Source organism: Arvicanthis niloticus, chromosome 20 (genome assembly GCF_011762505.2).
Source record: "Arvicanthis niloticus isolate mArvNil1 chromosome 20, mArvNil1.pat.X, whole genome shotgun sequence".
Lineage (NCBI taxonomy): Eukaryota > Metazoa > Chordata > Mammalia > Rodentia > Muridae > Arvicanthis > Arvicanthis niloticus.
This window is the reverse complement of record NC_047677.1, coordinates 7514495-7586583: the sequence shown is the minus strand read 5'-3', so window position 1 is coordinate 7586583 and position 72089 is coordinate 7514495. Positions and strand designations below refer to the sequence as shown.

The 72089-nt window shown below is 37.1% G+C and overlaps 1 non-coding gene across 1 annotated transcript; it reads left to right on the top strand.

Annotated features, from left to right (window-relative positions):
• Positions 1-37634: 37634 nt before the first annotated feature.
• Positions 37635-37736, top strand: LOC117724994 (U6 spliceosomal RNA). The gene has a single exon (XR_004608863.1). It is a non-coding gene; the product is annotated as a U6 spliceosomal RNA (small nuclear RNA).
• The last annotated feature ends 34353 nt before the right edge of the window (positions 37737-72089 follow it).

Here is a 72089-nt window from a genome sequence, read left to right as displayed (position 1 = left end):
GGTATTCCAAAGCAGGCAACAGAGTCAGAGACAGCCCCTACTCCAATTGGTACACATCTGCTACAAATGTGTAGGATGCCTGGATCCAGTCCATGCATGCTCTTTGGTTGATGGTTCAGTCTCTTGAACCTCTATGTACCCAGGTTAATTGACTCTGTAGGTCTTCTTGTGGTGTCCTCTCCAGTTCCCTCAATCTTATCCTCCACTGTTCCACAAGACTCTCTGAAAACTCTGACTAATATTTGGCTGTGGGTCTCTGTACCTGTTTCCATCAGCTGCTGCATGAAACCTCTCAGAAGACAATTATACTAGGCTGTTATCTGCAAGCATAATAGAGTATCATAAATAGTTAGGGGTTGACTCCCTCCAGTGGAAGAACCCCTTGGTCTCCAGTTGGGCCAGTCATTGGTTGTCCATTCTTTCAATCTCTGCTCCATTTTTATCTTTGCATATCTTGTAGTCAGGATAAATTTGTAGGCAGAAGGTTTTGTGTATGGATTGCTGTTCCCATTGAAGTTATTGGCAGGTCAAGTCCACTGGAAGTCCAGCCTGGCTACAAGAGGTGGCCTCTTTAGTCTCAATACCCCTAGCTGGTACAAGTCTCAGCTAAGGGCATCCTCATATATTTCAGGGACCATTCCCTATGTGACTCATCCCAGAGATGCTTCCCCCACTAGTTTCTATTCTCTTTTAGAGTCCTCTCTTGCTCTAACACCTAAATCTCTCATTTTAAATGCTAAATTCCTAGAAATTTTAGGAATGACTAACCAGATAATAAAGGATCATATTTGCTGTGTATCCAGTAAAATACCTAAGAGAAATTAATTTTAATTAATGAAGAAAGTATTTTAGTTAAAGAAGAGACGTTATGATTGCTATTAGTTTTAAATTTGGGATATAGATATAAAATCTAACCTGTTTTAACAATTTACAAAATTATGACATGTAATGAGAACAGTTGTTTATTTGAAATAGGAGAAGGAAATCCCTCAAGTGGTTTCCATTCTTTCATGCCAATCAGAATGTTCACATGAAACTGCATATGTCTTGGGAAAGGAGGTGGAAGAAGGAGAAAGGACAAGAAAAGAAAATATTTTAAATTTGAGTGGTACATCAGGGATCAAAAGTACGAGACTATATATACTTCTCACCAGACTGTCACAAATCTGAAAAGTAAGGTTGAGGCCTCATTAAGAACTTGTCTAACCTAGAACTTCCTGCACATATATGGCAGATGAGCTACTTGTTTTTCATGTGGGTCCCTAACAACTGGAATGGGTCTATCCCAAAAGCTGTTGTCTGTATGTGGGATATTTTCTAGCTGGGCTGCTTTGTCTGGTCTCAGTGGGAGAGGAGGAGCCTAGCCTCACAGAATCTTGATATGCTAGGGTGAGGGGATACCTAAAGGGGTGGGAGTGGGGGACCTGCTCAAAGGAGAAGGAGAGAGAGAATGGGGGAAGTATTGTGGGAGGGGGGATCAGGAGGACAGCAGTGAACAGAATATAACATGAATAAATAAATAAATAAAAATAACAATGAAAGAATTAAAAAAGAAAAGAGTAGGTTCAAGATTTAATATTATATAATACTTGCAAGCAACATGTAACTTACATAATTTTAACCATACAGCTATGAAAGACACTTGCCAATGCAAAACTCCCCAAATTTCTTGCTTCTCTATCATTGAGAGATCTGATCTGATGAAGGTATTTTTTTTCCTATAGACTTAGGCTATCCTGTCCGCAGGTTCAGGTCTCATGTGTCTTCCCTGTTAATATTGATTCTTTAATTATAAAAATAAGTCACTAAACACTCATTCAGAAATTCAAGTCATGAAGCCATTTATATATTTCTAATTGTCTATGTGGTTCTAGCCTCTTCATTTGTGGTTATTTGGTGATAAAATATAATCTTCTCTAAACTGGAATGACCTATGATATATTCTTTATAGTCAGAGCTTTCTTTTGTAGTAATATGAGATTACCTCATTTTAAAACAGAAGACGTCTCAATTGTCTTAAGTTCCAAAGTATAGCTCAAGCGAGCGTCTCTTCTTAGGCACACATCATGTCAAGTTTTAAAAGATCTCTAAAGACAAAACACCACCATCACCACCACCACCAAGCTGCCCTCCACAGTCTCAACTGCTGTTGTCAAAGAAACCATTTGTTCATTTTTCCCTGTGCAAAGCAACCAACTGTTTGAGTATCAGAGAATGAAAGAGGCGGAAGTTTATTCTCTCAAGAAGCTGATGTCCTAGTAGAAGATATGCCACAAGCAAAATACAATTTCATAGCATTAAGTAATGTGAAGCAATGAAGAGAAAAAAGTCAGTCAGGAAATACATGAAGTATCAGGGAAGAGATAATGCTAAAATTCAGTCAGAGTGGGAGAAAACAATTGACAGTGGACACCATGGTAACCACCACAGCTTCTCTTTCAAGCCCAAAGCTTGTTCCTCTAGCCTTGAGAATGCTGATAGCTCAAAGATCTCTTTAATACAATACAGCTCTCCTGGCATTGGAAAGTTTTTGAGCAGATATGTGGCTCCTGGGAAATGACTCTATATCTTCTTCCAAAGTTAAGAGCTGGTCCTCTTAACTACTGAGCCATCTCTTCAACCCCGTTGTTTTGTTTTAAACTGATGTAATTTGTAAAATTATATCTGTACTGAAGAATAGATCATTTATGTTTCTTTATCCAAGGCATATCCTCCAGCAACATAACTGGTTTTTTGTTTTTCATTAATAATATTTATAAGTGCCCTTAAAAGGGTGTGGGTTGGTAACAGAAGTGTGAAGAATAGCTTAAAAATTAATATGGGTTGTGTATACTGCAATGAATTTATGCCCTGCTTGATAAAACTAACCCAGTATCCGACAACTCATTTGCAAGCTGTAGCAGAGACTCAGTACTGGTAGATCTTCTGTTTTTGTCTGAACAGACTAAAATTTTAATGTATTTGAGTTTAAAATCTTTGCATTTTGGAATAATGGAAACTGTATCAAAAAGTCTAAAAAAATTTTGCATAGCCACAAACCATACTTGTGGTTCACAGACCTTGGGGAAGATTCCCATTTCAGTCTTCTGATCAGAGATTTAAAGTCCAGTTGCAAACTGGAACCTACATAAGCTAGTTTTTATAAAACGTTGTCTATAAAATGTCCTCTCTTCCATTAGAAATAAAATATATATGTTTTTTTTAGACATCCAATGCTTTTTAGGAGGATTATAGTATTTTAGTGATTTCTGGAGGAGCACTCATTGCAAAGATTTATTCATGAAACAGAATTCTGCATTTGTTTTCAATACAGATGACAAGAGATGCTAGGGATTTTTAGTCTCTGATCCTGTTTTAAGCATTTCAGATTGCAATATTCTGGGAACAGGTAGTAAATTGAGTAGAAAAGTTAATTTTAGTGGGAAGGTTTTTCATTAAGTTGGTCCAAGGTACTTCTTAATAAAACTCCTTGATTTTAATCTAATATGGTTTTATTACCAACATTATTTAAAGCGTGATCATATAAATTGCAAGATAAGGTTTAGCATATTGTATGTACCCTGAGGTGAGATGATCAGAACATGTAAGATTAAAGTCACATTTACCTACAATAGTATTAAATATTATTTATGTACTGCAAGTGGTTCTGTGTGGTGGCATAGATCACACTATAAAGATGGCCAAAATACTTGTAGAATTCCTCTTCATGTGAGAAACTCCAAATATTAACACTCATATGCATTTTACTAGAATTGCTAGTTTACAGGAGCAATCTCTTTTTCCAGATAGCACTTTCATCAGCAGTATCTTTTTTAAAGCAACTGTCACATGACATGGAGCTAATGAAATTATTTCCAAAAATAATTTCATACAGTGCCTAGTTGACAAGGTTATATATTTAAGAATTTAGTGAAATTCAATTACTAATCAAAAGGCTAACAATACACCTGAGACTATTAGAAAAAGTAGAGCAGAATATTTATACAATATTGATGTATGGAGGGCTGGAAAGATGGCTCAGCCGTTAAAGGCTAGGCTCACAACCAAAAATATTGATGTATGGATGATTTTTTTCTTCAGGAAGAAGTGAAACTTAGAAATAATATAAGAAGAGACTGGTGCTTTTGATTACTTAACAATTTAAAATTTTATTTAAATTTTCAACATGAATAAACACACATTAAATAAAAACAAGCATAAATGCTGCATGTATGTATGTATGTATATATCCATTTATAGCTAGGAGTGTTGAAAAATTAAAAAATAAGACTTGGTTGCCATCAATTTTAAAAAATTAAAATTCTCAGAAGAAGGGAAAGGAGTGATGATTTACTGAGTAAAAATAAAAATTACAAGCTGTAGAAAGGCTTACTATCAATAGTGATCATGCAAATTTAAGTGATAATGATGCAATTTTTACTTATCAAATAAATAAATAAGTACTTTGAAAGCTTAGTGATACTGAATACTAACTAATATTTAGATTACATGCATAGTATGATGCTTCAGGAAATAAACATTGTATACATATTTTACATAGCAACCTAACAGTGCTTTCAAAAATAAAAAAAAAATACACATGCCATTTGGTTTATAGTTGTGATTTTAGAAGTCTGTTATATAGAATATAATATTGTCATACATACATGGATGCTGTGCAGTTTGTAATACTGAAACATTGTTTTAATGTTTCAATATTACAAACTGCACATATTAGTAAATATGCTAGTAGTGAGTTGTCTGTGTACAACATGACTCAGTCATACAAACAGGGTAGAAGCATCTAAGACACCAACATGATAAATCCAGCAAATGAGATCTGCGAGAACAAACATTCAAGTTTTTGGAAAATAATGAACTGCACATTTGTATTCTACATAGTTAATAACCCTTAAAAGCACTGGAAGGAGTATTAGGGAAATGAATTAGTCAGCAAAGTGCTTGTCAAGCAAACCCAAAGAACTGAGGCAACATGCTACTGTTAGGGAGATGAAGACAAAAGCTAGTGTTGCCAGGTCAAATCCGAGATTATGCTTCAAAAGGTAAGATGGAGAATAAAGGAAGTCACTTTGAATTGTCCTGTGACCCATGTGAGTACATGCACACACCTGTGTACACATATCAACACATATATATGCATAAAACTCTCTCTCTCTCTCTCTCTCTCTCTCTCTCTCTCTCTCTCTCTCTCTGTCTCTCTGTCTCTCTCTTTCTCTCTCTCTCTCACACACTCACACACACACAAAATATGTTTCAGAAAGAAACACAGTTGTGGAAATTTTTGAACAATAAAATTTGTTTTACTTTTACCTTATGTTTTACTATTCATTATATTATTTTCACCAATAAATACTATGTTTTTGTTTCATTTCAAGTGAAAAATGCTCTCTTATTAAAGTAAGACTTAGCATGCGAAATGACAAAACAGGCTTGTTTAAAGTAAAAAAAAAAATCAAATGTTTAACAATTTAAGAGCCCAATGTTTGCCAAATTTATTGAGTAGACACGTAATTTGACATATTTCTGTAGTGAAGTAGTTGTAGACAATTAAATGACATCTGAATGTCAGCATCATTTTACCCTTTGGCCCAGGACATAAGCAATGCCTAATGACTAGTGTGGTTGTACCAGGAATGGTGAAAAGCTCCCTCTTCTGAATTACAAAAGCATCTCACAACACTTCATTGTTCCATGGATTTCTCTGCTATGGGTGAATCATCCAATGCACAATAGAGAACAGGTGAGCTCTGAGTCACTCACATTAACATTGGTATGGTTGGTGGAACACACTCATCACTGTCTGTCATGTTTTCTCCCTTGGTTTCTCAGCAAAGCTTTGAGGGACTGGTGTTATTTTATGTTCACTTTACAAGAAAAAATTTTATTCTGCCTAAGGCTACATAAAGTTAGCAATTAACAGAAAATAACAGAATATGTTATAACTGTAACAGAATATATTCAGCAGAAAAAGCCAAAGTTCTCAAGTAACAATTAATTAAATATATATTCAATGATTATATACTTAACTAAACTCTACAACTAAGGAAGTACCTTGCCTCTTGTTAGCATATTTTATAAGCAAATCTAAGATTTTCTTTTTCTGGATAACCTCCAGAGCAGGCTGTGGGAGAAAGTCACAACAAATCCTGGCTATAAAGCCAGTTATTTTTCTGTTCAACAAACTTATTACAGTGTGGAATTTACTGTTGTATTCTGCCACAAAGGCAGTCCTAACCCAAGAACATGTGTAGTGATGATAAATTTGTGACTTTGTTTGGTATAGGAGCTGAAACAGATGTTCATCACCAGGGACATCAAAGATGAAACAAATACTATTTCAACAAATGGGTATCTGTCCCAGATATAACATTTTTAAAGATCTGTGCATTCACTGTATTATACAATGAATGTATGTGAATGTATGTGAAGTGCATGCAAATAATTAAAGCAAATAATGAGGCTTTAACTTAACTGTTTTAAACTACTTTATGGTTTAGGTGCTAGACATGTAACTCAGGTGGAAAGTATTTGCCTAGGGTGCATGAAACCCTAGGTTCAATCCCCAGCACCACCTAAAAGACAATGTGTAGGGACACATTGCATTCCTAGCACTCTGAAGATGGAGTCAGGAGAATCAGGTGTTCAAAGTCATTCTTACTACATAGAGAGTTGGAGGCCATCCTGTGATATGTGAGACCCTGACTAAAATAAAATGAAACAAATAACCCCCAGCAACATTAGAATACAGCACCAAATGTCATGACATATATTTGAATAACCTGGGTATATGGTCATGTTTAACCCTTTGCTTTCTTAGTGTCCATCCAGTATGGATTCATTGCTGTTGTTGCTTCAATGAGAATTCTGAAAGCATTTTTGTTTGCTTGTTTGTTTGTTTGTTTGTTTGGTTGGTTGGTTTGGTTTTTGTTGTTGTTAGTCATATGAAAAAAGACAGCTGGGGCAGAATTCTCGAGTTTTAGACCAAAGCAGTTATTAGTTTACCAATTACACTAGCCAGCTTCTTATATCTGACAAACTCCAAGTGTAAATCACCTATATGAGAAAAGACTGACATACTGTTTCCATGCTTCCTAATTTCCTCCTTTATGTATATCTCAGAACTTTGAGAAGACATTTAGTACCTTAATTAAAGACATATAGAATTGTGTTTTGAAACAGAAGAATGAAGTTAGACTCTCTAGTGCTACCAACCACTATTCTGAACTTGTAATATTTTGTTCAAAACAAACTGTATAGGATCAGGATACAAAGTTCGTCACACTTTAAACTTTGGTTGTTCTCTCTTTCAAGCTGCATTTAAATGTCATTAATTTTTAGTAAAAGCACAATAGTTAAATATTTTGCAGGTGTAGGATTTTTATTACATTAGTTTGAACTACAGTGCATGGAAGATGGGATGATATATGCATTTCCCTTAAGATGTGAAACTTGATTTCCTAGTGTGGAAAAATCTAGAGCATAAAATATTAGCATGAGCAGTGTCAGGAATCCATACTAATTCTTTTATTTATGTTGATAGTATTTAAGAACAAAAATCATTAAACTATTTTAAATGATAGATTTTGGAGCTTGAAAAATAGCTATGTGATTAGCCAAAGCATATTCTTGGAAAGAACAATGTTCTGGAAAGCTCTAGAAAGATGACTTAGATAAAAACAACAGTATTTCCTGATTTTGCAAGATTACAGATCATATAGCTGTTGACGTAAGTAAACAAAATCAGAATGGAATATTTAATTGTTGTATCTAGTGCTAAACATTTTGGCTAGATTTGAGAATTATAAACAAAGAGTACTTCCAAAGTCATGTAGTTACAATAACTTCTCAACAAGCACACATATTTTAGCACTTAATAAAGATGCCTTATGAGACGAGAAAACAAACCTGCAATTAATTTTTTTGATGCAAGGTCATCTTTATTAGTTTTTTATTAGATATTTTATTTACACTTCAGATGCCATCCCCTTTCGCCATTCCCCCCCATTAGGAAACCCCTATCCCATGCCCCCTTTTCCTTTTTGCATTTATACATTTTTTTAAAATAATGTTAATCATAGGCTTTATAAGTTTGGAATTGTTCAATCAGAGGTGTAACCCACTACCCAACCTAGAGATATCAACTATCTTTGACTGGTGGAGATACATGAACATCTGCCTCCCTGTCTACCCCCTCTTTCTCTCTTTCATCACCTAGCTTCTCCTCTCCTTCTTCTTCTCCTCTTCTTACTCCTTTTCTTCCTCTCAGTACTCCTCCTACCTTAGCTCCTCCTACACATCACCCTTCCTGTTAAAATGAAACTTTTCTCTCAAAATACAATTAGAGCATAATTATGCCAATTTGTACCAGTGAGGTACAAGATAGTCCTAATACCCAGTCCATCCTTTTGTTGACTAACCAGCTCCTCTGTCATCTATCCTAACTAAAACATTTAGTTCTGAACCTGGCTTTAGGATGAATGTCAGCTGACGACCATCCACTCAAATCTTTTCTCTTAAGGTCAATAGCTATAAGTTTTCAACCCCGTCAGAAATCCAGAATGACTGAGTTAACTATAATTGTGGGAAACACAAAGCATAGCTTCTAAAACTTAGCCAATTTATAGAGACCTCTGAACACCTGGACACTCGCTCTACTTCAAAACATTGGAGCATCTGTTCTTCTGCCTTCTGGCCCAGGATCATCTGACAGACCTTAGTGCTGCAGAATTATTAAGGGCTGATTACTCTGTCTAGGCAGATATAATCAGTCGACTATTCTGCAAGTGTGTCCTTTTCTGGACAGTAATTTGTCTGTAGAAGGAAAGTGGCAATTCTTGCCTAGTGGCTGTCTCACCACAACTGGAGTAACTCCAAGGATGCTCAATTTCTTCTTAGAATTCAATATAGGAAGCTGTCCGGAGCAGACCGGTCTCTAATGAAAATGAACATTAATACTGAAATGTTTGTCATGTCAATTCTAAGGATTTCTGATGTTTTGAAAGCCAGCTATCCATGTAAGGTAATCTGGACTGTTGCCTGTTAACTCCACTCAGCTATTTCTAAATAAAACATAGAGAACACCCTTATAATAAACTCCAAGTCATGAATTTGCTATAGTCCCTTAACTCACAGGCTGACCATCTCAAATCAGTTAAAAAAAGTTAAAGAAGGATTGGGTCTAAGCTTTGTATTCCTAAGTGTGTTATACTGGTACAATGCCTATGAGAGTAACAATATTCATCTCACTCTTATATCACTAAGAAGCTCATGCCAATGAAAACCTTAAAATTTGTAATCAAAGTAAATTGGTGCCATTTAAGAATTTATATCTTCATCTTGATATTAATTATACAGATTTCTACTAATAGGTTATGGCTATGCAATAAACCCTAGCTAATCCTCTCTATTCTAACAAAACCACTACTTTTCCCTAGAGAGACAGCCCAACATTTACCCCCTTAGTCCCCAAGCCCAGGGAATAGGGGCACTGACTCTTCATTAGCTTCTTCAAGCTGATTATGGGCGTTGAGATATTAGAAGAGGAGTGGAGGGAAGAGCAAATTGACAATCCTCTGATGCTGTGTCTTCGCTGCCTCCAGATGGAATTCCCGGACCTCAGAGGTTTGAGCAGGTCTGCCCAGCTTGCTTGTTGAGTAGATACACCAAGGCTGATCATTCAGCAGGCTGGGCAGAGGTGTCTGCAATTAATTTTTGAAAGTTTCTTATGAATTACTAAATTGAAATGTGAATCACTCCCTCTTTTTCTATCAGATCAAAATTTTCTGTGTGAATAAAAATTATTTAAAGGAAAGGGTTTGAGTTTGTATTACTTATTTTTAGAAACTAAGCAACATATTAAATTCACGGAGAAAAATAATTAAAGTAGAAGAGAACATTTTTTTTTTGTTTTTGTTTTCAAATTCCTATCTTAAAGTTAGTAACAGATTCACAAACCATGTCTATGACCTCTGTATAGGAAAAAAAAAAACCCTACAAGATCATTAAGCTAGAGGTGTGTCAACCATAAATCTTACCTAAAGATGAAGATTTCTAGTGTTGCCAGAGGTTTTAAGAGGAAAGCTAATGGTGAGAAGGAACCTGATGAGGGTCTATTGGTCAATATGCATATGGAGGGATGGATGGCAAGCTGAATAGGGAAGCCAAAGGGATCAGGAAGAGGGCTATCTGAACAGCACTGTGGCTAGATCAGAGGTTGATGTGATCTGAAACTGTGGTTGTGGCTGAGATTAAAATGTTCACAATTTTGTATGCTTTGCAGTGAGATCAGATATAAATCCTGTAAATTATCAAAAACATTCAATTTTGTGCAGGAGATTCACATGTGAAATTCGAATATTTCCCCTCTATCATCTGTTTTAAGAATGGACTGTAAGAAAAATATCTTGAATAATTCTTTTGAGTTCTGGTTTGGGTTGGTTTCTGGTGCCATTTTCTGAGTTTGTGAGTTTAGGAACCGAGCAAGTTGATGTGTGGGGATGACAAACAGTGAAAGAAATGAAAAGAGTTACTTGAATATGTGAAGACTGGCAAAAGGAAGTCAGGTCAGAATTTGAGTAGACAGCTGTATGTAGTGGACAGTATTCAGTGGAGCTAGCCTGAAATGCTATGGAATTTCAATTTGTTAGACATGTTACTCACAACTGAAGTTGTAAGTGATCCAAAACCTTGGTCTTTGCTACAATGGATCTCAGCCAGAAGAAGAGAACAGGATTAAGTTGCATGTGATAGGACACTTTTCTTAGGCTATCTAGACTTAGATTCCAACTCTACTTGGTAGGTCTATCATCTAAGATAGTCCATGATATTGGGTAGATTAATCATTGTCACTTAGTTCTTTCCTTTGTGAAATAAGAGTAGTTTTGGCCTGAAAGGGTTAACACAGGACTGGACTCTTAAAAGTTTCACATTTTATTCTTGTTTGTTTGTTTGAGACAGGGTCTTTCTACATAGCCCCTGCTGGCCTGGAATTAACAGAGATCTGCCTGCCTCTGCCTCCCAAGTGCTGGGATTAAAGGTGTGCACCACAACTCTGGCCAAATTTTATTCTTAAGTAAGGCATTTGAAATATAATAATAATAATGATGATGATGATGATGATGATGATGATGATGATGATACTTTCTCCTCTTCCTCCCCCTCCTCATTTTCTTCCTCTTTCTCTTCTACTTTCTTTTCTTAAAGACTCATACCTTGTCCACTGAGCTGAAGTATGATAGTTCAGTTTTGTTCTGATTGGATTTGAAGGTATGGTAAAAAATATTCACCCATAAAGAAAGAGGTCCCATCAGGAGGTTGCATAAATGGTAATTTTACTGTTGACCAAAATTGGTTGCTTAAAGTTCTAGCATGCTCCAGTGAGAAACTGTTGGACCTCTAATAGTCCTTAGGATGCCGGGCGGTGGTGGCGCACGCCTTTAATCCCAGCACTTGGGAGGCAGAGGCAGGTGGATTTCTGAGTTCAAGGCCAGCCTGGTCTACAGAGTGAGATCCAGGACAGCCAGGGCAACACAGAGAAACCCTGTCTTGAAAACAAAACAAAAACAAAACAAAAAAAAAATTTAAGAAGAGTTCTTAGGACATTCTATCCTGGTGACTTACCAGTTTAACAACATTTTCTGAAGATCTGAATGAAAGGTATAACTTAATATTTTGTTGGGCAAATATCACCAATGATTTAAGATTGAGATCAAATCCTATTCCCTTTGTAAGTCATTCCTGAGGTTTCCCAAACAAAAATAATCTTTTTACAGTAAATTTGATCATCACCATATTGAATATTGTAAAAAAGGTTGGGAAGAAAATGAACAGTTTTTAAGATGTTCCCTTTCAAAAACAATTTGAAACACCTTGCAGATATTATTTCATTTAATTCAGGCCATGGTCTCTTCTCGACAACTTTCACCTATTGTGATTCTTGATTCTTTTACACTTTATAATTTACTTGAATATTAACCTCAACTTTTATTCATGTATATTCAGAGCTTAGTCCTACTGACCAATGAGTAGGAAGGTCAAGCTTTCTCTTTCAGAATGTAGTTGAATATGATGCTTGTTGGCTGTTATAACAGCATCAGAGAAGCCATGCCTGTAGACCCAGTCTACTTACCTGGTTTTCTTTTTCTTTTTTTTTTTTTCTTTCTTTTTTTTTTTTTTTTTTTTTTTTTTTTTTTTTTTTTTTTTTTTTGTATATGGTACTTGTTCCTAAGATGAGTCCTGAACAATGCATTTGCATTGGCCCTGTGTGGGATGCAGTTGGATTACTTAGTGAACAAAAAACCTACCCAGACAAGGCTTAGAACATCATTTATTTATTGATCCTTTACTCCCTTTAGTAGCCCATGAGCTGTTAGAAAGCAAGGCCTAGGAGATTCTGTCCTTCCCTGTCTTCTGTGACACTTAACAAAGAGCTTTGTAAAGAGAGTATCTAGAATGCTATTTCTTTGATAACAGGTTTTGTGATCTGAAGCAAAAGGGGTCTCTTGTCTCATTTGTACTCTTTATTTCTTAAGAAACTCCTATCCTTAACAGTAGAATAAAGGGCTTTCAAATAGTACAGAGTAGAAGAAATAACGTATTTAAGAGAAGATGGATTAAAAAAAAAAAACTTCCTGGACAGTTGTAGCTCATCTGCCCCTCACACATTACAAATACGGCGGGGTAGCCTGAGAGGTTAAATGATTATCCCAAAGCTACACAGACCAATGGCTGTGATTCTGGTAGAGCTCACACGTCTATGATTACCAGTTCACTGTTTTGTTTTGTTTTATTCCGCTCTGCCCAAAAGAATGCCAGATAATGATTTCTTTTAAAGGAAGGGAAATCCGTATAGGAATTTTCAGATTGTGTCTAAATAAATAGATTTTACAGTTCTGAAATTAACCTAAATATTTCTTTCTTCACCAAAACTCTCTTAGCCCCTGCTGTCTCCTAACACCTGGTGAATTATGTGTCTGTGTATTTAGTTATGAATACATATTTCTGAGCCTTTATATTCCTGATCAAAGTTTACCCTTACACATAATGCTAAACTGATTTAGAACATTTGGCTTTGTTGAAACAAAAGCAACTCATTTCATTCCCATCAATAACACGTAATCGTATGTACAGTGAGTCTCATCCAGGCTAATGAATATTCAACCAGCAGAGAAAGAAGGGCGCCCCTGGAATGATTACCAGGGGCCCTTTCTGATTTAGCAACACACCCAAGAGTCTGGCAGGGACAAAGCAGCTTTCTCCACTCAGCTCGATAGTGGGGCCCATTGCTCCGCCCACCCTGACTCAGGGGCCCGCCTGTCTGATTTGGGGGCTCTGGCAAAAAGCCTGAGCCCATTGATTACAGATCCCTGTTAATAAAGAGCATTTGTAATGCAGCAGCGGAGAGGCAGTTTCCGCACGCCGGTTCATGATGGCCCTTCAGGCTTCACAATTAAGTCGTCCAGCAGGCATGCCCCCTGTTGCAGCTGCTCTGTCAATCTCATTTTGGAGCACAAATGATCTTAGACCCCGTGTTTGACATGGGGTTTTAACACCAAAGAAGGCAATTCTGCAACTTCAAATGAGCCTAATTGGCTGAGCGCTCGGGCGTTCTCTCAAGCTGCTTCAGTCCATCAGAACAAGATTTCCAGCTAATTGAACTGCTCAGAAGGAAAAGGACCAGGAAATATCATGAGGTCCAGACCATTGAAGAGGGTGGCATGCATATATATATATATATATATATGAATATATTTTATTCTGTTCTATATATATAGAACAGAATATATATTTATATTCTATATATTATATATATATTATTCTATATATATAATATTCTCTATATATAATATTCTATATATTATATATATATATATATATATTTCCATTATAGCAAACTTAAAAATACATTTTTTCCTCTTTAATCAGCTGCCTGTCAACATAAGAAAGGTAGTTACGGCTGCAGATGCTCTGCAGTTAAGGCCTAAAATTGAGTTGCAGCTCTTTGGAGTGGAAATGTGCATGTGTTGTTGATAAAGGATATTTCAAATACTTGGTCTGTTGAGCATTTTCCTGCATTACTCTCAAGGCTTATGGAAATAAATGCATACAAATCTTGTCTGTGTGGGGGACTAGAGGAGCTAATAGAGGTGCCTTAAAAGGCACCTGTTTATTTCTGGTATTTTGGTTGTTCTTGGGAAGAGATCATATGAAAAAGACGTGATGTCTCTATCTGCCTCATGTCACTGTCAGATCCATCACTGTGCCCCTCTCACAGCTCTTCTGCATAGTTGATGTATCTGTATACCTGAATATACCCACATTCAGGGCTGACACATACATTTCTGTGTAACTATGCTTTCAGTGATCCAGAATAAACGATAAATTATGAACAAAACCAATTTGTACAGCAGTTTTGGTCTTATGGCAAATCATAGTTTGGTGGACTCTGTGAAATGTGTCTTAGGAAGTTGAAATCAAATCAACTGATTGCCTGTGAATTTTTTTAATCTGAAGCATTACTTTAACATATTACTTAATAACCTTTTACGTGTTGAATTCACCTTGCATTTATCTAAGCTACACAAATGAAGTTTACGTGTCACAGTGTTAAAAACTAATTGAGGAGAGTTATGAAATATACATAAACCTTATGTGCAGGCATTGGTTGAAATACGCTCAGGATCAGCTGATTTTCTGCCTAAAAGCACATGTTCTGTATTTTATACTGTTCAAACACAGGCTCTGTGGGAGAGGAGCTGTGCTCAGGCATATTAAATCGTTAGAGCTGTTAAACCAAGTCCTGTTTCTACTTTATTTTCTGACTGTGAGCAAACCATTCAGGTTTCTAAGGCCTCAACTTTCTCACCTTAAAATACAAATGAATAATTCCCTAAACACAACAGAATGAAACAAAACAAACAAAACAAAACAAAACAAAACAAAATACCACCCAAACAACAACCATTACCACATCAAGACCATGAATGGCTCATCTGAAGATGCCTAGTGACAAGTGAAGTGGACTCTTACATTTAATCTCTTGACTGGGGCATCTGCATGGTTTTGCTCTTGCATTTTTAGTCAAAATCTGAAAGAGAAGATATCTTCAATCCAACTCTTAACATGTGAGTACACACCCCTGATTTTATTGTCCAGATTCATCTTTGTTTAAGCATCTTTAATCTTTGAAGGGGAACTAGCCTTAACACAATTTCCCTTGACTAAAGTATTTGGTGTACTCTTTAATAGATATTTATAGATATTTTCAAGAATTACACTGGCCTAGCTTCAGAACACTTTCGGTATCACCCTCTAAACTTTAAAGGTCACTGTGTCAATTTTCACTCCCTTGCTGTGCCCTCCAGTCCTATAAAACTACTTTCTCCAGCATGGTGGCTTTGCCTGGTCTGGACATTTCATGGAGATAACTCACACCTTCCGTCTGTTATATAAAACTACTTATGTTTTTTTTCTTCCCCTCAATTCTCAAAAGCACAAAGTTTTCTCCTTCCTTTTGGAGAAAGTTTCCTGTTTCCCTCTTCTCCTGTAATCTAGATAGTTATCATTGAATGGGCTCTATTGCTTTCTCACAGGAATGCTTATGCAATATAGCTCAAGTTCAGCGTTCCTCTTTCCTGAACTCTGTGCCACCCTCCTTCCTCCTTTTCAGTTGATTTCCCTGTGTAGCTAAGACTTCTAACTGACCATACTCACCTCACCTCTTATCGCAGAGCTTCACGTGGCTCAAGGGAAGGTTGCCTCACTTTCATCAGTCTTCTCTTCTGCTTTCTTCTTTTTAAATACTTGTGCAGATGTTTTTTTTTTCCCCCTTAATACTCTTTGTCCTTAAGAATCTATATCCTCATACCTTTACTATGACTGTGAAAGGAGTTTGAAGACTGAGAAATGAGTGGTTGAGAAGGATGCCAGGCTATGTTTCCAAGGATTTTTTTCATTGACTTATTATTTTACATGGAATCGAAGCTTTCCCTCCTTTCCTCCTAGTCCCTCCCTTTCACCTCCCCTTCCTATCACCACCCTTTCCTCTCCTCCCCAGAAAAAGGAAGGTCTCTCATAGATATCAACCAGCCTTGGCATATCAAGTTGCAGTAAGAATAGGCACATCTACAAGGCAGCCCAGTTAAGGGAAAGGCATCTAAAACGGGAAATGTCGTCAGAGACAGCCCCTGCTCCTGCTTTAGAAGTCCCACATGAAGATTGAGCTGCACAACTCTTTCACATGTGCAGAGTGCCTAGGTCCAACCTGTGCATCCTTTCTGGTTGGCAGTTTAGCCTCTATAAGCCTCTATGAGGCCAGGTTAGTTGATTTTATAAGTATTCTTGTGGTGTTCTTGACTCCTTTGGCTTCTTCAATCCTCCCTGCTCCTCCGTCACAGAAGCTCCACTTAATGCTTGGCTGTGGATCTCGGCATCAGTTTTCATCAGTTGCTGGGTGAAGCCGCTCTGATGACAGTTATGCTAGGTTTCTGTCTACAAATATAGCAGAATATCTTTAGTAGTGTCATGTTAATATCATTAACAGTCTTATGGCATGTGTCTCAAGCTGGCCCACTCTTGATTAGCCCTTCCCTCTAATTCTGCTCCATTTTTCACCCCTACACAACTTGTAGACAGGACAAACTGTGGGCCAAATTTTTTTATTTTTTTTATTTTTTTTTTTTTTTTTTTTGTGCCTGGGTTGGTGTCCTACTTCCTCTATTGGAAGACCTTCCTGGTTATAGGAGATGGACTCTGATTTAGGTTCCATATCCATTCTTAGAGGTCACCATCATAGATTTTCTGGGAATTTCCATTGTCCTAGATTTCTAGCTCCTCTTAAAGATGCCCTGCACCTAAACCCAGTTCTATCTTCCAGTATTCTATTCCTTCATCCTCCCTGGACCCAACTACATCTGTTCCCATTCCTTCCCAATCCCCTTCCAGTCTGCTCCCTTCATCCATCCACTCAAGTCTAATCTATTTCCCCTTCTCAGTGAGAGTCAAGTATCCTTCTTTGAACCCTCCTGTTACTTAGCTTTTTGGGGTCTCTGCTTTGTAGTATGGGTATCCTATACTTTATGACAAGTATCCAATTATAAGTGAGTGTATACCATGTTTGTATTTCTGAGTCTGGGTTACCTCATTGAAGATGATGTTTTCTATTTTTATCTATTTGCCTGCAAATTTCATGATGTCCTTGTTTTTAATGGATGAGTAACATAATGTACCACATTTTCTTTATTTATGCTTCAGTTCAGAGACGTCTAGGTTGTTTCCAGTTTCTGGCCATTATAAATAAAGCTGCTATGAACATAATTGAGCAAGTGTCCTTGTGGTATAACAGAGCTTCTTTTGGAAGCTTCTAGTGGTCCAGGAGTGGTATAGTTGGGTCTTGAGATAGATCTATTCCCAATTTTCTGAGAAACCACCAAATTGATTTTTTACTGTGATTGTACAAGTTTTCACTTCCACCAGCAATGGAGGAGTGTTTCCCCTGCTCCACATACTCACCAGCATGAGCTGTCTTTTAAGGTTTTTATCTTACCCATTCTGACAAGTGTAAGATGGGTGCAAGTGTTTAAGGACACTTATTAAAGTAGGTTTTAGGCTTTAGAAAAGGCTGGGAGAAGATGGTGAGGAGGGTGACCCCATAGGAAGACAGCAGTCTCAATTAACCTGGACCCCCAAGATCTCTCAGACACTGAGCCACCAACCAGGTGACATATACTAGTTGATATGAGGCCCCTGACACATATACAGCAGAGAACTGCCTGGTCTGGCCTCAGTGAGAGAAGATGCACCTAACCCTCGAAAGACTTGAGGCCTCAGGGAGTGGAGAAATCTGGTAGGGTGGTGGGGTGGGGCCATCCTCTTGGAGATGGGGGAGGATGAATGGAATAAGGAACTGTTGGAGGGTGAACCTGGAGGGGTATAATGACTGGACTGTAAAATAAAATTTAATAATAATAATAATAATAATAATAATAATAATAATAATAATAATAATAAAAATCTAAGCCTACACTATCTAGTTTTATGTCAAGTTTTTTGGTCCACTTGGAGTTGTGTTTGTGCAGGGTGATACACATGGATCTACTTGAACTCTTCTACATGCTGACAACCAGTTAGACCAGCCCCATTTGTTGAAGGTGCTTTCTTTTTTCCATTGTATGGTTTTATCTTCTTTGTCAAAAAATCAAGTTCCCATAGATGTGTGGATTTAATTCTGGTTCTTCACTTCAATTCCTTTGTTCAACCTGTCTGTTTTATGAGAGTATAAAGCTGTTTTTATTACTATTGCTTTGTAGTACAGCTTAAAATCAGTGATGGTCATCCCTCCACAAGTTCTTTTATTGTAAAAGATTGTTTTAGCTATCCTGGGTTTTTGTTTTTCAATATGAAGTTGAGAACTATTCTTTTAAGGTCTGTAAGAATTGTTTTGGGATTTTGATGGGGATTTCATTGAATCTGTAGATTACTTTTGGTAGGACAATCATTTTTACTATATTAATCCTACCAATCCACAAGCATCTTCCATCTTCTGATATGTTCTTCAATTTCTTTCTTCAAAGATTTAAAGTTCTTGTTATACAGGTCATTTGATTTCTTTGTTAGAGTTACACCAAAATATTATATTATTTGGGGCTATTGTGAAGGGTGTTATTTCACTAACTTCTTTCTCAGCCTTTGTATATAGGAGGCTCTACTGATTTTTTTGTTTTAGTTATTTTTTCATCCAGCCACTTTGCTGAAGATGTTTATCACCTGTGAGTGTTCCATGGTAGAATTTGGGTGTCATTGTCTTAGCGTTTGTATTCCCATACAAAACATCATGACCAAGAAGCAAGTTGGGGAAGAAAAGGTTTATTCAGCTTATTGTTCCACATTGCTGTTCATCACCAAAGAAAGTCAGGACTAGAACTCACACAGGGTAGGAACCTGGAGGGAGGAGCTGATGCAGAGGCCATGGAGGGATGCTGCTTACTGGATTGCTTCCCCTGGCTTTCTCAGCTTGCTTTTTTTATAGAACCCAGGACTACCAGCCCAGGAATGGCACCACCTACAATAGGTCCTCCCACCCTTGATCACTAATTGATCACTTATAGCTGGATCCCATGGAGGCATTTCCTCAGGGGAAGCTCCTTTCTCTGTGATAGCTCCAGCTCGTTGTCAAGTTGACACACAAACCAGCCAGTACACTTATATATACTACCATATCATCTGGAATAGTGATAATTTTGTCTGTTTCCTTTCCAATTTGTATGCCCTTGATCTGCTTTAGTATTCTTAGCTCCCTAGAATTTTAAGTACTATATTGAATAGATATGGAGAGGGTAGACAGTTTTGTGTTATTACTAATTTTAGTGGAATTGTTTTAAGTTTCCATTTAATCTAATGTTGGCTATTCACTTGCTGTATACTGCTTTTAACGTGTTTGAGTATGTGTCTTGTATCTCTGATCTAAGACTTTTGTCATGACATAGTATTGGATTTTGTCAAAGGCTTTTGAACAGCTAATGACATGATCATGTGGTTTTTTTTTTTTTTTCAGTTTGTTTATATGGTAGATTACACTGATGTATTTTTACATATTGAACCATTCCTGCATCTCTGGGATGAAGCCTACTTAATCATGTTGGATGATATTTTTGATGCGTTCTTGGATTCAATTTGTGAGATTTTATTGAGTATTTTTGCATCAATGTTCATAAAGAAGATTTGTATGAAGTTCTCATTGTTGAATCTTTGTGTCATTTAGGTATCAGGGTAACTGCAGCCATATAAAATGAATTTGGCAGTGTTTCCTCTGTTTCTATATGGTAGAATAATTTAATGAGTTTTTGTATTAACTCTTCTTTGAAGGTCTGCTAGAATTCTGCTCAAAAAGCCTCAGGCCCTGGTTTGTTTTTCTGTTTTTATTTTTGTTTTTTTTTTTGAGTACTTTTAATGACTGCTTCTATTTCTTTAGAAGTTCTAGGTTTATTATTTGATCTTGATTTAGCTTTGGTATGTGATATCTATAGAGAAAAATCATTTTGTTTAGTGTTTTGAAGTAAGACCTAATGATTCTTTGGATTTCCTTGGTGTCTGTTATTTTGTTCTCATTTCCATTTCTGATTTTGTTAATTTGGATATTCTCTCTCTGCTGTCTACTTAGTTTAGATAAGGGTTTGTCAATCTTGTTGATTTTCTCAAAGAAACCACTCGTAGTTTCATTGAAAAATTTTTTTGTATTGTTCTCTTTGTTTCTATTTTATTGATTTTAGCCCTCAGTTTGATTATTTCCTCCTGTAATCCTCTTGGGTGTTTTTGATTCTTTTTGTTCTAGAGCTTTCAGATATACTCTTAAATTTCAGGTATGAGAATTGTTTAATTTCTTAATGGAGGCACTTAGTGTTATGAACTTTGCTCTTAGCAATGCTTTCATTGTGTTTTTAAATTTGGGTATGTTGTGCCTTCATTTTCCTTGAATTTTAGAAAGTCTTTAACTTCTTTTTCTCGTCTCTGACCCAGAGATCATTTTATAGAGAATTGTTCAATTTCCATAAATATGTAGCCTTTCTGGTGTTTCTGTTACTGAAGTCCAGCTTTAATCCATGGTGGTCTAATAAGATACAAGATGTTATTTCAATTTTCTTGTATCTGTTGAGTCTGGCTTTGTGATCAAGTATATAGTTAGTTTTGAAGAAGGATCTATGAGGTGCTGAGAAGAATGTATATTCTTTTGTACTTGCATGAAATATTTTATAGATGTCTATTGGGTCCATTTGAGTCATAACGTCTCAGTTCCTTTATCTCTCTGTTTAGCTTCTGTCTGAATGACCTTTCCATTTGTGAAAGTGGTGTGTTGAAGTCTCCCAGTATTAATGTGTGGGGTTAGATGTGTGGTTTAAGTTTTAGTAATGCTTCTTTTACTAATGTGAGTGCCCTTTAATTTTAGGCATAGATATTTAGAATTGAGAGATCATCTTGGTATATTTTTCCTTTTGTAATATGAAGTGTCATTCTCCAACTCTTTTGATTAATTTTAGTTGGAAGTCTGTCTTAGTAGTTATTAGAATAGTTACAACAGTTTGATTTTTGGGGGGTCTGTTTACTTGGAAAACCCTTTTCCAGCTCTTTAAGGTAATGTCTATTTTTGATGCTAAGGTGTGTTTCTTGTATACAGCAGAATAATGGATCCAGTTTCCACATCCATTCTGATAGACTGATTCTTTTTACTGAGTAATTAGGTCCACTGATGAGAGATATTAAAGATCAACAATTGTTAATTCTTGTTATTTTGATGGTGGTGATAGTGTGTGTAGGGAGGTATGTGAGTATATGGGTGTATATGGTTATACCCTTGGTTTTGCTGATGTGAAATTATTTTTGTATTTTCTTGGGTGTAGTTAACCTTCTTGGGTTACAGTTTTCCTTTTAGTATCTTTTGTAGGGCTGTATTTGTGGATAGATATTGTTCAATTTTAGTTTTGTCGTGGACTATCTCTTTTTTTCATCTATGGTTGTCAGAGTCCTGCTCCAGCAGTTTCAGATCCTGAGACAGAGAAGGGGCATCATTGAGAAAGAAGTCACTGAGTATCAGTTGACATTCAATGAAATGGTCCGGAATAGCTTGGCCTTCTTTATTTATCCAATCACAATCTTGCTCATGTGAGCAGGGTTATTATTATATTTTTTTTTAATTATTCAGTGAAGTCATAGCATCAACATTATAAAAGTTCCATAAGTTCCCCCAGAGCTTCCCTTTTTTTTATAACTCCTCCCACTGGATCAATGACTCCCAATCTTATTTCACACTATAAAGCACATTTTTGGCAAGCCAAAAATAAATATCTAGCCAGGAATGTCCTATGGACACGAGCTCATACTCAGCTGGCAGTAAATGCAGATACACAGTTGTCCAAGGTGAGAGACAGATTAACCATTTGTGTGTCTAAGTCATCTCCTTCTTGCTTTGAAATTATAATCTAAAATTAGTCTTTCCTCCCAGTCATCAAATAGCACTCCTTTGTCATTATACATTTTTAGTTATGTATAGAAATGTGCTCATTGTACCAAGAAATCTTTTCAAGTATATACCTATCAATTCCTAATACCATTTTTTAAGTCTCTGTTGATCAGACACAACTTGCCCAGAACAATTATACAAGGAGAATCATCACTTTTCACAACTGATACAGGTTTACTCAGTGTTACTGTAGCTGTTTCTCTAGGGACATGATTAATTATGTGACACAAATAACCAAGACCAAATAGTCACATCTGGAAGATTTACAGAGGTACAGGGAGGAAAGGAGAGTTTTACTTCTGGAAAGAATTTTGAGAAAACCATAGAATCATCTGTGGTGCTTTCAACCTGTGTGATCCTGTTGTTGCCAATGACTGACAAAATGAAACTAAATATCACTATGAGTATAAACAGCCTAGTGAAAAGCAAGGAGAGCTTGTAGCAGAGGAAATCTAGGTAATATGCATAGAGGCCACCAAAATTCACCCACAGGTCTTCACCAAGTGGAAAGAGATCTCCGTGGGCCTTTTCTCATGGAGTCCTATCAGTGAAGTATCAGTCTGCAGGCCTTTCTGAGTTGATACTGCATGGCCACTGCCATATGGTGACTGAAAATTTTGCTGAATATAATAGTCTGAGTTGGCATCTGTAGTTTCTTAGTGACTTCAAGACATCTATTTGCCCAGTACCTCTGGCTTTTAAAATCTTTGTTGACAAATCAGGTATAATTCTAACAAGTTTTTGTGTGTTACTTGGCCTTTTTCTCTTGTGACTTTTAATATTCTTTCTTTGTTCTGTACACTTAGTGTTTGGGTTATTATGTAGTGGGAGGATTGGTTTTTGGTCCAATCAATTTGGTTATCTGTAAGCTTCTTGTACATCTACAGGCATCTCATTCTTTAGGTTACGGAATTTTTTTCTATGATTATGTTGAGAATATTTTCTGGACCTTTGGGCTGAGAATCTTCTCCTTCTATTCCTATTATTCATAGATTTGGTCTTTTCATAGTGTCCCAGATTTCCTGAATGTTTTGTGTCAGAAAGTTTTTAGAGTTAACATTCTCTTTGGCCAGTGTATCTCTTGTATCTTTTCCATCTGAGATTTTGTCTTGTATTTCTTGTATTCTGTTGGTGATGCTTGTGTCTCTAGTTTCTGTTCTCTTATCTAGGTTTCCCATCTCCAGAATTCCCTCAGTTTGTGTTTTCTTTATTGTTTCTCTTTCCATTTTTAAGTTTTGAACAGTTTATTTACTTCCTTCATCAGTTTGATTGTATTTTACAATATTTCTTTAAGGGATTTATTCATTTCCTCTTTAAAGGCCTCTGTCAGCTTTCTAAGATTGGATTCATAATAATTTTCTTGTGCTTTAGCTGCCTTAGGATATACAGGGCTTGCTGTAGTAAGATCGCTCGTGGTGCTATATTGCCTTGGTTCTTGTTGTTTGTATTCTTATGCTGACCTTTAGGCATCTGGTTGGTTTTGGTGCTTCAAGGCCTCTGGAAATGAAGGCAGAATTGTGGGCTGGAAAATACTTTCATTGATTTAATGTTGTTCTTCCCATCACTCACAAATCATCTCCTAGACTTTCAATTGTAATTGTAAATTTCCTTTAAGAAAAAAAAAATGTTAAAGTTTATTTTTAACCTGTTATACTTTTAAATCGAAATTAGTATAAAAGCTATGAATGCAAAAGTTAACTTTCAAGTGTCACATGAATTAATAGATGTGAACAATTTCAACAAGTTTGGGAAGCATTTAGGAAGGGAAAGGCTCTAACGCTGAAGGTCTAGATGATGAGAAAACTAACCAAGATCATCTGACATTCTCTGGATCCCAGGGCTAATTGGTGAGAAGGTCTCAAGGAGAACCTAGCTCTCCTGACTCTCAAGCTAGTCAGCCCTGATTCTGCATAACACCTCAGATGTTGTCCCTTGACCTTGAGTGTGCCTCCTTATTTCCAGAAGCAGAGATGCTAGTCTCAGCCAAGAAGCCTGAATCCCTTGTAGTAGCAAATCTCGGCTCCCATTAATCCTCCAGAAGTCAATTCCTCTTGCATAACAGTTAAAGCTTTCTTAAATTTTAAAATGAACCGTTTGAAAGCTATGTTCCTTTTGTACGAGTATAGCTTCTCTTGTTCAATTACTTTTAGTGGATATCTGACTGAACTTATTTTCAATGTTTTCATATACAAAGATGAGGTAAATAATATATATACTTCAAGTTATAAAAATTAAATATAATAATTCATGACATAAAATCTGGCTCCCTATAAATGCCAGGCTCTATGTTTTATTTTCCTTTAAAATAAAGCTGTCATACGAAACATCACATTGATATAAAACATTTACATGATGTATTTAGAGCTCTTGGGCTACTATTTGTTAAATATAGAAAATATTATGCAATTCCTTTGAATAAACATTGACTTGTATTTTTTAAGCCTTTAAGTAAAAGTCACCTCTCAGAATCTGGTTCGTATTGGCTATGAGAGGCGAATTTCAATGAAGTTTCTCACTGAGTATGTTCAATTACATTTTCTCAAACCCCTGTACTGACTGATACCCTGTATTGCTATGTTTGTTATATAATTTCTTATCAGCATGAATTGCTATGCTAACCAATTTTCTCTGTATGACATTTTGTTCCTTCCAGAAAATTTACTTTTGAGGAATATTATATCCCTATATATTCCTTATATTATAAGAATATATTATAATATATTATTTATTGATATTCTGTAATTCTTTCACAGTTATGTGTATACATATATATTGTGGGTGTGTATTTTTTTTTTGCTTTTCAGTTTTTCTTGTTTAATTGTATATGTGTGTAGATGCATGAGTGTGTCCATGTACTCACCTGTGTCACCTGTGTGTGTCTCTTTGTGTGTGTGCCTGTGGAAGCTAGAGCTTGACATTGGGTGTCTTCCTCTATTGTTCTCCACATTATATTTTGAGATAAAGTGTCTTATTGAACTTGGTCCTTGACATTTAGGCTAAAAAGGCTAATCTGTAAGCACTTAGGATCTGCCTGATTTCATACCTACAGTTACAGATATGGGAGATCAGGCCTGGCTTTTTTTATTTCTTTTATTTTTTATTTTTTATTTTTTTCAGGACTGGCTTTTTAAAATGTGTTTCTGGGGATTAGAATTCAAGTCCTCATGCTTGTACAGAAAACAATTTGCCCATGGAATGATCTCCCCAGCTTGTTGTAGTATATTCTTACATGAATGACATTGGAGATCCACAACAGTAAAAAACAACTGTAGACATTAATTAGCCTTTATTTTTCAGAAAGAAAAATTAAGGCACACAAAACAAGAGTATCTCACACAAAACTGCTAATTCATGGCCCAGTACTCTTGCTTTTTTCATTCAACTGCATTTACTAAGCCAGATTCTATCTTCTTCAAAATCTTATTCTTGCATACTTTACCACTTAAAACCCTGTTTTAAACATAGATTTATACTATCAGCTTAGCACTTAGATGATTAAATATTTTAATTTAAAGTAAAATATTTATTGAATGTCTCAATATCATCTTAAGTCATTTGTTTCTCCTTTTCAATTTTTTTTTTGTTTTGAGAAACCTTAAACCTACAAACAAGTTGAAAGAATACTGCAGTCAATACCCACAAAACCGTTTACTGGAATTTACAGTTCTTTCTTGCTATGGTATATGTGTATATGAGAGAGAGCTAGGAGTATATGTGTCGTCATAGAGGAAAACAGACAGAAACAGAAAGAAAATAGTTTGATAGCTGCAGACATTGCAATACTGTTTTCATACTTTTGTGTACATTTACTTAAGATCAAGCAAATTATTTTTACATGAACACAATACTGTTTGTTACTATTGTACATAGCTTAACAATGGGTACATTGAGACAAATAGATTTTAGGTGTCTTTTGTCATTGCAGAAACTTAATGAAGTTTGCTGGCATAAACTCAGGCAGCTACATGATTAGGCAATGTTCTCTTCCTTACAGGATCACTCCTGTATCTAGTCTGTCCTTGACTAAAACGCGATTATATATTGTATAATGTGTTTTTGGAATTTCATAGTGGTATATTATCTAATCATATGTCCCTTTTAAAGTTGTCATAAAATACTCTTTATAACTATGATTTATAATTTGTGAGATGATCATTTTAGCTAAGGTATTAGGTGGTCCTCTTTATTCATCTCTTCTATTTATTATTATGCTATCACTAAAAATCATGGATTAAAACCTTTGTAGTTTGTGGGGTTGAAAGTTCCAAATTTGGCTAGCAAAGTGTTTTTAGGACTTCCACTTAAAATTGTTTCCATGCTCCTACCATTCTTTGAAATGTGTAAGAAGTAATCATGCTTTTGTTCTTTTATGTGTGTTTAATTTATGGGTACTTTTCAACAGGTTGCATTTTCTCTAAACTTTCAAGGGAAAAAAATCCTACTTAGTCTCATTTAATATTCCAAGCTCAGCTACAGCTCTCTCTGAGTTCTTCATTTTGGCATCTACTGATGCAACGCTGACATGGAATGTTCACATTTAAACTAAAATGACTTATTCATCTCTTATAAAGGAAACCTTGCATTTAAAAATTTTAAAAATCTAAGTATCAAAAATTTCAAATTTCTGTTACACATTCTTAAAGTTTTAAAATTACAAATAAATAAACTACACAATTTTGTACAATGTATTTTTGTTTAAGATCTTATGACAAAATGAGAAATAAGTTCAAAAGAGAAAAAATGAAAATTACAAAGAAAAATAAGATAAATTATCTGCCACTTTCCTCCTTTAATTCTAAACATCCTATTATCTAAGGAATATTTATGACATATGTAAGTTAACAATAATCCTAATGAATAAAATTTTATAGGTCTGCAGTATAGCTTTTGCAGGTTTATTTTCTAAACTTTACCTAATTTATCCTTATACTAAGGATTACAGTGTAGCCAAGATAGGGTTCTAACCTTATTTCAATTTCAGAGAAATTTAAATTTCAGAGCCGTTTGGCTTTACCTAAGATACTAGAAATTAAAAGCAAGAGCATGTGCAAGGATGTGTGTTCCTTATGTTTAATATAATATGCTTTAAATAGTTAATAAGTATACACATGCCATTTCATAAACAAAGGATTGAGTGGCTTCAGAGTCTCAGATAATACTTTCAAATTGTATTTATGTGGAGAGACAAAGTATACAACTTTGGCCTGATCAAACTAGATTATAAATTCCATTAGGACGGGGATATATATCCATCTTGTTACCTGATGCATTTGTTAGCACATCAAAATAGTAAATGAATGTCTGTGAGAAAGGGCCTTTATACCAGTACCAAATAGTGACAACTTTAGAAAATGGAAGAAAAATCAAACAAAATTTTCTGGACTGCTACTTATTTTAAATGACAAAAGCAACCATATGCTTTTAGTAACAAAATCAAACTAAACAGAAAGGGTCTAAAATAAGATGCAAAAATCTGCCTATTGCTCCCCACTCACTCCCTAGATATAATCACTGGAAATAGTTTGATATGCTTTCTTTGTGATGCTTCTCTTTGATAACTCAAATGCACATACTAAAATACATAGTCCTCTCAAAATAACGCCCACATCTTTCCAAGTGAGGGCATCAATTTTGCCCTTTAATAAATACACATTTTTTTTAACTCTCTGCGTTGCTGTTTATAGACTAGCATTTATTCTCCTTGACTTTTTTCCTTCTTCCCAACTATCCTGCAATGAATATTTTGTATATAAGATTTTAAAATGGTCTGCCAATTAATTCTAAAAGTAATGTACCAATTTCCAATATTCAAAGTACAATCCCACCTCTTTCTCCATAACTTTGGAAGCACTAAATGTTTTACTTTTGGCTAATTTATAGAAAAAAAATAGCTCTTTTTATTTACCATTCTCTGATAATTAGTAAAATTCGGTGCCTCTGTCAGTATGTATATTTATTCTGTAAATTGTGTAGTAATTCCCCTTCCAATTTTTTCCTAATATATTATTTCCTTCACATAAGAGCTAGTGTCTGTGCTGGTTAAGAGTGTGGCAAAGGAAGAAAAAAGCCAGGTTCAGAACTAAGTGTTTTATTTAGGAGAGATGACAGAGGTTCTGGTTAGTCAACAAAATTATGGGCTGGGTATTAGGACTATCTTGTACCTCACTGGTACAAATTGGCATAATTATGCTCTAATTGTATTTTGAGAGAAAAGTTTTATTTTAACAGGAAGGGTGATATGTAGGAGGAGCTAAGGTGGGAGGAGTACTGAGAGGAAGAGAAGGAGTAAGGAGAGAAGATGAAGGAGAGGAGAAGCTAGGTGATGAGAGAGAGAAAGAGAGAAAGAGGGGGTTATGGAGGCAGATATTCATGTGTCTCCACCAGTCAAAGATAGTGGATATATCAAGGTTCAGTATTGGGTTACACTTCTGATTGAGCATTACCAAACTTATAAAGCCTTTGATTAACATTTTTAAAAAGTGTATAAAAGCAAAAAGGAAAAGGGGGCATGGGATAGGGGTTTTCTGGCTGCGGGGGGAATGGGGAAAGGGGATGGCATCTGAAATGTAAATAAAATATACAAAAAAAAAAAGAGTGTGGCAAAGTTTTTTTTGTTTTGTGTTTTTGTTTTTTTAATTTTCATATGTCTTTTCAATTGTTTACAGAATCTTTCATTATACTGTATCTAAAATATATATTATCAAGTATATTATATTACTTGTATATTATCAAGTCTGTCAATCTTTTCATTCATAAATTCTGAGATTATAATCTTTCCTACATAAACAGTACAAATGCTTATGTTTCATATTTTAGAACATATAATATTTATTAATTTATTAAGTGTATATATTGAGGGTGCATGTATGGAGCCCAGAGCAGAACATTGGGTACTTTTTTTTTTTCCCAACTGTTCTCAGACTTATGGCCTTGAGATATTTCAGCTAGAAGGGGTGACCTACAAGTTGTTGAGATCAATCTGTCTCCTCCCCATAATGCTGGTTTTACAGACATAAACAGCCATGCCTTACTCCGCAAGGGATTGGAACTCAGATTTGCTTAGTAAAGGCTCATTCACTTTGCTGTCTCTTCAGATTTATTTTTGTCTAACATTTTAACTAGGATTCTTTTTGCAAATTATTTTAAATAAGAGTCCAAATGATTTATTCTTACTGAGTAAGAATAGTTTTAACTTTAGTGACTTAAACAAATTAACACCATTCTCACATTTTAAATGCCATCTTTGTAATTTTCCATAAACTCACTGGTCTTTTCTAGACACTCATTACTGCTCCAGTGACACATTCATGGTTTGTGTGCACATACCATTCTAATTACTAAAAGCTTATGGTATATTTTGATAACCAGTAGAGCAAATCCAGAACAAAACCTTTTTGAGGATATTTTTTATTTTTCTTTCTTATTTTACTGCCCTTTTCCAACCCAGTGGTTGGCCTCTTTAACTTGTGGTTGCAGTAGTTTCTGTTTATCTTGGCTCTTCAGGATCTCATACTTTACATTCTTACATTCTGCAGCCATTTCCCCCCTTTCAGGCCAGGTCCCATTGGTAAGAGCACACTATTATTGAGATCTAGAAGAGTTTAAACTGTGTATGTGTGTCCAAGTACAGTAGACAGAGTAATAGACTCGGACATGTTTAAGTAATAGATGATTTACTGCTCATTTTGCTGAAACAAAACTAAAAGGCCCAGAATTTAATGTCCCTTTATTTTCCTCTCTCTCTCTCTCTCTCTCTCTCTCTATATATATATATATATATATATATATATATATATATATATATATATATCTGTCTCAGAGACAGAGATAGAGAGATAGAGATAAAGATAGAGAGATAGAGATGCGGATATAGATAAATTTCCATTTACCTGGTCTGACATGCCAACATTTGTAGTTAACATTGAAAATTTTTACAAAGCCATACATTTCATGATAGTGTCTTCATTCATTTTAGCTGTTTCAATAAACAGGGTGGTATAGTGATATAATCAATCATCTTGGTCTGGAAAGATGATACACTAGTGGGAAATAAGAACTAATGTTCTAATTTATAGTAATTTACTTAATGGTAATGGTATAACAATGGTAAACATAAATCACTATATTTCTCATGTGATTTAACTTTCCATTGTGTTTCTACACATTGTAATATTCAAAGGATCTTGTAAAATGCAATCTTGTTGACACAACACACACTGAGAATATAAATACAGGTATCTGTATTTTAAGTGAGTAAAACACTGAATGAATTTAATTATTTATTATCAGATTATTAAAATTTAGTTAAAATAAAAATTAAAGATGATAATGAATGACAGAAGGAAAAATTTTTTTTATTTTCAAGCTGAAAATGGAACTCTGACTTCTAAACCCGGCATTAGTTATGAGTTTTTCCTTTTATTCCTAAACTGCTGTAGATATAATATAGTGTCTCTCCTTTTTCAGTCCTAAGCTGAAGAGTAAAATTATTGACTGCAGGCTCACTTTACATTGGGTTTGGATGTGGACTATAGGCTTCCCTGCAGTTGAATATAACAAACAAGCTTATCATGAGATTCCAGATGTTTCCACTTCTTTTTGTTTAAGACTATATCGGACCTCCCCGGAGCAAATGTCAGCGTGGTTGACTGATAGATCTTGTCTCCTTCATCTTTAAACCTGTAACATTGCCAGCAATTTAAACTTGGTTCCCGATGGGCAAGTAAGTTTCTCAGACCTAGATTATCAACTTACTACCGGTGATAACAGTCAGAAATGGAGCTGTCTAAATTGTGACATTACAAGCTCATTTAGAAAGTGAATCCTCACTGGAAAGACAGCTGTACTCATTTGATCTTGTAAACAGGCCATATGAATTTCTACAATGAACTCTGACTGATGAACTCACAGGGAGTATTTCAGCTTTGATTTTTAAAAATTGCATGGGGAGGGAGGAGGAGTTTACAGGGAGATTGGAGTGGAAAATTGATGGCACCTAATTGGGTTAAAGAGGACTCATAATAGAGACTCTGTTGGGAGGGAGAAGGCAAGGCTGGTGGGGAGAGTTGTCAGGTGTTTGGTGAGAAGAAGCTCATTGTTTCCCTGATTTACTCTGCTCTCTTCCCAAATGTGCTTTTGGAGCCCAGTCAGCACTGCCAGATTTGAAAATGAGAAAGCCTACTTAAACACTCCTTGACAGCACCCTTCTCTTCTGAAAAACAACCTTTCCCAGACTCATCAGGTTTTAGTGATGTGGCCTGTATGCAGCTCAATGCCATGGGATGAATTAATCTCCTCAAGTACATAGTGGTTTAAATTGGAGATTTAGTTGGACCAATGGCTCAATAATTTGTGCCTGTTTTTATAATTTTACTTACTTTAGTCTTGAAACAAATACTTGACAAGACTACTAAACTTTTACTTTACATTCCACTAACCGGCACTGAAGCAATCAGGTAGAAGACAAGAGAATTACAAATGTTCCAGAGGGTGGGAATTCGGTATTTGGGCTTTTGAGGGACAAAGGTGAGCAGCGTCGCTGTTTTTGCTTGCAGTTAGAAAGGCATGTATTCATATGAATGCTGCTAATTTTAATGGCCACCCGAAAGATGGATTAAACTGCGAGGCAAAATAAATTTCAAGAGTGCTTTTAATGGTGAAACAAGCACTAAATGAGAGAGACAAAGCTACTCCATCTCAAAACTGTTTTCAGGCCAAGAGTAAATTTTCATGGTGTGAAACTGTGGTGCTTTTGATTTCCTGGCACAAGACAGACTGAGGCCTGATATCCTGGGCCTTTACTCCTCCTGGAGCCTGCCTGCTCATATTAAAGCTGAGCTTTTGCTGGGCTGGAAACTGCTTGTACATTGGCCATTTAACTTGCCAGCATTCTGCTCTCCTGTGTGGAAAATGTGGATCGTCAGTCACATAATGTCTTTCCATTAGCGATGGCAGCTCTCCAAAGCAGGGCTGTGGTTTAAACACAAATGGGTAGTGTGGGCCAAAATGAATGCAATTTTGAGTCTACTATCTTTAAAAGGTGGATCTGGAGGCAATTTAGTGAGTGTAAATTACAATTGACTTTGGAAGAAATAACTCATACACTTGAACCTCCTCAGATGTGTAGCCAATAGGGGGTAGCCGGGCTAACATGAAATTTTACACATCCATCAGCTAAAGAAGAGATCCAAATGTAAAAATCTAGCTATCATATGGATTCGTAACACCCCCTGGAGGACTTGCAGCCCACAAATCAATGAATGGTTTATGCTGAGCCAAAAATGTACTTGCACCATGTTTCTCATTTTTTCTTAACCATTTTAGAATGAGCCTGAAAATCACTGCTGCAGAAGGTACACATCTGCAGTGAGGGGGCACTACTTAAAGCAGCCAGAGGCATGGTTTTTGGCCACCACCTTAGCCCTTGCAGTGAATGGCTTTTTTACCTTTAAAACTTAAGCCAAGAAGACATTTTTCACCAAGCAAGTGTTTTGATAGTACTTTAAAGGTTTCAAATCTCGCTACTTACTGTGACCAATTCTGTACACTATTGGGCTCCTCCTCAGTAGCAGATTAACAGTCTATTCTTGGCTACCGTCTCACCTCTTTTTGTATGTGCATGTGTGAGACCTGCTCTCTATTTTTGCCTGATGTCAACAGCTAGAAGTGCTTCTGCATTCACAGGCTTGAGTTCTCTTTGGGTGGTTCTCTGCTCAAGGCTGCACAAGAGACACATAGTTAATGTCAGCATATGGGTAAGAAGGAAATTTTTTATGTATGGTTAAAAATTGTAACGTGCTAACAACTAAATTATAAACAGTAACAACTGTTTACTCATTAATTAGGTAAATGAAATGCACACCATCTTTGAACAGTGAGGCTATCAGTGACAAATACTTCTATATTCTTTGGAAAAGAAATCTGATATTTGAGCTTCTTGAATGTCGTCTTTTACAATTTAGCACATTTCAACACCAGTATTTACCATCATACTGTTTACATTTAAAATGTTCAGTTGAAATATTTTTAAAAGCCTGAACCTCATAGAAACTCTCTAAAAACTATTTCAAGAAAGTAGATGTGGCACAAAATGTTTTTCATTTGCAGAACTTTGTGACTAGAATTCTGAGTTTGTACTTCACTGATGTTTTTGTAAAAGAAATACCTAAATGTGCATAGACTTAGGTTTCCTTCATTCTTTTCTCCTTTCTCTTTTTCCCCTGCTTCTTCTCCTCTTCTTCTTTTGTTACTCAACATTCCAGTTAGGAATGTATCCAGCTGATCATTCTGAATACCATAATGATCTGCACAGCTGGAGATTTTCTTTTCTGTCATGTAAATGAATTCCTGACACTGGCATTTTTAGGTTACTGCAGTTCCTGTATAGTCACTGATGACCCAATCTATTTTGGGGATTTTGCTTTGCTGTCCTTAGAGAGTGTAAGTGTCTCTGCATCAGTTGGGAAGGGCTGCAGAAAATTTTCAGACAAAAATATAAAGGCCAAGGAAAGAAATTTTTTTCAACTGAGCCAGATATGTTTTCTTTTTTAACTTAGTTAATTTTACAAACTTGGTGTGGATTTTAGGCAATCCTCTTGCTTCAGCCTCCATACTGCCAGGATTATAGAAATGAATCCCCAGGTTGAGTTAGCATGTCAAAAGTGTTTCTTCAGAAGCCCCACTTGGAAGCTCTCATTTGATTTGACTAATAACAAGTACATTATCTGACCTTTTGCAAAGAAGGTTGGGAAAAAAAGATTTTTAGTCAGACACACAAATGCCCCTAAATACTCTCAGAGTTCTGTTAGTGATTCAAATGGAAACTAAAACTAAAGTAGGCAAGTAGTGTAATCGATTACATCTGTGGCTGGCAAAGCCCAACAGACAGACCAATGCTAAGTTACTGTGGCAATGTACTACTCAAACATGGATGCCTTTTAAAGTCTCTTAAACTTTATATTTCTCCTCTTATCAGTAAAAAAAAAAAGGATATGAAGAAAACAACCCAATTCAAAAGTGGGCTACAGATTTAATCAGAGAATTCTCAAAAGATGAAACTCAAATGACTAACACTTAACGGTCAACATCCTTAGCCATCAGAGAAATGCAAATCAAGACCACTTTGAAATTTCATCTTGCAGCCACCAGAATGGATAAGATCAATTAAAGAAGTGACAGTTCATGCTGGTGAGGATGTGGAGCAAGGGGAACTCTTACTCATTGCTAGTTGGGAGGGCAAACTTGTACAGCCAGTATTGAAATCACTATGTTGTTTCTTCAGGAAGATGGAAATTGATCCATCTCAAAATACTGTTATACCACTCTAGGATATTATAAAGGACACTTCATCTGGTGGGTTGAGATGTTTGCTCAACCACGTTCATTGCTTTTTGATTCATAATAGTCAGAAATTGGAAACAATCTAAATGTCCCTCAACAAATGACTGGATAAACAAAGTGTGGTACAGTTACACAGTTGAATGTTATTCAATTATTTAAAAATTTAAATTTTCTTGTAAATGAATGGAACTAGAAAAATAATCATCCTGAGTCAGGTGTCTAAGATCCAAAAGACATATATATGTATGTGTTAATTTATATGTGGATATTAGCTGTTTAGTCAATGATAACCAGTCTACAATTCATATAACTACATATATAGAGAGTAAGAGATGAGGGAAAACAGATAGATTCCCCCTAGGAAAGGAAAATAAAATAAATAGTTACAGATGGGTGAAAGTTAGGACCTGGAACAAGAGCGTCAAATGGAGCTGGGGAGAGGAGAAGGGAACAAGGGACAGAATATGAGGAGAGATAACTACAATTAAGGATTATTTTAGGGGTAGTATGGAGACCTAATGAAAGCAATCTAAAAGAAATTACCAAACAATGAGAAGGCACAGCCTAAAGTGTCCATTTCTTGTTACCATATGAAGCTTTCTCTAATTGATTTGTTGGCCAAAGAGGCCCTACTGGGATCCTGAACAACCCAGGTTGTTGCAAAGATTGCTTTCAACAAACTGGCAGCTAGGCCTCATCAATGAAGACAACTCATTGAACATGGAAAAGTCAAGTTGTTGTCTACATAGAGCCTTAACCCCTTCTTTCTGATATCTTTGGTACTAAAACGCACTCTGCATGCCATCAAAAAGAGAAGCATAAACATCAACCCAGACATAAACCCTGTATCAACATAATTAAACAATATCTGATTGATTCCATAGAATGGAACCCGTATCTGACACTATTTAGGTGACTAAGAACCTGAGATTGATTTGCCCAGGAACCTAAAGTAAAACCAAAAACTACTGTTTAAAAAAAGAAAAAAAAAAGTAATAAAATGACTCCTAATGGCATTCTGCTATATTCATAGATCAATGCCTTGCTCAGCCATCATCAGAAAAGCTTCCTCCTGCAGCAGATGGGAACAAATACAGAGACCCACAGCCCGACATGATGTAGAAAAATTTGAGACCTTGGAAAACTGAGCCCTAAATGGGATATCTTCATCAAAATCCTTGTCCCATGCTTCAGTGGAACAAGAGGAGAAAAAAAAAAAAAAAAAAAAAAAAAAAAAAAAAAAAAAAAAGCCAGAGAGATTAGAACCAAGCCCTCTAAATCAACAGGGTTAATGCACATATGAACTCATGGAGACTGAAGCCATATGCAGAGGGTCTGTATGTGTCTGTACCAGATCCTTTTCATATATATTATGGCTTCCAGTTTAGTGTGCTTATGAGATTTCTGAGTGTTAGAAAGGGTGGGTCTCTGATTCTTGAGCCTTCTTAGACTCTTTTTCTCCTGTTTTTTGTTTTGTCCAATTCCAATAGGTTAGTTTTTGTTTTTATTTTATTTTATTTCATTTTGTTATTACCTTATAGAAGCCTGTTTCTATTTTAATGGGAGATAGAAAGGCAGTGGATGCAGACAGGAGGGAATATGGAGAGAAAGTGGGAGGGAAAACTATAATCTGGACATGTTATATAAGAAAAATATTTTTTCTTTTCTTTTTTTTTCTTTTCTTCGTTTGTTTGTTTGTTTTTCAAGACAAGATTTCTTTGTGTAGTTTTGGATGCCTGGAAACTAACTCTGTAGACCAGAATAGTCTCAGTATCAGAGATCTGTGTTTGTCTGCTTCTCAAGTACTGGGATTAAAGGAAAAAGAAAAAAAAAGAATACACTAGAAAACACAATCACCATATATAATGTTCTTACTAAATGTTTCTTGCTTCTTATTTTTTAATGTTTTCTGTAAAGGGAAAAAAGGTGCCCTAATCTTTCCTCTAGCCATAATCACACTTAAAATGTAGATCCACCAATTGAAAAAAGTTTCAGCTTTTTAACTTGCAATTCATAATGCTCATGTAAAATTTTAGAACTGTTGTCATATTTAAGAAAACTTCTACTACATTTTCTTAATGCAAGAAATTTCTGTCATTAGCAAATAAACAAAAAAATTCAGTGACATAAACCAAAACCTATCACATTGACATTGGAAAAAATTAAAACAGGAGGAAAAGAGTCCAAGAGAAGGCCCAAGAACCAGAGACTCACTCTTTCCCAAATTCAAGAATCCCATAAAAACAGTAAGATTTTAGGGAAGATTAAATTTTCTTATCCTTTCTCTAATGAACAGAAACAGTCTTTAACTCTGCTACTGTTATTACAATGACATATTATATACCGTTTCAGCTTATCTTTGAGTATTTCATGCTTTATTAATTCATAAATTTTCAACAGCAAGACTATGTAAGGCTGGGAGAAGATCACAAGAGAAGTCAGAGTCAGAGGAAGGTAGGGAAGTTGGGTTTTGGGTGAGTACATTGTATCAGTAGATACAATGGATTGAATCCAGGTGTGAGAGCCTTTAAATATTTGTGTGCGGCTGAGGGTGTGCCTTTAAGTTAGAAATGGAAAATTTCTTAATGAAAAATTAGCACATTAAAAAGTACAAATGAATCATGTTAAAATTGTCATGAAATCGCCTATGAACGTAGCTTAGCTGGTGAAGTATTCGGCTAGCATATACAGAGCCTGGAGTTTGATCCCCAGCACTGTACAAACTGGGCATAGTGTTACCCACCTGTAACCCTCGCACTGAGAAACTGAAAGCAGGAAACTCAAGTCACTCAAAGTTACACTCAACAGCATGAAGATCTCAAGGCTACTCTGGGCTACCTGAGGCCCTGTCTCAGAAAATCAAACATCAGAGGGTTTGGACATACTGACCATCTAGTTTTAATGGTTTGCTGGTTTGTGAAACCTTCATTGCTCCACCAGAAGCAAAAGTGATCATGAGCTACAGAAACATATGTCACTAAACCCAAAGTAAAAATACTGCTAACTTCACTGCCTCTTAGTGTGAACTAAAGCATGCCTAAAATCTACTCAGTGCCAGCCACACAAGCCAATTGATGGGAGGAGAGTCAGTAGAGAAAATGACAGCAATGTGACTGATTTCAGTTACAACAATTTATCACTTTGGCAGCACATATACAAAATTGAAAGTGGTGGCGCACGCCTTTAATCCCAGCACTTGGGAGGCAGACTCAGGCAGATTTCTGAGCTCGAGGCCAGCCTGGTCTACAGAGTGAGTTCCAGGACAGCCAGGGCTACACAGAGAAATGCTGTCTTGAAAAAAAAAAAAAAAAATGAAGCAATGTAGAGAATATCAGCATAGCCCCTATGCAAGAATGACACAAAAATTTGTGAAGTGTTCCATATTTAAAATAAACAACAAAAGTATATGTTTGCAAACTTTACAAAAGCATTTGGGAAGAGGTACACAAAAGAGTGTGGACTGCAGAGACGTCTACTTTGTTAGTTTCATAGTAAATCCAGTCTCTGATCACCCTTTTCAAAATTATGATTCCCTGGATCTCCTGAATCTTCCTTCCATGCTTATGCATCTCCATATTATTTAGTGTATTATAATATTATCTGTTTAATTGTTTACCATTTGCTGTCTTCTTTGCCTTCTCTCAGATGAAGAGGAGTAATAGCTCAGCCATTAAAAGTGAAACTTAAAACCAAAAGACTTAAACCTAAAACCAAAAGGTGAAACTTAAAACCAAAAGGGTTGATGAACTCTTTTTCAAATTAGGATATCTTGAGTGTGAAAGTTCTACACATATATAAACACACACATACTACATGTTTATATGATCAATAATTCAGGGGTTTCACGTTTAAACAATTCCTAAATTGAGTTTTGCTTCTTATGCAGATATAAAAATGTTCATTTATATATCACATTTTTGGCTTTCAGGAAGAAAGATAGAAATATTATCAAAGGTGATGATGATGAGGGTAGGGGTGGGAAAATAGTTACAGTAGAGGCAAAAAGTCTACCACCATCAAGTGGTGAACAAATGATGTTCTCTTAAGCCATCTAAAAGATGGAATAGATAAAGCAAGCCATATTTCTGTCTTTTCAGGTTAGTTTCAAAGAGGATTATGGGATGGAAAACACATATAAAGGTCTGTGAAAAGCTAGCCTGGGTGGCAAGAAGAAACATAGCAGTAAAATATTTGAGTACATGTGAAAATTCTACTTGGCCCTACAGCTATTGAAGGAGAGTGATAAGTGATAGCGATATATGTGGATATGGGTCCAGAGCTACTGTCTTTGGCCAACTATGTAGCATAAAGGAATTTTCTGTAGAGGCAGAACGTACTTTTGTTATTGCATGGATTCAGAATCCAATTGTTTTGACTGCAGCTCTCAATTACACGACATACCATTACTGGTAGTATCATTACTGGTAGCAAATTTTTCAAAATATGCGCATCACATTTTCTCTTATAGCTTTATCGCTAACTTCCTTGCACCTTCACTTGCTAGTAGTGGAACCCTGTGGTGACTACATGATACTACTGCCCATCACCACAGAGATCCTCAAGTAAGGGTGTATCATTTTGGTTTTGGGAAACTAATCACCTAGAAAGAACTGGTTTCCAGTCGGGCAATTATCAGTATTTTAGAACTACCCTAGACAATTTGTCATTGAACATCTGGTTTTAGAGGAGAGATACACAGAACCGGTAGAAGGCAAATAAGCAGTTCAGCCATAGGCAGAGATGACCAGGTTTGGATTAGAAAAAGATGAGCAGCCAATGAGGGCATCCATCACCTCTGCAGAGAGGCAACTCCAAGTCAGCAGAGCTGACTGTCAATTCACTAGCTACTGCGAGACCACCTGACTGAACTGAAAACCGTATGCCACAGAGCACTGCATGGCAGCTCTCATGCTCAACGTAGAATCACCTTCCTGCTAGTGTGATGGCCTGTGTCTTTCTAGCTGTCCCAGTGAGGCTTTCCTTACTTGTACCTCCTGAGACAAACCGGGCCATACTCCTTATGATTCTGATCACTTCTGTACCCACCCTAGAAACTGTGACTTTGTATGATTGACTTCAAGTAAAGGAAATAAAAGTAAAATTACTTCAGATCTCTTAAAAACATTTCTGATAAATGTGTCCTTTGAGTTTAGGGCAAACATATTTTTTTTTTTTCAAATTAGTAGTTCAGATACCTTTTGTCCTAGCTTGCCCACTGAACATCTATCTGCTAAGCTTGTCAAGGCATTCTGTAAAATCCAATCAAACTCTGTTACCTCACGCTGATGCCGATATCTCTTTGGAGTGAGACTCCTGGTATCAACCATATGCTTTGATTCCACACAATATAGAATTATTAAATAAAAACATTGAAAGGAACTTGAGGTTTTTTTTTTTCTTCAAATGTGTACATTGTCATAGAGGCATAGTGCCAGTCCAAACCAGAACCCAGAGTCAACTATTATGATATTAATAATGTATGTTCTTGTAGCTGACATACAATGATAACTTAAGAAACAACATAAGAAAACTGACTAAACTGCTTTTAGTGTGCATGCAGACCTGCATAAACTAGAGTTTGCAGAAAGATTCTGAGCATGTATTTTGTAAATTGGAGCTATCACTGTGGTACCCATGTACCTATAGGCATTGTAGATTTTTCAAAATCAGTTTGATCCTTCTTCAAAGGTTCTAATAAGTAGACTGAAGAGAGGTACTTTCCTAGACATTGGCCCTATGATCTCTTCCAAGACTATTTCTCCTTAGACATGGATAATAGTTTCAAGGGTTAAAAAAAAAAAAAAAAGACAGGATATATGTCACTAGAAAGTCAAAGGGGGTTAATTAAAAAAAAAATTACAATTCCACAGAAACCTGCCTTCACTCTGCCTTCAATCTGTATGTGGGAGAATTAATTCATTTCTTTGTTTTTTTAACCTTTCAACTATTCAGCCTTAAAATGAGTTCTAAATAAACATTGCCTTTGTCCTTGATGCCAACAAATAAATATACTGTTAATTACTCATGAACTTTCCTCATACCTCTCATGTTCTTTTTTAGGGCCTTTTTTCAAAGTTTTTAGAAGGTACACTGTCTGCTACAAAAAAAAAAAAAAAAAAAAAAAAAAAAAAAAAAAAAAAAAAAAAAAAAAAAGTCTGGGTAGAGTAGATCAAATTGGGCTGGCTCCTTAGCTCATAGGGATTCCATAATGTACTTATCTTGTTCCCAAGGTTTACGGACCTGCCATTTCCCTTTGGTTTTCTCAGATATATAATGTTTACTTTTTCCCTAACTCCTGTGTTCTTTCTGTAAAATAAATATATTTTTTTATTATTTGAGAACTTCAGAAAATGTATTTTGATCATATTCACCCTCAGCCCCTCTCAGATCCATTCATTTCTAATTCCTACATCCATAATTCCTTTCCGTTTTAATTTAATCCTTCAACTCCAGTTAGTACTATTCATGTGTGTCTGGCACTGGGCCATCTACTGACTCATAGGCCACCTACAATGAGCCATACCCTTAAAGAAAATTGACTGTCTCAAGTATGATTGGGTCATTTGAGATAAAGCAAAAGTTCTTTCCTAAGGTGTTTCAAGGTAGAAGTGAGAGAAGAAAGCTTTTTTCCTTTTGTTCCATAGACCTTTGAGTATATAAGTCATTCAGTAACTCCAGGGCGGTTCCCAACATGCCTGAAGTGGCCTGGAGGAGCACTAGGTTGAGCAGAAGAGAAAGTGATGCTGACAAAGATGGAGAAGAAAATGAGAGGTGGAATTCTTGTGATCTGTTTAGCTTAGACTTCCCATTTTTGGCAATGTCAGCTGATTCATATTGTTCTCCTGTTAGAGCTTGAATGTGAAGTGTCCTCAATTGTCACATGTGTTTGAGAACTTTGTTACTAGCTTCTGTCACTGTTCCATAGGTTGTAGAACCCTTCGAAAGTGGGACAAGTGAATCACTGAGGGAAACACCTAGAGAGTTATAGTACAGGCCTAGTATGACCAGAGTAGCCTTCTCTGTCTCTGTATTTGTCTCTGTCTCTTTCTTTCTCTGCTTCCTTATCTATTGAGTTTTAACAAGTCTCTCCAGCCTCTGCCCTGCCCCGCAACTCCAGCCTCAGCAAGATCCCACTGCTAAGATGCCACTGAAAGAGCTCTTTTGGTGCAGTCCGTCTTTGAGGGAGAAGAATGGACTATTGCCCTTTCAACCAAGAGTCAAAATAAATTCCCCCCTCCTCAAGATGCTTCTTTCAGATAGTTTGTCAGGGACCAGGAAAGTAATTAATGTTCCTTTCTTCCCTCCTTTCTCTTTTTCCTTCCTGTCTTCTGCTCTGCCCCCAAGGCTAGTCTTTTTCAAAAAAACCAATCATAAAAACAAAACTGCTGTTTGATTCTTTCTGTATGAGGAATCTATAGTAGTCAAACTTTTAGATACAGAAAATACAATGGTGGTTGACAAGTTCAGGGAAAGGGGGGGAGGGGACTCTTATTTGATGATACAGTTAGGACTGCTTGCGCTCCCTACCCAGACATATACTTCACATATTCCAACCTGTCATTAAATTAGAAATGTAGCCCAAAACACATTGAACTTTCAATTCCCCTGCCTTTACCACTCAAGTGCTGGTAACATAAGCACAAATCACTAAGTTTAGCTTTTATGAAGAGCTGGGACTTAACCTAGGACATTGTGCATGCCATTAAACTACTCTACAATGAGCTGTATGTACCCTTAGCCACAGAGTAAGTTTTGCTAGATGAAACCATATAATAATGTAATGCATCTAACAGCTATTGTATTGTATAGCAAAAGTGGCTCAGAAGAAAAATTTTATGTTATATTATGTTATATATATATATTTACATATATATATTATGTTATATTTACCAAATTAAAAACTGACTCAATAGCTGGGCAGAGTGGTATATGTTTTTAATACCCAGGAGGCAGAGGCAAGAGGATCTCTGTGAGTTCAAGGCCAGCCTTGTCAACAGAGTGAGTTCCATGACAGCCAGAACTACCTAGAGAGATCAAAATCAAACAACCCCCCCCCCCCAAACCAACTGTTAGCATCAGGTGCATCCGTGTACAGCCAGCTCTGTATAGCAAGCTTCCGTTGTCATAGCTACAAGATATGTCATCTCTAGGCGACAGTGCTGCTTCTGCCTTCGTTGCCATGGCACCTGTCACACATCCCTTTTGTGCATGAGGCACATGGATCACAACCTGAATAAAAGATGTGTACCCCTACCCATACTGTCTCTTTTCTTCTCTTCTTCACTCTCACCCCCCTCAGACGTTGCTTCTACCAATCAAACCTCCCACATGAGACCTGTTGCTCGTGTGTTCTGTCCAGGACTATGCTGCATATTCCATCATCAACAAAACAAAAACCTGAATTAATGTGTAGACTTTATTTTTAAAAATAGAAAAGTGGTAGTAAGCTCTATGTGAGAACTTAGGCCTTAGTTCCCCTTATTCCTTGATCTCTATTTCTTGCCTTCTGAAGGAGAAGCCAGTATCTGGATCTAGGATTTTCTACTAGGGAACCAAGGGAATGTAGAGGCAAACAAAAAATGTCCAAGAAGAGAAGGGTAGACTTGTTTCACAAGGAGATTCTGAAAACAGAAGAAAAAGAATCAGGAGAAAGTTGAGGCCATCAGGAACTTACAGAGGGCCTGTGCTCTGAGGCAGATGAACTCAGTGGCTGGAATGGGAAGGGTAAGAGCCTCTTGCTCTAACAATAGAGTCTCACCAGAACCTGTCTCTTTGTGAAAATCTGGAGGCTAGTGTCTATCTTCATTTTTCACTGTACAATGTGCAACTACGAAAGATACTCTGTAATGTGGGCTGTGTATGTGAGATGCAAAGAGTTTTTTAAAAATATAAATAGAGTCTAAAATTGTGTCTTCTTTATAAAATTTTAAAACTAGACCTCAGATCTTAAATAAGTTATGGAATAGTTTAAATACAAACTATAAAACAATAATAGGATCATATCAATTGTATAGCATATCAATATGGTATATCCTTCAGATGCAGTATAGACTAACTCTTACTAATATGAGAAGCCCACTTAAAATCCATTCCAGTCTCATTTTCCCTCACCAAAGTACACTTCACTTGCTGTGGTGGTTTGAATGAGAAAGGTCCACATAGGCTCATTTGTTTAAATTTTTGGTTTCTAGTGGATGGGCTGTTTTACGAAGGATAGGAGGTATGACCTTGTTGGGGGAAGTGTGCTTCTATGGTAAGCTTTGACATTTCAGATTCTCTCTCTCTCTCTGTCTCTGTCTCTGTCTCTCTCTCTCTCTCTCTCTCTCTCTCTCTCTCTCTCTCTCTCCTCTTCTCCTCTCCTCTCTCCCTCTCCCTCCCTCCCTCTCTCTCCCGCCTTCTCTCCTTCCCTCCTTCCCTCCCTCCCTCTTTTTTCTCTCTCTCTCCCCCCTCCCTCTCTGTCTTTCTCTCTCTCTCTCTTCCTCTCTCTCTCTCCCTTCCCATCTCTGTATCTGTGTGTGTCTATGACATACATATCCTACTTGTGGACAACATGTAAGTTTTCAACTTCTGTTTCAGCATTATGTCTACCTGCTTGCTGCTATCCCTCCCTACCCCCAGTGAAAGGTATGGACTCACACTCTGAAACTCTAATCAAACTCCCAAAATAAATGCTTTCTTTTATAAGTTGCCTTGGTAATGAGATCTCTTCACAACAACAACAAAAAACAATAACTAAGGCATTTGACATTTATTTTTCTGGATTTATACTTTCATCACACATGCTTCAGATATTTACTTAAATAATAAGTATTTTCTTGTAATGTTTTTGAAAAAACTTAAAATTTTTTGTGCATTCAATATTCTATGATTATAGCACTTACATGTTCTTATATGTGGTACCTTTGTGCCATTTAAACTCTTCTACAGAAAGTCATTGTATGACTATAATGAACTTATTTATTGCCCCTTTGAAAAATAATAGACTGTTTACTACTAAAACTCAATTTCAATGTGTATGTCAGTCCATATGGGAACCTACCCATTCATGAAACTGCTTGACAGCCCTGAGACAACCTTCCTTGGGAAAACATGTATGTTAGGTACCTGATGGCAAAATGTGTGCATCCCAAAAAGAAAACGATTCTCAGAAATTTATTTGCCTTCTGGACTTCTTTCTTTGGAGCTCTGTCCAAGTCCTCTCAGCATCACTGCAATGACTTGATTCTTCTATCTTGAAGAAACAGTGTTCAGGAGGGATTAATATTCCTGGCCTTGAGTGTGTACTAAAAAGCATTAAACCTTTCACTATATAGGTAGAAGCAGAACAACATTATTTAAAAAGTTTAACCATTTCTCTTTTTACAAGTGGAAGAGGGATTTGAATACAGAGTGGATAGACTGGCCCTTTATATCAAGACAAGTCTTCAAAGGAGACATTATGGTTCAAACTTAATATAATATCTACAATGAACGTGCCTAAGATCAGTGACTCCCATAAGCTGCAAATAAAAACATACTGCCTAAGTAAGTAGAGTCACAGACCTATAAATACTGCTTTCCAGTATGGTTTTATTTTTTAAAGTGGATTGAGATTGTTACAAGCCCAGTTAACTTTGTTTCTCCTTGTAGAAATGAGTAACATCTTCTGTTTTTCTCCCCACCTACCTGTTCCTCTCAGTTTTAGAAGGCTTATCATGTTGTATTTTGTAAGAAAACAGAGGGGCCAGGATATGTTTTAGTAGAGCCAGGTGCAGTGAGGTGGGAGGGGGTGTTTCTGCTGGTCCATGCTGAGGCATCACTTTCTCCTGAGGTACAGGGGAAGCTATAGGATAGACATAGTATAGAATAAATACTATTTATTATTTAGGGCATGCTAAGTGGAGTTGGGAAGGGAGTAGAGATGGGAGGAAGGAGGGAAGACGAGGGGGGAGAGAGGGAAGACGTGTACAGAGAGATGGGGAAAGGAAAAGGGAGAAAAAGGTTAGGGAGAAAAGTGGAAGAGAGAGTGTAAAAGCAAGAGAGCAAGGAAGGGCCAAACAGCCCCTTTTATAGTAAGGCAGGCATACCTGGCAGTTGCCAGGTAACTGTGGGGTAGAACCTAGAAGAAATACTAACATACCATCTAACTTAGCTGTAGAAGCCATAAATGTAACACTTTTTGTAAGTTTGGCCACAAGTAGGGCTTGTTTGAATAAACAATGAGTCATTTATTTCAATATTCAATAAATGAAAGCAAGTATGAAGCTGAGGTATAAGTCATTCTTCCAGTCACTTTATGGGCTCTGGGATCCTATGAAGAGAACCACAAATAGGGGTCATAATAAGAACTAATTGTGACTGTGAGCAGAAAAACAGTGAAATCCAGTAAAATAGAAAATAAAAAGACAAGCTTCATCTTATGGCTACAGCATAGGGTAGCATTGGTGATCACACGTGATCACCTGCTTTATAGATGTCTAGAAATAATCACAGAGATTTGCTATGGGGAAACAGCATCGAGGCTATGATGTGTCACGGTGTGAATATGAGGCATGGATTCAGCCTTGTTTGTATTCACAGACTGTTGAAGGACACATGCTGCTTAAGAATGGAGGGTGCATAACTGTTACTTTTTCTCCTTTCAGTAGTGCTAACAATAAATGATTACATTTCTATCTAGATGCACAGAAATCCCTTGATAAGAGATTAATTTTACAGTGAGTGTTTTAGGCTAAAACTAGAAGGCAATTATTGAAGAAAAAAATGAGAAAAGATTTTTATGTGACAATTTCTGAGGACTTGACTAATAAATACACTTTGTATTCTACATACTTTGGATATGATTTCCTATTTTTGGTGTTACCTGAATGCTAGTAGGAGAAAAGTCAAATTAATATACCTTCAGCTACCTGAAGTTGAGGTTTCTTAGGAATTTTTATGATATTTTAATTTAGGGATGTACTTTAAAATATTTTGAATTAGTTTCTTCCTTTATACCTAATCATTAGTGTTGGGAGCTGACTTTAAGCAGAAAGTGGCTAGAAAGCAGCTATCAACTTTGCAGCCATCTGGAACCATACACCCTGATAGAGACTTGTTTTTCAATAGCCTACAACAGCTGAAGCACACTCTGACAAACATCTTGTTTATCCCACATAGCTTGTTTTGCTGTTTAGTGACCCCAGCTGCATGGTGCAATGTTTCACCTGTGTTTCACCCCAGCTGCATGGTGAAATGTTTTCACCTGTGTTCTCCTGCTTGTGCTTATAAATACCCAGGATTTTCTTGTAATAAGGTCAATAGAGGTGAATAACAGGAGGAGACTATAGTCTATGGGAGACAGTAAACGAGATTTGACCACACACTCTGTCTTGTCTCCATTCTTTGAGTCTCTTGCCCCTCCATCCCCACTCTCTCTCTTGACCAGAGCACTTAGCCCCAAAGCGTGGGGCAGTGTGGACAGCAACATAGTAGCCCCAAAGCGTGGGGCAGTGCGGTCCTCAACACATTAGTTGTACTGAGATGATGTATTTTATTTGTTTATTACATTGCCTCAACTTCTCAACTACCCTTGACTTGCTAAGATAAAGAATCCATTAGGACTCGCAGATACTTCATTAGTTACCCAAAAATCATGTTGGAGTTTAAGGTTCTAAATTTTAAAGTATGCATTTATTCTTGCTTATAACTTCATTTTTTTCAATTATAAAGATCCCCAAAAACATACCTGAAGAGGGGAATTTGAATTATTATATTGTTCTTATTACTGGTTATCTGTTATTCATGTAGTACTAACTTTAAAAAAACAGACAAAAAGTAAACAAGCAAAAAAAAAAAAAAAGAACAAAACAAAAAAAGAGACAAGATAAATTTTAAAAACCAGAGACTCATTTACAAGAACCAAACCTTCCAGTCTCCCCCTTCCCCCTCCCTCCATCCCTCCCTCCCTTTCCTCCTCCCTCCCTCCCTCCCAGTTTCATCATTTATTTGCCTCTGCCTTGTTCCATTAGCTTGTTAACAGTATGGTTTCTATAGCAACACCTATTGGTTGTTGTGATAATGAAGGCCACAGTGAGATCTCCCGCCGAGAAATCCTTGCTGCTGACAAGATCAACTCATATTTTCTTTGTCTGATGTTTTCTATTTCTTCTTGAAATGACCCTTTTAGCAGAATATAAGAGATATCTATTAATTGCCTGTGAAATAAACAGAAGTCAGGTATCCCTGACAGCATGTCAGATGTTAGTTTTATCCCAGTGATGGCGAGGTACTGCCTGAAGGAACAAGCCAATTTTCTTAGACATAAATCCCACTACCCAGTACTGTTAACATGAAATAAAATGAGAGTCATCTACTTCTTTCGATCTGAGTTAGAAGGTTTTATTTAGAGAAAAATTTCCATGTACTCTGGGTTTAGGACTTCATCAAAATAGGAAAAGGAAATGCCCAGTGCTATTTTTGATGAGTGATAATATTTTAGTAGTCAAAATAGAATAAGGTATAAGATTAAAATATAGAACATTAATTCTGATAATATGGAATTAGACACTCACTGGGGTGATGACTCAATAAATCCCCCTCTTTTGTCTCTTTCTAGACATAATAGATACTAAGTCTCTATTTGATGCCCCCCCTTTAAAATTACTCAATTAACTGCTCATCCATTCGACTTTATTTGAGACACTCATATTTACAAGGTTAAACTTGGAACAACTGAAAATTTTTGAGTTTTATTGATTGTGAAATTTATCAATTTCACATCATAAACTAAACTTAAAGAACTGCTGCTTAGAGTATTGACTATGGTTAACCCAGGTTCTCATGAGTTGGTAAACTGTGACTTTATTGTTATTTACTTCAATTTCTTTCAGAGTCTTCCTGATTTCATCATAGTATCCTTTATTGGCTCCTGTTTAATGATGCTTTCTAATAAGCACAGTGAATGAACAACTGTTAATCTGGACACCAAAGAATTTTATTCAGTTTCCCAGTTCCAAAAATTAAGTAGTTTCCTAAGTGTTTTAAAAGCTGGTACATCTTTAAGTACTTTAAATGTTAAATATCATCCCGATTCTTAATCTCTGGAAGTAAAAAGTTATATTGGATGATATTAAGCTTTTCAGTCTTAATGACTAATGTTCAGTGTGTATGTGAATTAAGACAACAGTTGACAAAAAGACATGAACTACAATTTTTGTTTGTAGCTCTAATTTCATCACATAATTGCACAAATGTCATTTATTTGCATTTAGAAGCAGTTCCAATATCTACCACATAACCCCTAAACTCTCCTCTCTAAACACACACACACACACACACACACACACACACAGAGAGAGAGAGAGAGAGAGAGAGAGACATAGACAGAGACATAGACAGAGACACAGAGACACAGAGACATACACACACACAGACACACATACACACACACACACACACACACACACACACACACACACACACACACACACACAGATCATGATTTAATTGACTCTTGTCTCATCCATCTCTGTTCTTATGGCCTCTCACTCATGTACTTCCATAGTAAGCCATATGCCATCTCATGATCCAGTTTAAAGTGGTTTGATCTAGCACTTACATCAATATATCAAACACTATGTTGCTTAAACTTTCAGGCATTAAAACTGTGAGCCCTGTAAACCACTTTCTTAAAATAAAGTACCCTTTTATCTGGTATTTTGTTTTGGTTACAGAATACTGGCTAATGTACCTTCTTTATGGCTAAGGTATCTTCTTTAATCACATTTTAAAGAATTGATTCAATGCCTCACAATGGAATATTTTCTTTTATAACCACTGATTTTCTTTAGCTTTTTATTTTTATCAAATCAGTGTTTGACTTTCTGACGGTGCTTTCTTCACGAGCCAGGACAATGTGGGTGTGTGTCCATCTAGTGTAATCCTAGTGTGTGCACAGGAGCTATCCTTAAAAAAATTGATAAGTGATAGCCACTTATTTGAGGTGTTAATGTCATTTTGTCTTGAAAATACTTCCTAATAGTGCCACCTGAATTAAGGGTTCCAGTGAACTCTACAACTGAAGCTTCATTCTGGATTCTACCATGACAATCATTTCTCTTAAATAGGATTCTGGACTTTCTTATCATTGTCCCTTAGCAGATAAAGTTTCTGAAGACAGGTACTAGCTTTGTTTACTTCTGCATCTTGGCAGGACAGCAAGCCAAGATGGTATTCAATAATTGGCTGATGAGTGAATGCCGAGTCCTGCAGTATCAAGTTTAAATTCCCCAGATTCTCTATGTAGTGTTTCTCATTTGGGTAATCAAGGCTATTGGCATTTTATTTCAGAAAAAATCTTGGATAGCATTGTCTATTCCTCGTTTCTGGGCCATAAATGCTTGGCATAACTCAACACGAATATATGTCAATCCATGCTGCCATCCCACCTTTCCATTTGGCTTCTCTCTTACTAGGAATTCCAAAGAAGGAAACTTAGGCTCAAGAAAATATTAGGTCACAAACATCATTATTTATTATTTCTTGTGGAAACAGCATAATTTTTATTCTTTCTGTACAACTGCTTAGTAATTAACAAATACCTATAAATCTTTAATTCACCTTGAGTATCATTAAATTTATTAGACAAGACCAATGTGGGCATTTAAAAACAGTTCAGGCATACTACCTTTTAGAAGATAGATTTATAAATTACAGTCTTTTATTTGTCCATAACAAATAAATTTAAAATAAGACTGCTACATGTATGCATTGCAGGGGAGGTAGTTCAGTGATAGAGTGTTTACCAGAATGCATAAGGTCCTGGGTTTTAGTTCTCAGCATTAGAAACAAACATATAACATGAGAAAGTCAGGAAATACAACTTTTAAAAGAAGTGGGTAACAAGGAATGAGGCAGTTCCTGAAAGTAGTTTGAATATAATTCTTGGAAAACATCATAATTGAGTACTTGAAAATAATTGAGCAGCATTTTCAGTGATAATTTCCACTGAAATGTTAAACATAAAATGAGGAGTAACAAAATAAAAACAGGCAAGAATTACACACTTCACTGAGTGTTATGTTAAGCATCCTAGTGATGTGTGTCCAGACCTCTTTTCTCAGACACCATCTTACCTATTAGAATTTCCTGAAGCCTATGGCTGTCTCTAATACTTCACATAATATGTATTATCTCTCTTTTGGGTAAAGAAAATTGTTTCTTTTATTTTAATACTGAATTTGACAGAATTATGTATTTAATAAGAGATTTTTTTTTCTCAGTAATTAGCCTGCTGGACAAATATCCTTCCTGAATCTGATTTTTTACAATCTTCTGTTCCTTGTTAGACTGTTGTAGGGCCCACTTAAATCCAACGTAACAAAAACACTAGGTCAATGAAGATGACAAAAATTTATTGTAATCAAGCAGCTAGTGATCAGTTAAGGACTCAAAGCAGACCCAGGAGCTGAACTGCCACTCTGAAGAAAAATTGCATAGCAAATTTAATGATGACATCACAAAGCAAGGGGGAACCAGATAGGCTGTAGCATTGTCCAATTATGTTTTGTCATAAGTGGTTGAGCAAGGGAGTTTTCACCAATCAGGCCAGGAGTAGGTTCCTGGACCTGGGAATCTGAACTTAGATTGACACAGACAGCAAGATGGAGAAGTTGTCCTTAAGATATCTGCTGAACTTATGATTAAATGGAGTCTGAAAACAAAATGGTAGTACTTAGAACAATTTTTTTGTTTATTCCCAACAAGACATCATATAAAAGTGTGATGATTAACTTAATAACAGCAACATTAGTAAACTGATATTCATATTTAGCTTTGTATGTGTGAATATTTTTCTTTTCTTCTAGTGAATTTTAATCCTGTTATTAATTTTGATATACAAGTTTATTATAAGAGATTTGATTTTCTTTTCTTCCTTGTCCTTTCCCTTCTCTCTTTTGCTACAGACCCACTTGCTCTTATGAGGGCATCAGATCTCATTACAGATGGTTGTGAGCTACCATGTGGTTGCTGGGATTTGAACTCATGACCTCCAGAAGAGCAGTCAGCACTCTTAACCGATGAGCCATTTCACTAGCTCCAAAATTTGAATTTCTTGATTCTAGCTCCAAGTTAAGACATGTAGTCCCTGTCCTTCTCAGGCATCCCATTGGAAGTAAGTCTTAATATGTTCTTCAAATTCTTAAGAAGTCAGTTCTTATCATGCTAACCATTTTTTTTCTGTGACAGTTCAGAATTGTATGTTTATAACAACTCAAGCATTAAGTTGTGAGGAGATTGTCATGACCTATGTGATACTCATTTGAAATGTAAGAAGCTGCCCAAGTCTATCTTGTTGCCCAGGTTTCTCCTACTGGCCCCATCCATGTAACAAGGTATGTCTTCCCTCCTTACATACACCTGATCTCCTCTACGTAACAAAGTACACCTTCCTTCTCTACCCTCGCTTTTAAAGAACAACCTCTGGGAAGGACTAAAGTAAGATATGAAAATAAGAGATGAAGTGAGGTTTTATACAATTTAGAAACTACAAAGACATTTATTTTCACAGTTAAAATAAAATGTTGTTTGTTCTCAGTAAAACAATCCTATTTCCAGAAAAGATTTAGTACGATGAAGTATCCGACTGAATCAAAAAGAAAAAGAAAGTTTTGAGACTTAGCTAATTAACGAAACAGTTAATTTCAGTGACGATGATCTCATGCTGTGCATTCCACAAAATCCAGACTTGCAATATATTTTGGTTTAATTACATATTCAAATTCATTCAGATTTAACTAAGAAATCACTTACTACTGCATGAAAGCATGGACTACCCTTTTAACATTTTCAAGTGAGGTTGTCAACTCTGTTTTACTTTATGTGAAATGTATGAGCTCAAATGATTTGGATTGTAAATCATCTATATTCCTGTAATTGATTGTAGCCAAGTAAAATGAAACTTACTGTGAGCAGTCATCTGAGCTCAATAGAATTTGGAGATAGTCTATGAAATGGAAATGTTAGAGTGGAGAGGCTAGGATAGATACAGAGAAACACTAAACATAAAAGAAAAATGATTTATTAAACACATACTAGAGTTTTGCTGTGACATTGAAAGAGACTATGGTGTCTATGAAAAAATATTTTAAAGGGATGGGAGTTGGTTACTTGAACCATACTTTGTCTTTTTATTCATAATAATAATGAAAATAATAAAAACTCAGGGCATTATCTTACCTGGCAAGTTTTAAGGAGATTTGAATTCCATATTACATAAATTAGAATATTATGAAACAAAGCAGAAATGACAGTACTGGATGCTTATTTAGTATTTTATTACATAAAAAAATGCAAATTAAAAACAGGCTTTGATTGCAGTTGTGGTGAGTAATGTGTGTTTATAATTATGTGTGCTAGAATAATGCCAATATGGAATTTACACGTTTGATTTTTTATTGTGATAAATATATAATTTATATATTAAAAATAAGTGATGAAATAAGCAGTGACATTTCTAATGTTAAACTATTGAATGAGTGTTTTCCAAATGATTTTAGTTGGACTTCTGTTGAACTTGATTCCTGCAAGGTACACTGAGCTTGACTTCAGTGATTTTGCTGTTTATCTGATAGCTGCAGGACATGTACATTTTACTACTGCAACACCATCTGGACATTGTTCAAAATCCTCCTTCCTCATGAATTGTAGTCAACTAATGTCTCTGCTTGTATAAACATTGTAAATTATCTCCACTCAATAGGGATTGCTATCACTTTGTAATTTAGGTTTTTTTCAACCTTTTAAGACACAGCAAAGGGATAGTAATGTTCAAATAGCCCACACGTTTTTTGTTATAATTTATTTAAAGCATTTCAAATTGAGTTTTTTTTAAACTTAGATTTGTGCTTAGTGTTAATTCTGATTGTTTATACTCCCAAAAGTTGGAAAGTACAAATATATCTTTTAAAAAATATCAAGTGGGCATAGTGGTACACACTTGTAATCCCCATAATTTTTTTGTGGCAAGAGGATTGAGAATTTGATGCCAACTTAGCCTACACAGTAAAACATTGTCTTAAAAAACTTAATTATCTAAGTAAATAGTAAAATATAGTAATGTAAGTCAGACAGAAAGAAAACTTTAGTTCACCATATATTTCAACAGGATTAGCAAGAATTAGCTTCTATTTTTCCCTTTAGCAGGTAGAGGTGTGGAAGTGATGCTAACTTTTCATTTAAGGACTTTCATTTTCACCATCTCTGCTCTTCCTAATCAGGCAAACAGCCCTGGAATGTATTACGAATGATAATAATTACCTTAAGGCAATTCTCTGTGGTTGCAGGGACAAACATGGCTGCCCCAAGAGATGAGGATGGAGGTTGCCATCCTGTTCCGCGCCCCTTCCGAGTCCCCTCGCCCGCAAGAGAGACACGGGAGGCAGTGTTCAGGTAGTTACTACAACTAGGCTTTATTCTTGTATCAGCTGACGCGGAAGACCCCAAGCCCGGAAAAGGCACTGCTTATATGCACCGTAGAGTGGCGTGTTCACTTCCGATTGGCTGTTCACTCATCACCCCATATTACGCCCCGGGATGGGCAGTGACTTGGCGTGCTTTCGCCTCTTGCACCTGCGCAGTTTAGTTGTTTACTTGTGGGAGCACCGGATGCCAGCGCCATCTTGTAATGGCAAATGTTGTCACCGCTCGCTGCGGCTCCCTACATCTCCCCCCTTTCTATTTTATTAAGATGGAACAGCCTTTTGCCTATCAAGCGTGGCACCAACTCAGTGAGGGAAAGCAGAGGCCTGATCCCCTGTGCAGAATGAGATATTGTAATGAGTTTCTTCTCTCATTGTCGTGCAATGAGTAATACTTCCCATACCCATCTCGATTTCTTTTGTTGGGGAAAGGGAGCCTCCACCCTGGGGTGACACCAGGAGAGGAGGTTTCTTGACATCAAACCTTTGTGCAATCAGGCATACTTTCGGGAAATCTATCCACACTCGTGGAACATTCCCTGTCGAGTACCCACTCACAAACACCTCTAAATATTCAGGTACCACAGTTATTCAGGCAAGGGCTGGCTAGACTTAGACCTCTCATCGACCCAGTGCAATGGGCTGAACCCTTGGGGTGCATCGACTGAGGGTCTCAGTCATCAGTTACTTTCTTAGCATAGATAGCCAAATTTCAGGGGAAGATCCTTGTTCCAAGGCTACGAGTGCTTGGGCGATAGCAACCTTGTCACGTTTTTATTGGGCTCTGAGCTTGCAGACCAACCATAACATGAACACTAATCCACAACATAGGGCTGCACCAAACAGGCCTATCCCCACCCTTTCCTTAAAGAAAGAAAAGGCAGAAGAAATTCAAGAAGAAAGTCCTTTAACGATGAAGGGATCCAGGGGGGTAGAGTTGACAAGAATAATTTCTCTGCGAAGTTGTTCAAGAAGATTACCAAAATTTTCAGACCAATTTCCTGAAAGATATAAGGACAATTTACGTGAGAGATTGGCTGCTTTTGTAAAGTTTTCGTATTGAATGTTGGTAATACACAAAGCTCCGAATTTCCTTTCACAGCCAATTTATGTCAACTGAAATAAGATATCCAGTCTTTCCTCAACCAAATCTAATCTCTGATTGAGTATCATAATACCTCCTTTCAATTCTGCTGTGGAGGAAGAGTGGGTAGCCATTGCCTGGCTAACTCTTTCTGCCAAATATTGACAAATTCAGTGGTTTGTACTTGGTGAAACATGGCAATAGCTCCAACGGTAGCACCATCTGCTCCGAGCATAATAGCTGTGACAATGGCTGCCGTTATATCAAAATCTCTCTTCTGTTGAAATAAAGTCAAGGTCCCAGACGTCTGAACGGGGATAGGGATCTATTGTGGTATTCTGGCTATTAGAGCCTGCTTATAGACAAGAGCAGACCAGCACTGGTACATAAAGCAAGTTACATTGGTACAAATATTAAAGGAGTGGTTGGATAAGATGAAAAGAAATGGAGGATACACAAAAACTGGAGTGAGGCATTAATTCGCTCGGTATAGTTAAAGGTATAGAAGAAATTCTGTTTAGCAGAAGCAGAAGCTGTTTAGCTGCCTTTTAAGAAGGCAAGGGCATAGCTTTTGGAAAAGCAGATAGGATAGCCCATCTAAATTCACTATATATACTAGGAACCCAAGCTTGGAGAATCCATGTAGCGATCAAAAGCATTCGTAGGGGAACCCACTGAGGAATTATCGTCCACAACTGTGAGGTGTCGCGTCAGGCGTTCTGGCAACCAAAACGGGTTGTCTTCTTCCTGTGGAAAAACACAAACCGCTCCCCTGGATCTTATTAAAATAGGATCAAGGTCTTTCCATTGACCAGTCAAAACATCTTTCCATTTTATCATTTCTTTTGGCCTAGTTGGTTCCAGGCAATGGCGATCAGCCGCAGTGTTGCCCTGATTGTCCAAATTCAAAAAATTAAGAGTAAAAAGTGCCAGAGAGACAATAACCCATGGCACCGTGGGCAGAGCTTCCTCAACTTCTCCTTTTTGTTTTATCAAATAAGTTTTAAGGGTACAATGAGCACGCTCAATGATGCCCTGTCCCTGAGGGTTGTAAGGAAGACCCGTCAGGTGTGTCACCTCCATTTGGCGACAAAATTGTGGAAATTTTTGAGAAGTGTAGGCTGGTCCATTGTCAGTTTTAAGGATTTTAGGCTTTCCCCAGGCACTCCAAGCCTCGAGACAATGTTGAATAACATGGGCCGCCTTTTCTCCGGTCAATGGAGAGGTGAACATAACTCCAGAACAGGTATCAATGGAGACATGCAAATATTGTAATTTGCCAAAGGATGGGATGTGGGTAACATCCATTTGCCAGATCTGTAATGGCCTAATTCCCCGAGGGTTAATTCCGGTATGGGGAACAGGTAGGAATTGACAGCAGTTTTGGCATTGAGTCACGATATCTCTAGCCTCCTTTCTAGTGATGTTAAATCGACATTGTAGCGTCTCAGCTGTCACATGAAACCTTTTATGAAAGGCTTTAGCCAAATCCAATTTTGGCAAAAGGGCAATTGCAATCAACTTTGTGGCTCGATCTGCCAGGTCATTTCCACGGGACATAGGTCCCAGTAAGCCTGAGTGAGCCCTAATATGAGTTATAAAGACAGGGAATCTTAGCTTAGCTAGGGTAAGCTGAATCTTTTGAAAAACTTCTACAAGTCTGCTAGGTGTCTTAATTAACCCAGCAACTTCTAATGCTTTCACTGCATTAACCACATAGAAGGAATCTGAAATAATATTTAAGGGACCTGGAAAGATTTCCAGAACCTCTGACACCACTAGGCATTCCACAATTGGAGGTGAGGTTTCATGGTACTGTTTGGATGTAACCTTATCATTAACCACATAGGCACCCACTCCTGTTTTTGACCCGTCCGTATAAACTACCATTCCATCTGGGAGTGGCTCCTGAGACACAATATGTGGAAATATGATAGCTTGAGTTAAGGCAAATTGTAAGATGGGATGCTTAGGATAATGATTATCTATTTGACCATTGAAGGAAGTAACCAGCACTGCCCAAACATCAGAGGTTGCCGTTAATATTTGGACTTGATGGGCAATATAAGGCACTATCAAAACCTTAGGCTCCCTTCCAAAATGGGTAATGGCTGCTTTTAGTCCATGAAGGGCAAGCTGAGCGACTGAATCTGGATACCATTCAATAATCTTTGCGGGAGAAGCATTGAGATGAATCCATAACAAAGGCCCCTCTTGCCATAATACAGTGGTGGGTAAGCATCTAGTTTGGAAAACACATAAATCAAAGGTTTTGGTTTCATCTATGCGTTTCAACTGGGCATCTTGTAAAGCATTTTCTACTACTTGTAGAGCACGGCTCGCAGCCGGTGTTAAGGCTCTCAGCGAGGAAATATGAGCATCCCCTTCTAAGATATCAAACAAAGGTTTTAATTCAGCAGAGGGAATTTTCAGAAATGGTCTCAACCAATTTATATCACCCAATAATTTTTGAAAATCATTCAAGGTATGTAAATGGTCTCTGTCAATCTCTAATTTTTGAGGAACTATTTTTTCTGGATAAATAACCGTTCCTAGAAAAGAGCCAATTTCTGAAATTTTTGGGATCTGAAATCCCCAAAGATTCTGCCAGCTGCCTCAGTCATACAGACCACAAAGTCAGAGAAGGACTCACTGGTCTCCTGAGTTATTTTGGACAAATAAAGATTACTCCCTTCTCGCCTGGGGAGAGACTTCCAGGCCTTAACAGCAGCTGTCGCTATTTGTGCGCATACCTGCCAAGGGTGAGCGGTCTGGTCATTGGCATGTGTGCCAACTCCTGCCAGCATGTCAAAAGTCCATAACTATTGTCCCTCAGTGTTTGAATTAATTCTGGCTTGTGCTTGTAGTGCCTCGTGCCACAAGGCCTTCCACTCTAGGTATTGGCCCATGTTGGTAAGCACTGCCTTGATGGTATGTTGCCAGTCTCCTGGCATCATGGCAGCTGCACTTAATCTCTCCACTTGGGATACGGTAAAATTAGCCCCAATTCCATATGCACGTACTGCCTCAGCTAATTCTTTGACCTGCCTATACTCTACTGGGGCATGAACACAGGCTCCCTCTGCCCCTTCAAAGACTGGAAATGCCAGCTGTAGCTGTCTCCGATCTCCTGGGCTGAGAAATGAATTAGAGACACTGCCCGGGGCGTAGGCTGGAGGCAAGGGCGGGGCCAAGGGACTCAAGGTCTTTCTTAGTCTTATCTCAGGACGGTTATTTTTTGGTCCATATCTGTTTTGTTCATAGGCGGCTGCCTCTTCCTCTAGGCTTTCTTCCTCTCCTTGCATTAGATCTTCTTTGGAGCTGCTAAGGTCTATGGCGGCAAGCTCCTTAATGGGGTAAAGGGGGGTCCTTTTGACCTCCACTCTCTCTTCACCAGCCGGTGAAGGGTCCTTATTCTTAATAGGCCCTGCAGTGGCCTCTGTTTCTTTTTAGTACTCTCCCTTTTTACCAGACTCCTGGGTCTGCTTCTTTTGTCCAGGCCTTCTTGCCTGCTTCCCTTTCCGAGGCTCCTTGGCCTTATCTTTTTCCCCAGGCTCCTTGGCCTGATGCCGGCTAACATGCTCTGTTTCTGATACACTGGAGTGGACCTCTTCTAAAACCTCTTGACTTGCATTAATAGCTGTGCTGCAAGCTGGATCTTCACAACACAAATAAGCTAAAAACGAAAGCAACACAATCAAGAGGCCAACTAGTGCAGTGGCGGCAATGAGTGAAAATCCGCTCACAACCAAGGCTTCTACCCCAAACATACCTCTCAGAGACGTACCTTGATCCTGTAGTCTTTTAACCTGCCCCGGGTCTCCACGGTGCCTTGAAGTTCCCGGGTTTTCGGCACCAGATGTTCCGCGCCCCTTCCGAGTCCCCTCGCCCGCAAGAGAGACATGGGAGGCAGTGTTCGGGTAGTTACTACAACTAGGCTTTATTCTTGTATCAGCTGAAGTGGAAGACCCCAAGCCCGGAAAAGGCACTGCTTATATGCTCCCTAGAGTGGCGTGTTCACTTCTGATTGGCTGTTCACTCATCACCCCATATTACGCTCCGGGATGGGCAGTGACTTGGCGTGCTTTTGCCTCTTGCACCTGCGCAGTTTAGTTGTTTACTTGTGGGAGCACCGGATGCCAGCGCCATCTTGTAATGGCGATTGTTGTCACCGCTCGCCGCGGCTCCCTACACCATCCTGGCTATAACTTTAAAAATTTGAAGGAAGGTCCTGCTCCAATTCTTTAGGGTCCAGTAGGTGCTCCTTGGTTTTTTATGTACTCACAGGTCAGCCTTTACCTTTCTCCATCTACAACTTTGATCTTATAAATATAGGGGATGGCATGCAGGAGTTTTTGTGTTCATAGTTAATGTAACTCTGGCAAAACACTAGCATCCCATTCTCCTCTTTCATCTTCTGTGTACAAGTAATCCAAAAGCTTACTAGACTCACCTCAGAAAGAAAGCTGATAGTGTAAAATATAAGCAGGAATTTTTTTTTAAAGTGCTTACTTCTCAAGTAATAATATCAAAGCTGGAACTGCTAATGTGTTGGCAAGGGTTGGTAAGGGTTGGTAAGTACAATTAGTATTCTGTAATACCCCAGTAAATCCCTAAGGGAAGAATACTGAGTTGGCAAAAAGGATGTAATGAAACTCTGAGGTGTGGCTTCCCTATTAGTACTTCCAGCCATGCTAGCTTCAAAATTGGATATTTCAAAGTCTTAGAAAACTATTAAAAGTTATTGCCTTGGGCATGCTATTACTGACATTTAATTTGGAAGGCAGAGACAGATGGATCTTTGTGAGTTGAAGGCCAGCCTGGTCTACATAGCGAATTCCAGGCAAGCTAAAGCTACATTTTGAGACATTTTTTAAAGAAAAAATATAAGAAAAGTTGGGGACTGAGGATATTTCAGTGATAGGGCAATTGTCTAGCACAATTTGGTTCCATCCTTACCATTATTTTAAAAACAAGAGAAATAAAGAAAGGTGGAATAGGGGAAAATTAATTTTGGTATTGTAGTCATTGTATGCCATCTCCTATGCTAGATATGCATCCTTTCCAAAGAGAGCAATCCTGTTTGTGACATGTTGTCAGCTCTTCCTGGGTGGTAAAGAAATCATGGATTGTAATTGTAGGAGTGAAGATTTTAATTCCATGTGACTTCTATCAAAATTCCTTTATCAAAATGCTCATAAAATGTCAGAATCTAAAATAACTTCAGGAGATTTTTCTATCTATAGACATTTGATTGTAATTAGGCAGAGTTATTGGAGCAGTTAGAGGTAAAAGTCAGAGGATTGGAGGCGACAGAGGTGTGTGTGCTGCTTTTAATTATTGGAAGTTCATTAGAGAAATAATAATTACTTTATAACTTTACAAAAGCTTTCCCTTCCCTTTTCCTATCTAATCTTATTAGTCCATGACACTAGGGATAACTAGACAAGACATTTGAGAATCTATCAAAACTAGGAGGACAAATATTAGTAGGGCTAGACTTGAAATAGATGATGTTATGTCAAAATAGTATAAGGCTATGAGAATAGTGACTACGTCAAGTCAAACTCTATGGGACAAATATTCAAGGTCATACCCTGGAAGACCATGTTTACATCAAGTTCACAGTGCCAAAATTGAGATTAAGGATAGGATCAGAAGTCAATAATTTGAGAATAAGTAGAGATGAAAGAGGAACAAAGGCTAATAGGTGAAGGCTGAAGGCTGGAGGTAAGGTTTGTCATGAGCTCTTCAAATCAAGATGGAAATATTCACTTTCCTCTCTGAAGATGGGTCCTATTATTTAAGTAGGTAGCACTTCCTTAAAGCTGAAGAAAGTGTTAATGTTGGCATTTGAGCTTCATCATGATGTGGTATTATGCAAACTATGTTTTTAAAATACAAAAATTGAGATCGAGATTGGTTTGGTTTTTCTACACTGCACGTGACTATGGAGTGTCAAGTTGGACTGATGCAAATAGTAGAACAGTAAGTGAGCACTTTGCCACTGTTCATGGGAATGCCACTACTGATTGTTGGGACATTGTTTACATAAATGTAAAGGAATAAAATTCTCCTAATTTCTACAAGCCAAGATGTGAATGAAAGCTGACACCTCACTATTCTTAAAACCATATTTTTAAAGTTTCTATGATGATGCCTTACTATATGGCAAAATATTCCAGTCAATTCAGGAAACTTTCCTCTTTCCCTATAGTATGACAACCCTCAAGATCAGGAGAACAAGAAGGGTCAGAACAGGAATAGGCATGGACCCTGATACTGTAATGGTACCTATTGAGTCTAGTCTTTGCTACTTATGATTTTGCAGCTTCAGTCAGCATCTTCCAAGGGCATAGGCTTATTTACTGTCACAATGAGAGTCACAAATACTAATGAGCAGGGATCTCTAATCTGAGTGAAAGGAGTTGGTATCTGTATGCTTGCTTTGCTTTTTTATTGTTTGCTTAAGTCTTGGTCCCACATTTTACTCCTTCAGCATGAACACTGACAATAAATTATGAAACTCATGCAGATAATAATGAAGTGAATCCAAATTCTTCTTTGTAAACTAAAGTCTTTATTCTATATAAAACTTCTGGAGCTGTTTTTGTTGTTGTTGGGTTGTTTTTTTTTTTTTTTTTTTTTTTTTTTTGCTTTCTATAATAAATAAATAAATCATATTTGTGGGGTACTGAACAAAGATACAGTGAATTTCTCTGAGCCACTCCTTCTAGTGCTGATAGGATGGCATTAATTTCCTGTACTGAATAGACAGGTCTGCCAAGTATTTAAATGACTGGGCATGATTTTGACTCCTTCATTAGAAATTATAGCTAAGGCCAGGTCAGTCTGGCATGAAGAAAAGTCAATTGCTGCTAAGTGACCTCATCTCTGGCAGATACTCTTTTTGTAGAACATGTATAATCTTGCATGTTTTAGCAACATTTGGTGAATGCTGATATAATATTCTGGTAGTATTAACCTACTAAAGATGGTTTCCTTTTCACCTTAATAATTATGTGAAGTTTTGGAACTGAGTGATTAAGAATAACTTTCTTCTTCTTTTTTTTTTTTTTTTTTTTTTTTTTTCGAGACAGGGTTTCTCTGTGTAGCCCTGGCTGTCCTGGAACTCACTCTGTAGACCAGGCTGGCCTCGAACTCAGAAATCCACCTGCCTCTGCTTCCCAAGTGCTGGGATTAAAGGCGTGCGCCACCACCGCCCGGCAATAACTTTCTTCTTATTCACATTATTTTGTCTTCTATTTCAACACAATGTATGAAGGTTGGACACTATAAATTGTTTTACAGTTTGAGATTGTAAGTCATTTTAGTTTGTTATATAGTTATGTTATTCTAGAGATAATTCTACCATATATATCATTGTAGCATCAACAGTATTTTTTTCATCTATAAACAAGACTCGGGTTGCTGTTGAATAGAACTAAGTCATTCGCTTTGGGTTTCAGGTTTAATTATCATATTAAATCAATCACCTAAATTCCTTGACTTTTGGGTTTTTCCTCTGAAAAATGGGTATAGACTACCTGCTTTGTGAAAAATGAACCTTTACTTTCTCCTGTGTAATAAATTATTTCTACATCTTCCTTTAAACACCTGATGTTAGGCACTGACAAATACGTCTAGTGGAAGTCAATAGAGCATATAACATCAAAAAAGTTCTTTCTCCTACCTCAGCTAAAGCTCTACATCTAAAAGAATTGTTGTTATCAGAAGATTTTTTAAAATCTTACCTCTGTTATTTGTTACCTATCCTTAATTTTCTTGAGTCTCACTCAAGTGTATATGTGTGTATGTGTGTGTTTGTGTACTTGTACACATGTGTGCATGTGTGAAAACAAGAAAGAGACACAGAGAAAGAATATATCTTTCTCAAAAAATATGCTTACCTTCTCATGTTGAAATCACTGAGTCCAAGATGGAGAAAGTTGTATCTGATTTCTAGAGTAGAAGAAAGCCCTTGTCAGGTGCTCTGAGGGAGAAATAGATTTGGATACTAAAGCCTTAAAATTTTCATGACCATTTGATCCAGCATCTACTAATGCTGACTCTAGTATCAAGGATACATCAGTATCATTGTCAGGCATATAAACAAGCCAAACATTTATAAAGTACACCATAGTAAGTTACTTCTTTTCTGGAATTTCTTGTAAATGTAATCATACAGTTAAAGTCTTTTATGTCAGTCAGTCTTTGGGTCAGGTCAGCATAATAGCATTGTAGTAGTATGATTCATGAATGTTTTACAATGACACTCTTTGACTTAATATTATTCTACTGTGTACATATATATGTACATATAATGTACATATATATGTGTCCATGTATATGCATGTATGTGTATATATATTCATATATATAAATATATACAATATACATTTGGGCATACATATGTATATATATTATATGTATATATAAACAAAGTTGTGTATATATACACACACAAATTTGGGAATATATGTGTATGTATACACATGTGCATGTGTGTCACAAATTGCTTAAGACATCTATAATTAGGCTATCTGACATGTTGGGATCTTAAAAATAGTGTTTTGAATATTTAAGAATTACCTCTGGGTGAATGCATTTTCATATCTATTGAGTAAAAGAAGAGTAAACATCTGGGTCACATGGTGACTACATATTTAACAATGTAAGACATACCATACATTTCTAGAATTCATCAGATTGTTTTTTATCACTACACTAGTATTTAGAGTGGATCTGTATCTCACAGTTTTAAGGTTTTTACATATTCTAATTGTTTCTTAAATTAGAGTACACTGATAGTATACAGCCACTTTGAAAATCAACTTGACAGTCTCTTAGAAAACTAGAAATAGATCTGCCTCAAGACCAAGCAATACCACTCCTGGACATAACAAAAAAATGTTCTCTCACCACACAAAGACACTTGCTCAACTATGTTCATATCAGCTTTCTTTATTCATAATAGCCAAAAACTGGAAACAACAAACTGAATAATGGATAAAGAAAATGTGGTACATCTACACAATGGAATACTATTCAGCTATTAAAAACAAAGACATAATTTTTTTCAGGCAAAACTTGAGAATATCATCCTGAGTATGGTAACTCAAAAGGACATGCATGTTATGTACTTACTTATAAGTGGGTATTAGGCACAGGATACCCACACTAGTGCCACAGAACCAGAGAAGCTAAACAAGAAGGAAGGCACAAAGTAGGATGCTTGAATGTTACTTAGAAGAGTGAGTAAAATAGTCATAAAAAGGCAGGTGGAAGGAGGGAACTAGGTGGAAGGGCAGATAGGCAGGGGAATGGGAAGGTTTGGATCAGGAGTGGGGAGAAACAGGAGAGAAGGTCAGATGGCCATGAGAAGAAATGGAAATCTGCAACAGACTAGTGTGGACATATCAAGTACTTGACAGAAACCCGGAATAAGAGGGCTGCCTAAGAATCAATAGGGGTGTGTGTGTGTGTGTATGTGTGTGTGTGTGTGTGACCCTAGCTTTGACTCATAGCATTGGGAATATAGAACATGAAGAGGTCACCTCTTGTAGAACCTTAATGGAGCTATAGGGACTCCAACCCATGCACAAGTCTTTCAACCCAAAATTTATTCTGTCTATAAGAAATTCAGGAGGATGGGACAGAGATCAGTGAATGGCCGATAACCAATAACCAGACCAATCTGAGACCCATACCATGGACGAGGACCAATTCCTGACACTTATTTTGCTTCCAGATAGGAATCTAGTATGTCTGTCCTGTGAGGTGCTCAACCAAACAGCTGACTAAGATTAAGGCAGACACTCACAGCTAAATAGTGGATGGAGCTCGTGGGCTCTAATGAAGAGTAGGAGGAAAGATTGCTGGCCTGGAAGTGGATAGGAACTCCACAGGAATACTAATAGTCAACAAACCTCGACCCTTGGGTCTTTTAGAAACTAAACCACCAACCAAAGAACATACATAAGCTGGGCCTAGGTGTCCCTACACATATGTAGCAGACGTGCAGCTTGGTCTTCATGTGGGTCCCGAACAACTAGAAAGGTAGATTTTTTTTCTACCCCCAAAATTGCTGCCTGTTCGTGGTATATGTTCTTCTACTTGGGCTGCCTTGCCTGGTGTCAGTGGGAGAGGATGTGTCTAGTCTCACAGAGACTTCATGTGCCAGGGTGTGGTGATACCCAGGGGATAGACCACCCTCTCAGGGGAGAAGGGGAATGGGGGATTATTTTGGGAGGAAAATATAATGTGAATAAAAATAGATTTGTTTTTGATGGTTTTAATTAGGTGTGAATATATGTGTATATGCACAAAAGTGCAGGTGAATACAGAAGCCAGGTGTGATAGGTGCTCTGGAGCTGGAATTACAAATGGTTGAGAGTCCAGTGATGATTGTGCTGAGAACTAAACTCAGGTCCTCCAGAAGAGTAGCAGGTGCTCTCAACTACTGAGATGCATCCTACTCCTCCTACTCCATATCACATCTCTGACCCCCAATCTGTAACTGCTGAAGTACTCCCAGCCCTCTTGTAACTACTGAGACACATATGCCCCTGATTTATAACTGCTAAGACACACTCCCCACCATGTAACCACTGAAACATCCCCCACTTCCCCATACTGTTCTGCTACCCTTCCCTCAGGCTTGTAACTGCTGAGTCATCTCCCCAGCCTTAGGCCAGCAATAGTCAAGTGATCAGTCCCTGACCTCTTTACTTTCTTAACACTATTTTCGAAGGGGCAGTAAAATCAGTAGCTATAAATTTTTAGTTTTTAATTTTTGATTAATGACTTTTGTGCATTGTGGTGGCTTCAACAAGAATGCCCCCCATAGGCTCATATTTTGACGGAATAGTCATCAGGGAGTCGAACTACTTGGAATGGATTAGGAGCCTTGTTGGAGTAGCTGTGGCCATAGAGGGAGCACCTATCTGGGGATGGGTTTCAAGGCCCAAGCTAGGCTCAATTTCTCTCCTCTCTTTCTGCTTCCTGCAGACCCAGATGTAGAACTCTCAACTTCCGCAGTACCATGGCAGCCTGCATGCTCTTTATTATTAGGATAATGGAATAAACCTCTGAAACTGTAAGTCAGCGCTAATCAAGTACTTTCTTTATAAGAGTTGCTGTAGTTGTAGTTTCTTTTCACAGCAAGTGAACTAAGTCATTCCAGAGAAATCTTTGTCTTTTCCCAAATCAAAACATTTTTTTTGTGTGTGCTGAAGTTTAGCTTAAATAATTAGTTTCTTTTTTTATTTCTTTCATTGGTTTCATTTACATTTCAAATGTTCCCCTTCCCAGTTTCCCCTCGTGAACCCCCATTGCATTCCCATTCTCCTCCATCTATGAAGGTGCTCTCCCACCCACCCACTCACTCCTACCTCACTGCCCTAGCATCCCCCTACACTGGGGTACCAAGCCTCCATGGAACCAAAGGCCTCCCTCCCATTGATGCCATATAAGGCCATCCTCTGCTATGTATGCGGATGAAGCCATGGGTCCCTCCATGTGTACTCTTTGGTTGGTGGTTTAGTCTCTGGGAGCTCTGGAGAGTCTGGTTGGTTGATATTGTTGTTCTTCCTATGGGGTTGCAAACCCCTTCAGATCCTTGAGTTCTTTCCCTAACTCGTCCATTGGGGTCCCTATGTTCAGCCCTATGGTTGGCTGCGAGCATCCACATCTGTATTGGTCAGACTCTGGCAGAGCCTCTCATTGGACAGCTATACCAGGCTTCTGTCAGCAAGTGCTTCTTGGCATCAGCAATAGTGTCTGGGTTTGGTGTCTGCAGATGGGATAGATCCCTAGATAGGGCAGTCTCTGGATGGTCTTTCCTTCAGTCTCTGCTACTCTCTGTCCCTGCATTTCCTTTAGAGGAGAACCGTTGTTTCTTAATGGGAATGCGAGAATTAGGATTTGAATTTGAAAGGAAACTGATTTTCATTAGTTCTTAAAAGGTACAGGGAAAGCAGCATTATGTTAATTCTTACAGGTCAACCAGATTTAGCATAAATAATACGAGGTAAGGCACAGATACACAAGTATTACTGTCACGCACACTTTCCACTTTAAAGTTCTAATAAAAATAATCCTAGGGTTAAATATTTGTTGATAAAGGTTCAGCATATTTTCTTCATTTAATTTCTTAATGCCATCCAGCTCTCTCCCATTCCTGCCAGCTCTGGCCATTTTATTGTGTCTGTGGTTAATTTATAGGCTCCTGAAGGAATATTTACCAGAAAAATATGCTTGTCTGGTTAAAAACTATGACATATTAGAGACTGTGATTATTTTTCAGTACTGCAGGGAGCTGCATAACCAATTTCTTAAGTCAAAGAATATATTCAAAATGTTTTATAGATAATTCATTTTAATATAATGTTAATCTCATATTACACTTTTACTGTCTTTTTTCAACTACATATAGTTTTAAAATGTCTACCACTGTGAAAATGGTCAGTTTTAGTCCTTCAAAATGTTGATTTTTTTTCCCCAATTGGCTTTTATTCTCTAAGACTACATTGCATTCTATACATCAATTAAATCACACCTAGTTGCAGTTTTAAAAAATGTATGAATTCTGGGCCTATTTTCTCACACCAAATCTTTTCTTGCTTAACCTTCCCACAAAAGATAGAGAAGCTGTTTGGCATTCTGCAGATGTCAGACTCCTGCCGATAATACATCTTAGCAGGTCTGGGTGATGGTTTTGTTGCATAAAAGAAGTAAGCTGGGGAAGGATTCTAGAAATAGTATGATAGAAAAAAACTAATGATCCCAAGCAGAGTTCAGTGCTTTTGTGAAATCTATTGGGAAAAAGAGAGGGCCATTCTCCCCCTGCTATGAACTCATGCTTTTCTTAGACTCTGGCACACAGTACTGGTGAGAGACAGTGTGCCTGTGGCTTGTTATGTTTCATTAAACAAATGTGGGCAGATAAGTGAATCCCAAGCACCAAAGAATGTAGCACTACAGTTTGTGGTCATTTTCACTCATTGGAAAGTCATATTTTCATTCCATTTCCCTTTTATCTTCCAAATTAGTAAGCAATAATTTAACGTGAAAGCCACAGATATTTCTTTGGAATGATTTAAAATGTTTCCAAGTGAAAATGATTTTCTGTGAATGACATATATTATTCATTCCTTAGCTTTCTGAGATTTATCTTTACCTTTCCCTCCCAACATTATTTTGAACATGTCTTATAAAAGCAGTTGGGATGTTTTGATGCACTAAGAATCCAAAAGCCACCATTGCTTCATTGAAATCTCTTATCTTTAGTCAGCATCTTTCCTGGGAGCCAACTCTGATGGAATTTCAGCTTCCCAGAGTCATCATCCTGACAGGAATTCTGTAATCCATGATAGCAAGTTCCATATATGGTGGCAAAGAAGAAATCTGGGGATTGGTTAGAAAGGGAGATCCTTTAGCTCTTAGTAAAGTTCAACATAACTGGAAATCTTACAAAAGGCCATAAACACCCCTGGCCTTTATTTCATACTCACTACAAGCTTGGCATTTACTGCACACCCATTATGTTGTAGGTTCAAAGTACTTTCATAACTGCCCTTGCTTGGTTATTTCTTTCTTAAAAGGCAAGCACTCCCTATCTGTATAGTAGATAAATGAAGGAACAAATTCAAGGTTATACAACTAATGAAGAGGAGGGAAGTGAAGCAAATTCAGTATTTCTAGTTACTATGTGTACTATAAATCTGTACCTGCAGACCTGAAACCAGCTGCTTATGAAAAGACTTTTTTTTTTTTTCTTTACTCTGAAACCTCAGCTGTGTTTTTGGTTTTTTGTTTCTTTGATAATTTGTAGTTAAACACAGACACACACAGACACAGACAAACACACACACACACACACACACACACACAACTTTCCCTATACCCACTCTTCACTCCACCCTGAAAGAAAATCCTTGAAATGGTAATCTAGGGTTTTTACTTTGTAAATAGAATGTAATAGAAACAGAGGGGTATCAGGCTCAAGCCAGTGTGAAATTTGCCCTGGTAAAGAAATTTTTACAAACCTTACTGACAGTCCCTCAGGTGCTTTCTGGAGCATAGGATGTTTATAGCTGCTAACATCCTGATCTTTATAGCTGCTAACATCCTGCTTTGATTGTGGCTTCATCTTGTTATAGGGACCGAGGATTAGCTTTCTGGCATGTTGTCTTCTAAAAACTGGAAATAGCTCTGGATAGAGATGTAGTCATTTTATTTAAAATGAAAAAACAGTCATTGTGATCCCTCTCCATTTCCCGTCTCCCAAATATTTATTCATCTCTGGTCTTTTGTCTCAGAAAGGACACACTATTCTGTGCTCTGAATTTGACCACACCTGATTTCATGTGTAAGGATTTCTATGGAACAGAAGGGATGGTAAGCAGCTCCTCTACTGCTGCCCTCTTGATAAAACTGGCAGATATCTGGTGCCCCAATGCAGTTTAAAGAATGCTTGTGAGTGGCATTTCTCCCACCCACAGTTATCAGCTCTTTAACCAAGCACTTTGCTCTATTTATGGTTTGACATGCCAAGTGGCAACTAAATTTTAGCTATGCTCAAACTTTTCACCGAAAACTTGAAATGTATGCCAAATCGCATAAAATGCTGTTCACAGTTTGTGATGGTTCTATCCAGTTCTGCCATTGTCTGGTGGAATTCCCAAGCAGTTAAATCTTGTTGAACAGGAATGTGTGAGCAAGACAACTTTCTAGTTAATTCAGTTTCCCAGTTAACTATGATGTAATGTGAATGTGACATTCCTTTTTGGTTCAAACTTGAACCAGTCTCTCTCTCTCTCTCTCTCTCTCTCTCTCTCTCTCTCTCTCTCTCTCTCTCTCTCTCTGTGTGTGTGTGTGTGTGTGTGTGTGTCTCTCTTTTCCCCTTCCCCTCTCTCTTTCTTTTATTATAGATTTTTCTCTCATACAATACATCTGTGCCACCGTTTCTTGTCCCTCCTTTCCAACCAGCTTCTCCTCCACTCTTCTCCATATCCACTTTCCCTCTGCTTCACTTCAGAAAAGAATAGGCCCTTAAACAACAACAGCTAAGCAACCAAACATGACAAAACACGACACAATAAGACAAGACAAAAGTCCTCATTATCAAGACTGGACAAGGCAACCCAACAGGAAGAAAGCAGTCCTAAGACCAGGCAAAAGAGTCAGAGATACACTTGCTCCCACTGGTAGGAGTAGCACAAAACCACCAAGCTAATGACTATAATATATGTGCAGAGGACCTTGATCAGACCCTTGCAAGCCCCGTGCTTGCCACAAGGAAGTGCAATGCTGCTGGCTCTGGGTTCTCCTTTTATTTCCTTGAAGCACCCAGAGAGAGCTCTGCCTGGAGGCTTGCCACTGGGCATCTTCTGAGCTTATTATTATTTTTTGTTTTTTTTTTTAAGTTCAAATTTTGCTTCTTTAGGTACCATTTTATCTGGGCAACTTTGTTATCCTCTATAAGCCTCGGTTCCATCACCTGTAAAAAGAATAACTAGCTCAAAGGAATAGTGTCAGGGACAGAGACATAAAATCTTACTCTAGTGTCTTAGCAAATTTGTCACCCATTTGAAAGTGAGTCATGACATCATTAATTTTCCTTCAGCTGTCAGTCCTTGCAGGCTCTCAATGCATACTTTGACAATGGCCTTTCTGCGTGAATTACAACACGAATAAGTTTATTCCTTTGTAGAGACAGTTCACTTGTACTATAGGAAAAACTGTCCTAGCAGGTTAGCGCTGGATTAGAGTACACATAAAGTACTTGATGTCATTTAGCAAATATGCTGTTACACAGAGGAAAGATAAAGATACGTTTGTTAGATTTGCTAACTCATAAGCTGGAATTTCAAATGTTTCTTTTGGATTTTTAAAGACATCTTCACTAATCTGTATTATTACTTCAATAACTGTACAGTAAAGTGGCTGGTAATGAGTGTGCGTGTGCAGGGTAGGGTTTATTGACTAACTACCTGATTAAACTGTCTTCCTGCTTCTCCCCTTTTTTTTTTTCCTCCTACTCTCTCTTTCTCCTCAAAGATGAGGATGGCAAGGGAGAAGGACAAATGTTTATTTTCTAGCTGGCTATCAGGTCCCCTCTAGCTATCTTCTCTACCATGTAAGTTTGGTGTACAAAGGTCACCTTCTCAGGCCTCCAGAGTGAGCACTTTGACCTTACTGCTGAATCACTTTTCCAGAAAGTGCCATGAGATCATGTGTCACTTTTATGAACTGGCCCAGTCAAGCTGATATAACAGGTTATTCTCTTTTAGGTTAAAATATATGTTCTCTTAAGCAAACACTATTTTTGGTCTGTTTGGAAAATTTTATTTCTATCCTGAAAAAAATAAAGTGTATTTGAAATAATGAATTATAGGAGAACTATCAGTTATCTCCTTATTAGCACATTATGTTTTAATAACATATTAATGCAAGGTTATAATTCACTTCAGTAAAGTTGTTTTATGATACATATTTGAGTCTAATTAACTAGGAGTCTGCAATTTGATTAGAGAATTTTTTCAGAAGAATGTCAAGATTTTTTTTTTTAATACCAAGTTTTATTGCTTTAAAGTGGGCACTTTGGTCTTACTGATTATACCATTACAGAGTTCTTACAACTTTGGTTTCTCAAGAAATATTTTAATATTAATTTCTTAATCATTTAAGGATTTAAAACGTGTTTAGGTCTGTAAAGCTAGCTCATTAAACTAAACCAATCACTTTAAAATGGAATTATATATTGTTATTTGACTATTATCAATATGCAATTTAATTATGCTCATATTAGATGATGGGATACTATAAAAAAATTATAAAAGTAATAACTTTTTGGATTAAATTCACCAATGTGTGCTGTGAAAATTAAAACAATTAAACCTTGAAAGGACCAAACCATAGTCTTACAGCACTGGGTCAATAGGAGCAGGAGAGAGGGAAGGAGGAAAAAATTTCAGAAGTTCAATTCAGGCATGGTACTTTGCTATTATGTGTAACAAAACCACAAATAGACTTCTGTTACACCTTTATAGACCACCACAGAAGAGTGTTATATAGTTCATGACTCGTAGTTACAGGGCTTAAAATTAAAGTGCTAAATTAGCTCATTCTATTTCTATGACAAAACACTTACATGTGTGGACTTATAAAGAAAGGGGTGTATTTGTTTCATACTTCCGAGAGTTGAGGAGCATGG